Raw genomic sequence first — 72,089 nt, 5'->3', positions numbered from 1 at the left:
TGTTTTATTTATAACTAATTTAATTATAATTTATTTATAGTTTTGACTTTTGATCAATACCACTTGAACTAATAGATACCTTGATCGGTTCAAGGAATGATATGGTTTTCAGTGCTTTGGATATAACTCTAAAAGAACAAACTAAACTAAAATTAGATAATTATTAGACGGATATAGCTTTTGAAAAAAATATATCATGGGATATACTTTGAGAATACTATATTGTACTATGGAGCATGGACAAGTGAGAGGTAGATACATGTCTCGTGCATATCTGATCAATTTACAAAAAGTATGATGAGATATATAAGGTGGGAAGTAATTAATTAAGGATTATGTTGTAATCATGTATAGTGATTGGCTTAATTAAATTAGGGGAAGAGAGTTCAGTTCCGAGGTAATGGATCACCTCCACAGCTCATGACAAGTTAAGTGGGGAGGGGGACCAGAGGGACCCACGAGCACCTGAAAACCCTAACCCTATCAAAGATTATGATTTGCGGATATTATTGAAAACAAATTTATTGCATGTGGGAAACAGGTTCAAGCTGAGTATCAAGTGGGGCATCCAATGACACTTTCAAAACATTTACAGCCAAATTGACTCTACAAAGCTAGCTAGGCTAAGTGGGAGGGATTTGAAATGCTCCCTCCTCCAATCACCACATAACTCATTTATTAAAAGTTTTACTTAATTTAAAATTTAAAATATTAAGTATGTACTTTTTTTTATTTTTTCATGTAAGATATTTTTAATCAAATCTCACATATTAATAAAAGTTAATTATTTAATTAAACTCATATAAAAATATAATAATTTTTTTAATTTTATCCTTAAAAATATCATAATTAATATCATAATATTAGTAGGAAAAACATATAATTAATAATTTATTTTATTTTTTAAAATAAGGGTAACATTATCTAATTATTCAAAAATATCATTGCTGCCCTTTATATTTAGGGACAAAATAAAATTTTAAAAAATACATTATATATAAGGACCGAGGGAGTATTATATATTTTAGTCCAATTATATTTTCATTTTATTTAGTAATTAATAAAGGTTTTTTAAATAGGTTAAATGTTACATTTGTTACATTTAAAGGCATGATTAAAAATGTAATTTTTTTAAAAAAAATAAATATTTTAACTAGCACTATTTTTAAGAAATACTTTTTTCGTTTAAAAATGTAAAATATTTTTAACCAAATCTCACCTCCTAATAAATTAGTTATTTATTTTTAAACTAACCCTATCTTTTTATATTTACTCCTGTTAAACAACCTATAATAAATATAAAGTCATTATCAATAGGGATACTTAAAAAAAAAAAATTGTACCTCGAAAGACTAAAAATATTTTAAATTTTTTAATATTTAATTTTTTAAAAAATGTGTTATATTTTTTAATAGAGAGAGTATAAATTAGTCAATAAAGATTTATATTATGGTACAGAGGAAGTAATGGTATTTTTTTAAGCAAAAGTTGATTAAGGATCTAAATATCGTCAATGGAAGAAAGCCACGCTAGGAACTCTGCGTATCTACCGATTTTCAATCTTGGGCTTGAACTAATTAATCGACAGTACCAAATACTCTTTCTAATTTTATTTATAAATTCCCTCCAATATGTTTTACAGGGACTTATGAAAAATTTAAATTTTATTAACTCTATTAAAAAATTTAACAAGTTTTCAACTCTATTCTTGTTAAAATATACATACTTTAAAAATAAAATACTCTAGCATTTCATAGCTTTCTCATCATTTAATAAAGGCAAAAGGATAAAGATGGACACAATAATCATTAAGATGCTTTATAAATAGATTAAAACAAATACTCTATTTATCTTATAAATATGACGAAAGGAATATTAGGTAATTATCTGTGTTAGTTGAGTCAAGTGAAAATAACTCTATACTCTCTCTATTTTTAAATATAAGCGAAAATAATCAATTCACCTATTTAAAAAATTTGATTAATTATAATAATTATATTTAAAATTAAAAAAATGGGCTAAACTATTTCTATAATCCATAACAAAAATTTGTCTAGTGAAAATAAACATCAACCTTATAAGGGATAAGTTGGGGAAAAAAAGTAATAAATGCTCCTTGAAACTTGTAATTTTGATTATAAATAAAAATAAAGAGATACATTGTAGCTAATTTCCCTTACATTCGAAAATAATGTTAAGGATTTGAAGATTTTTTATTACTAAAATTTTTGAGCTGGGCTCCAAAAATTTACCAAGATCATGGCGAGCTTTAAACTTCAAGGAACACGTGCTTATAGAAATATATTTTCAATTTACTAAGGTTTTCAACTGACAATGAAATTCGAACTCATAAGATCAAAGAGAATACGAATGGCATCTTTGCCAAACAAGACCAGCCTTGATTGGTTTAAGGGTTTGAAAACAAACACTAATTGCGGATGAAGAGGGGAAAAAAATCTAAAAGAGAACTAGGCCATGTATCAGACTGGCGTGGTGTTCGGCCCGCTATAAATATTATACGTTTTTATTATTTGTTTTTTTATAAGTATTGGTTGATTTTAAAGGGTTTTTTTCTTAATGCATTTTTATGTAATCTAATGAAATCAAAAGCTGAAGTTACCCTTTAAGATATATATAATGGAGAAATGCCTAATTAGATTGAGTTTCTTATATATAGTTGGAAGAATCAATGAGAGAGTCGGGAATGTATGGGTTTTGAAGATCCTGCGGTTGCAATTTGCGACAGGACGGAAATGGCAAGTTTAGACAATTCTTGTGGGTTTTGAAGATCTAAATTTCTCAAATTGTCCACGCAAAGTAAACAATGGTTGATTTTGGATAAGATATCAAAACGAATCCACTCAATTAATATGTGAGTGGTGCATGGCTACTCATCGACCCACTTTTAATCCTTCATTACTTATTCTACAATATCTTCCAAAGTCAACTTATGATATATCCATCTATGTATGCTTTTAAGTTATGTTCCCTCCCTCCCTCCCTCCCTCCATCTTCATTTATAAGATAATTTTGAAAGTGATTCTATGTATTAAAATAAAAGAAAATTCAATAAAAATATTGTTTTATTAAATATAATTTTTCAATAATATCATTTCCTCCTTATTATATTCTCCCTCTTGTTATGAAATAAAGAGTATTTTTGAACATTTATATTTTGTTAAAAAAAAGATTGCAAAGTGTAGTTATTGAGTTTTATTTATATGTGTAATATTGTCTAAAATTATCTTATAAAATATACTCTCTCTCTTGTGGAAGTACATATGCTCCCTTCAGCCCTTATTATAAGGAACCTTCTAGAAACATTTTCTGTCCTTAATATAAGACATGCTATGGGATACTAATTACATTTTTTTTAATATTGCTCATATTTAAACTCATTAACTATGGAAGAGAATACAAATTTAAAATTTTTTATTTAAATAGGGGTAAAATTAAAATTTTATTTTATTTTTAAATAAAGTTAATAATTTAATTACCTGGTATGGTAGTTAAAGTTGTCCTATACTATAATAAAGAACGTAGGGAGAATATATCTTCAAAGTGATGAGGGAAGCATAAAAGCCAACTAAAAAGACAAATGTGATGAATCACAAAAACATATACTCTATGTATGTATTAGCCAGATTCAAGGAATATAACCTTCGCACACTAATTTACCTACTTTACTATTAATGGTAGGTATTGCTTCTTAATGATTAATCAGAAGCTTTTAAAGGATAAGGTTTATTATTTATTTATTATTCATAATAAATTCTAATATAATAAATATCATTTTTTAATTTCAAATGCTCAACTGGCCATATCCACAAAGCTTTAGGGTTTGGCTATGCAAATCAGGGTCTTATTAAAGTGAAAATGAGCATTTTAAGCCTAGCTCTTTTAGAACTAAGCCCATGAAGGTTGGTCGGTTTTTCTAAGTTCACATATTACTAGTATTTATACACATATAATAATATCATCGTATTACTAAAACATATTTACATGTCATGAATTATACGATTTACTTCTCAGATTCCGTATTGTGTATGAGGCCTAATATATGTAGTGAGATTTTTTTTTTATTAATCCTATTGATTAAGTTGTGATCACACTAGCTAGTTTGATTTAAAAATTATTGTGGGGCTATCCAATTATGATTGATTTGATAAGCATTTGGACTTACTTGGAATTAATTGGAAGCCAAGAGAATTTTAAATTTTTATCAAATAAAATGATAAAAAATGATATCATATCATTAAGGGGGTAAAAAAAAAAAAGCAAAACATAAATGGAACCAAAAAAGATGATGCGGTCAATGGTGTAATGGGACCAAACACCATGTCGTGGTTCAGCTGCCATCTTCAACACGCAATTAGCAATGATATGCACGTTCAACATCAACGATTAAAACTTTTATTAATATAGCTCAGCCAGTAATCGATTCCAGTATGTATCTGTGTGTGTGTGTATCTTTTTTTTTTTTGTTAAGAAAATATAAATTTGGCTTTAGTTTTATTTTATATGAAAATTACTGTTTATTTCAATCCTATTTTTTGTGGTGTACGTAATTCTACTTTTCTTAATTTTATCACAAAGCTACATCTCAATTTTTTAACTTAATTTTGTTTCAATTGTCACCTTTCACTTATATAAACCGCCCACTCAGATGCTTTAATTACTTTATTAAAAAATGTTTTAATTACTCAACATTACCCTCTCCGAACTATAATATAAGATATTTTTTAGAAACCCTACTTAGTTAAAAATATAGGATATTATGTAACTTTTATAATTATTTTTTCAACTGTACTCTTACTTCATTTATTACTCTTTTAAAAAAAGAAAAACAAAAGAAAAAACCTATCCATAAGTCCTTACAATTTTACAAGATTTTGAATTAGGTCTGAGTACTTATTTTATTTTAATCAAGCTCTCATAATTAGATTTATAAAATATGTTAGTCCCTAATTGTTAAAATCCTTTAATTTTCTATTTTTTAAAATGAAATCAAGGAATTTTATATATTTATTAAAATTTTATATAATTTAGAATTAATGTCACAATTTTTATAAATCAAAATTTACATAATTAGTTTATGTTTTTTAAATAATTTTATATATGCAGAATTTTTATAAAGAATAATGAAAATTTAGTTATTGTACTAAATCAAATTTTTTGGTTAAAAGTATCAAATAAAATTTTTCTATAAATTTTTAAATTTTTTATTTGGAAAAATATAATCATTCATTAATAATTTTAATTTTTAAGGACTAATTAATATATTTAATAGGTAAAATTATAAGCATTTAATTAAAATAAAATAAACTATAGGGACTCAATTTAAAATTGAGAAAAACTAGGAGGACCTATAGGTTAATTTTTTCATAAAAAAATAATGCACTAAAATTTTAATTATTATTATTAAAGCAGTTATTTAGAGTATTTAATGAGGATAAAATTTAAAAATATAAATTGTTTTAAGAAATTAAAGTTTAATCTAACATTTTTAAAAATCATAAATTAATCATCAATATTCTATATGTTACTTCAAAGGAAATAATTTATAACACGAATTATTGCTTTTTCACAATTTTATATTTAACAACTTTTTTTTTCTAATCTCTTTTTCTCCAGACCTGTGACTGTGATATATATATATATATATATATATAATATTTATTCATTGTGCAGATGTCGAAGGGGTGTGGGCGTGTCAAAACGAATTGCAAATCTAAAATTATAATATGATTAATAAGATATATGAATTGTGAGTGACGCTAATAATAAAGAATATTTTTCTCCATAAACTAAGAGCAATAAATTATAAACTTTTAATATTACATTAAGAAAATCCGACAATGTGAAATTTGACCAGTTAAATCGATCAATCTTTGACTATTTTTTAGAGGAGCAAATGATCTAAAATTAAAATCCAAGAATTTTCATGAAGTTTAATTTTTTATATGTTCCTATTTTTTATAAAATATAAAATATTTTAAATCTTTCGTAAAAGTAAAAATTTAAAAAAATTCACTAATTTTCAATTGTAGAAAAATCCATTTTCATTTCTGAGGCTTTTTTTTTGTTTGCTGATTTTTTTTTGTCAAATTAGTGGGTATGATCTATCTTTGAGAATTATGTTGACACAATCAAGAAATATATTATTATTAAGTTGATCATACCGAATTGTGTTACATATAATTTATGGTGTATATTGTTTAAAAATAATATATTTTAAGCAATTAATTTAGACATAATTAAAGAGAAAGAAGGAGTAAACATTAGGGTTGCGAATAGACATAATGGGCATGCTTTCTGGCTAAGAGACACCATTCAAATCTGATGCTTATCTATTAATTGAATGTTTTTGAGGGGCAAAAAAAAAAAAATCAAAAGGAAGAATGATTCAAAGTGGAATTTTCGGAAGGAGCAGACAGACATGATCATTGAAAAATTTCAAAATTAATGGTAGTAGTTGGAATTGGATGGTGTGTGATGGTGTCATTGTTTTGTTTTTTGTGGTTTTTATGATTAGTGTAATTATTGCATCTATCATCATTAAAGAACCATCAAAAATATATTATAGGTATTATTTATTTGTTATATACTCCCTCCGGTCCCATTTATAAGTCCAATTTTAAAAGGTATATTTGGTCCCATTTATAAGTCACGGTGCATCTTTTTAGGTAATATTTGAGAGGTATTTCCAAAATTACCCTTCATGAGAGAGAAAAAGTAATAGGACATTACTTTTTAGATTTATTATATAGGGGCATGTTTGGAATTTTACTTACTTTTATTCCTTGTACTTTTATTGTATTGGTATTGACGAGTTTGGTAGAAATGACTTATAAATAGGACCGGAGGGAGTATATAGTATTGCATAAAACTTTGGTGGGGTTACATGACCTTCCTCTGATGCAACCCTCTTTTTCTGTTTTTCAAACTTTTTTGGTATTATGGTCAAATAAATACTTTTTATTTGGGATAGTCTAATCTGTTCGCCTAAATGTTTTGGAATTTTTTTTATTTTCAATAATTACGTATTTTGTTTAAACAAAATGGTTGGCACGTTTTTCCCCAAAATAAATTTTTAAATGATAGCACAATTATATCCATTGCTTTTTCCCATAAATGTTAAGGACGTGTTATTTCCAGTGTGTGCACACACACACACGCACATCTAGTGAGATTTTTTCCATAAATTATTTTTGAACATCTAGTATATTATATTGTGAAATGATACAAAATAATTTATTAATTATCTAAAATAGAGTGTCCAGTACAGCATGCAAGTAATTAAATAGACAGTATGAATAGGTAGTGGTACCACTTCCTATGGGAAAATCCTTTCGCCTGAATTAATGAATACAGTATGCAAGTAAATACTAAATGCCCTGCAAGCAATTGCACAAATAGCCAAATCTAAAAGGGTCATAGTCTAATAATTTTTGCTCCAATCCAAGTAATTAGATAGACATAAGACAAGATTGAGCCCAGAAACACCCAAAGAACAAAACAAAGTTTCCCAGTACAGTGTTTTATTGAACTTCTCTTGTGAACTATCTCCATTTCTTTCAATGGTTTTCTTGAGTTTAACATGATAAATACCAAATGGTGGAGAATTGTATAAAATATCATCAGAAAAAATTCATCAAATAATTTTGAAAAATATTAACTATTCCATTTTTTTTGGTTCAAAAATTGCAATTTATCGCGCATTACTCATTATAAAATTTCATTTTAAAAAAATTAAAATAAGTAGAATTTTACTACAATCATAAACAAAATGACTCTCATGATGTAAACCATTCAAAAGCGTGTCATGTTTTACTACCATTCAAAAGCCTGCCTTGACCTTCATGAGAACGTTGAACCCAACTTATCGATTACTTTTGTTAAGAAAATTGGTTTATTTTGTAAAAGAATGGTAGATAATAACAAATAGTGATGGAAATGATTGAGGCTCTTTTTAACCGGCCAATTACCTGTATAGACCATACTCAAGCTTGTTTATAAGCTTACCTATTTAAATAGGCCAAAAATTTTTAATGATCTACAGACATTTTTTTTTTCTTTCTTGGAGGCATTATTGTTAGTTTTAGTATATTTAAGGAATCTTAATAGGCTCAAACCATTAAAGGCCATGCCTTTAAACTTTTTTAAAGACTTACATTAAAGCCTTCAAGCTAGGCCAAGTCTTCACCACATTCATACTAGAACTTAAAAAAAAAAAAGTTTGATACAATTCACTTGATCAGGTTCAAGTTTGAGTCTTATCTTGTAAGCTTATTGTCACGGGCTGAGAGTCTGGCGCAGCACACGGCGCCTGTGCGGCGTCCTGGAGGACCCCATAATCCTCAGGACAAGCCTTACCACATACGGATCACACTGGTTTCGCCCTGCCATGGGCTTATCAGGGAGGCGGCACTAGCCCCCAACCAGTTGTGCACTCAGTCCGAAGACTGAGGCAGAACACCCCCAAATGCTAATGTCACCCTTTTTACCCATATTGTGTGAGGCTAACCAGCGGATTGTTCATTACATTGGTCTTTACACGGTCACGGAGATATCATCCGTGACATTCTCCCACACCCAATCTAGCACGCCCTCGTGCTAGGGGAGAACGACTCCGCCCAAGGATCGTACGTACAGTATTGCCACAAACACATCAGCTTACTGCTGAGTGGCCACCCGAGTCCTGCACTCTTCGGACCCACTCGCACTCGTGAGCCAACAGGAGTGGAGTCGACAACGGCCAACCTTCCCGCCCGAGTCCCCACTTTTGGACCCACCTGCTCGGAGGCCTTTCTGGAGCGGTGCCGAGGTCGACCAGTCCCAACGTGGGACCCCACGCGCACACGACAGTAAAGTACGTCCTGCTCTGATACCACTCTGTCACGGGCTGAGAGTCTGGCGCAGCACACGGCGCCCGTGCGGCGTCCTGGAGGATCCCATAATCCTTAGGACAAGCCTTATCACATATGAATCACACTGGTTTTGCCCTGCCATGGGCTCATCAGGGAGGCGGCACTAGCCCCCGACCAGTTGTGCACTCAGTCCGAAGACTGAGGTAGAACACCCCCAAATGCTAATGTCGCCCCCTTTACCCATATTGTGCGAGGCTAACCAGCGGATCGTTCATTACATTGGTCTTTACACGGTCACGGAGATATCATCCGTGACATTATGCCTATAATACCAAGCTTGGTTTAGCCTTTTTCATCCCTAATTATAAAAGTTTGTTTAATTTATAATGATTTGATTCATAATTTACAAAATTGTGTTTAAATCCTACTATTGAGATGATAATCTTCTTGGTGTGTGACTTATAAATACTTTTATAGAGCTTTAATTTTAAAAGTTTTCCTTGATTATGATAAGCTATCGTCTACTTAACTTACTTAAATTTTATTTTACCAATAAAAAATTACCTGCATGGAAATAGTTTAATAGTTGAAATGTACCTTAACTCATGCTTTTATGACAATTTTTTTCTTTACCTCTCTCTCTTACATCAATTTAAATTTATACGGTAAATTAATTACTGTGAAGGAGAAGAAGACATGAACTCATAAAAATCGTTTCTCAAGATAGAATGGGTCCATTTGCTTTTGGGTTTATCGCCAAAAATATCAAAATTATCGAATCCAAACAAATTTGCTGAGTCAATTGTGAAATTATAGTCACAGATTGCGTACGAGGATAGCACAAATTCTTCATTGAATTCCCATTGGCCACGTCAATCTCCACGGACTTCGCCACCTATTTTCAAAACCTAAATCTCAGAAAACCCAATTCAGAATATTCTTCATCATTTGGGCCAAAAAGAGACTGAGGGCCTGTTTGTTTTTAATTTAAAAAAATTAAAAATTTATTTGTTTTCATTTAATTGTTTTTAAGATTGTTTTTATTTTTTTTAAATACAAACAACTTCAAATTATTTTTCTTTTTTTTATTTTCAAAATCTGCTACATTTAATTCTTAAAAATTATACTAGCTTAGCTAATTTTTATTATAGATTGCCACTATTAATAATTTATAATTATCATTATTGATATATTTTTTAATTTTAATTTTTTTTAAATTAACATAATCAAACCAATTTTGAATTTTTTGAAATAATTTTAAAAACTATATTATAAAATAGTTTTTTTTAAATGAAAACAAAAACCAAATTGGTCCTGAACATCTTTAAGACCATTTTCTGGAGTTCATCAATTGACCTATGCCCTTCTAGACAATTTACTAAAATAGATTAATCAACTTAATCATAATTTCACTCGCTAACATGGCAAATACATCTCCTCAAATCATAAAAGTCACCTTCATTTTTTTTAAAAAAAATATTACATCTTTATCATTCGTTTCCCTAATGAAATTTAATCATGGGTTCATTCATTAGCTTGAGGTCTCCATGAACGATATTCTTTCTAATTTTATTTATAAGTTATTTTTAGCATGTTTTATCAAAATAAAAAAATCTTAAATTTTATTAACTCTATCTTAAAATTTAATAAGTTTTTATATTTACCCCCAATAAGAATCAAAAAAATTATTTTTAATAATTTTTTATTACATTTAATAAGGGAAGAAAGGTAAATATGAGCATAGAAAATGATGAGATGTTTTACAAATATGACCAAAATTAATGCCCTCCCTCTATAGATAAGACTAGAAGAGCAAGTTTTATTTAAATGTGAGATTTACTTGAGTTATACTCCTTTCTATCCTTAGTATAAAGCAAAATTTGAAAACTATTTTTTGGCTTGTTAGTTTGGCGTAATTAATATTTTTTTTAATTTATCCTTATATTTATTTATGAAAAAATTAATCATTTGACCTTTATAGTTTTGACACAATTGTTACTTAATCTCTAAAGTTTTAACTCAATTGTAACTATATCTTATATTTTTAATCATTTATTGGTCCTTATATCTTAAAAAATAAAATTATAAAGATAAAAATTATGTTAAAATTTATTACTAATATTTTAAATTAATAAACCCTTTTAATCTTTATAAATATTAAAATTTTAAATATTTTTAATCTTTATAATTTTAATTTTTAAAATATAGAGACCAATATTTAAATGATTTGAAACTATAGGAATTAAGTTGCAATAGTTAAAGTTCAAAAATTGAATTATAACCAAGTTACAATTATAAAGATTGAATTACAACGAATTAAAAATTAAAGATTGAGTTGTATTTGAATCAAACTACAGGAATTTAATGATTAATTTTCTCTTTATTTATTTATTTACTCATTTTCATTTGAATTCATAGACAATAACTTATTATGGTCATTAATTGTAAAGTTGGGTGAGATTGAAAAGTTAAATATTTTCTTTATCAATTATAAGAACAATCATTTCTTAATAAACATGAGATTGATTGTAACTTTGTTTTATATTCAGGAGCGGAATAGAAGGCATAGTCTTGTCTATATCTATCCATCTTTGAAATTAACAATAACAAATAAAAGATGGGCCTAAATTTTGAACTATTTTAGCCACCATATTTGATTAGTCAAAGATGGGCTAAATATTTTTAATTTTTATAATTTTAGTTTTTAAAATATAGAAACTAATGTTTAAATTGTTAAAAGTATAGAGATTAAGTTATAAGAGTTAAAGTTTAAAGATTGAATTATAATCGAGTTATAACTATAAGAATTGAGTTATAATGAGTCAAAAATTAAAAATTGAATTGCACTTGGATCAAACTACAGGGATTAAATAATTAATTTTTTCTTTATTTATTTACTTATTATTGTTTGAATTCACAGACAATAACTTATTATGGTCATTGATTGTAAAGTTGGGTAAGATTGAAAAGTTACATATTTTCTTTAACAATTATAAGAACTATCATTTCTTAATAAACATGAAATTGATTGTAACTTTGCTGTATATTAAGGAGCCAAATAGAAGGCGTAGTCTTGATACATTTTGTGTCTATACCTATCCATCTTTGAAATTAGCAATAACAAATAAAAGAAAGGCCTAAATTTTGAACTATTTTAGCCACCATATTTGATTTGTCAAAGATGAAACCCAATTATTTGTGATTCAAGTAGTATTAAAATAAGTCAAATTTGTGTACTACGAAAAATAGAAGTCCATATATTTTCTTTTTTTTCTCACTAGAGGGAAAAAGAGTTCGAGGTGAAGGGGTTAGAACTTAGAAGTGTGTCCAACAATACAAAGTTTGGTCAATTTCGTACAACTTGAGGAACTACGAAAAAGAAACCCACGCCAAAGAATTTATGCCACACACTATGAGATTATTAGATTAAAGTCCAAATAACATTAATATTGTTTGGAAAATTAATGCCATGAATTTCTTGTCAACTTTCTTTGACCTTGTATACCTGCAAACTGTACGTGGTCTCATAATGTGATTCACATTATTTGTTTTATTTAAGGACGAACCAACAATTAAAAATGCTCATATCACATGTAAATAATGAAATTAATGATAATATTCATCCTTTTTTAGTCAATTGTAGACCAGGTAATTCCAACCAACTTGTATAAACATAAAAAAGTTTACAGTGAAGCTTAGAGAAATTGTAATTTTTTTTAAACATTCTAGTCTATTCATGATGGCCTGCTTGAAAAAATTCAGCTTACCCTGATTGGGTCCTAAACATCCGAGATATATTTTTAAAAAATATTATAATATATATATATATATATATTAAATGTTCATTATTTTTTTAAAACTCAGTGCATTTTTACTAAGAGATCTTATTTGAGTATATTGTTATAAATATTTTTTTAAGAAATTAAAAAGATATATATTGTATATTTATATCATTTTTATCCTATAAAATACTTTAAAATAATTTTAAAAATGTATTTTAACCTTATTTTTAAATTTCAAATAAGTTGAAAGTCAAAGTTGTTAAAACTAAACTTGATGATATGAACTTTTTATATACTCAAGTTCATTCAGCTCTCAAATGAACCTGCACCACTCAAATGACAAACTTTTAAAGTTTTTTTTTTTTTTATCATTTGATATATTATATTTATAGATGTTGAAGCTCACATCATGGAAAGAGTGCATTCAGGGATAGACACAACAAAATATAGTGTATGAGTTCTATGCCTCAAATGAAACTCACTGCGCTGCTCTCTTTTTTTCCCCCTCCTAGAGTACTTTATGCACACTCCATTCATTTTGTGAATGGAGAGGATCCGACTGATATGAGATACCACTCTGTTTAATTCATCTTCAAATTGTAGCCTTAGTTATATGTGGAACGCTTCTCTTTTTGACTGAGTTAAAGGAATGCTTCAACATTGGCAAGTTTTACAGCTTTCATCAAGCCAGCCAGTATCAAAGATTTTAGAGTTTCACTCTCACCGCATAGCAAAGCTACATGCCCCTGCTGAAGAGATCGTTTTCAAAAACTATCTACAGACAGATATCGAACTTGCAAAAGAAAAGAGAGGGGGAGGGGGAGATAACACGGTGATTACATGATTTGCAGGAATTTCAAGCCAAGAACCATTACTGAATCCTTATATATATGCTATTATTTATCGAAAAAGTTTATAATCACCTTGCAGAAACAGGCATTGTAGTTACAAGAAGGTAAACTCATCTGGCTCGAGTCTAGGGTAATATAATTATTACTCTAGGAAGACAGCCATTAGTGACTACATTCATTCAAATCATAGCTAGCATCGCTGATTTTTTAGCGGGGAAGGAAGACCTATAGTCGAAATCAAAAGAATATCTAAACCCTCCATTAATTCCCAAAACAGACTCCTGCATTTGATGCCTGAGGCACATGTCTTTGTTGGAGTAATGCAGAGAAGAAAAATTTATCTTAATAAATATATCACCTTTTTGCACCAGATTCATCAGCTCCCCAACCAATTTATGCACTTCACCCTTGAAGAACCCACACACAACTTGAATGAGTAGTCTGATCACCCTGAAGTTTGTGGGTCAGCAAGCTCAGTTCCCAGCAGCTGTGTCATTTCTGAACTGTTCAGCAGGCGGAGGAAGCAGAAGGTTAAGCCTGCGTCCGTATCTTGAGATTCGCTGCAATCGTTCTTTCCTCAATCTACATGCCACGAAGACGCATGCATGTCAAAATCTATCATTCCATTGTCTACGGGCCTATAGGGGAACAGTGTGACTTAAGTGCTAGCTGAATGAAATATTTTAAATCAATCTTAAATGAGAGGCAGTCTTATTCTGTATTTAATCAAATGTTTAAGAGAAGATTTCAGTTTGCTTCCTTGAGCGCTTTGTGGCTTCTTTGAATAATGGCCCTCGGGAAAAATTGCAATTAAAGAGTTGAAACAACATAAAGTCAGAGTCATATTTATAGAATTTTTTTGCTAAGAAATTCTATAACAAGGTACTTGTAGAATTTATACTTCAACAAGGAAAGGTCTTCTCCTATTAAAATAGAACTTATGAACAATATGAATGTAAAAGTAAACATACAAGTACACAAACATATACATGTTAACACACAGATAAACGTATAAAAGTACATGAAAATCCCCAACATAATTAATGATGCTAAAATATTAATAATAATAATGCATTAACAGAATAACCAAAATGAAGATAGTGATAATATGGTTTTATTGGGGCACACTGCATCCTATTAAATAATTACATCACGGCTTCCAGTTTCCTTGAGAAGTAGATACACCATTGGCTGTTGTCATACCGAAAGTAACTCGGTGGCTTCATATCACTCAACATGGACCTTCTAAGTTCTTGAGTTGACCGCCAAACCCCAAACTTGACAATTAGAATTATAAATGATCAATAATTGTCGCATCCTAGATCTATGTACCCTGTATGTATCATCTACCCATTCTTATAGACACATCATACATGCAAGAGTTTTGCTGACCACAGTTCATAAATACAAATAATAGTTTTGCTGACTATTGTTCATAAATACATATAATGATTATAAATCATAAGGTGAACGAAAAAAAGGAAAAACCTTACGTCCTTACCTTGCTCTGACCTTTTTGGAACGTTTGATATGCATCTGCAATACATCCCGCAGTGTTAAGTTTTCATCAGATTTCTCATCCTGAAAGCAAAACTGAGCATATATCAATTCTCAGAGAAGGATTAAGGAGCAAAATAATTCTATTTTCTATTGTCACTAAATGGTATACAAGAACTGCATTGTCTAATCAAACTTATTCAACATAGCTCTGAACAAGATATGTTTTCCCCCATTTTTCATGTAAATACAGCTTTCCCTTCACAAAATTTTGATTGCCTAAATTAGACAGTTGATGAGGAAAATTAACCTCTTGCTCTTCTTCAACTTTCTTGTTTGACATATAACTAGCCATCATTGATGCAGGCAAGTGTTTGGGAAGTTCTTTTATAACATCTTACTGTGGTACCTGCTAGAAATGCATGTAAAATATAAAAACTAATCATTAATTAATACCCAAAAGAATGTCAATGGTCATACAAGCATTATCACTAACCAAGGTAAGTCACAATGAAGAAACTACCAGCTAAATATATTAGGAAAGACTAGTCTTCCATGTACTTCTGAGTAATCCCCTGTCCTTCTTCCAACAAGTCTTCACTATTTAGGTTTCTCTCCGTGGTAGGGAACCCTGATACACTAGGGCTAAAGTCTTTGATTAATTTTAACTCAATCTAACAAGGACGTTAGCAAACTAGTGCAGCAAGAACTCACCCCCACAGAGCAAAAACTTCTGTCAGACGTACACTTAATCAAAAATCACAGCAACCTTAATAAGATTGCATGCAGTACAACAAATGAAAACACCAAAACTTTAGCCTCAGCTTTTTCCTTTTTCCGGGAAAACCCAAAACTCCTTGAAGTATCACAATCCACACAAGACCAATGATGGAAAAGATGTTAGGAAGGCCAGTCATCCCATTTTGGGCACATCGAGTATGCTCAACAGAGTCTCACTCCTAGAATGCTACAAAAGGGTTCTGAGGTTGATGAAACTTTCTCTGGTCCCAAAGGAGCTTGTCAAAATATTCCCCAGAGCCCAAAAAAGTTACAGTTAGTGGCAATAACATCTTTTCCTCGAATTTAAACAAAATATGACTAAACATATAATGAAAGACTTAGTGAGTCAGAATTACGTGCATGAATACAGAAGCAGAAGCCAAATGCTTATATAAGAAGCTTCAAGAAATAATTCAAACCTACCAATCTTCGTATGTAATATTCCTCAACCATGATCTACAAAGTGCTGGTGCATACAGAGAAGCATCCTCTGCTATTGTGAGCTATAAATTTGAAATATAACGTAATCAACATTTGAGCACAATAATTGAACAATAGAAAACTGCAACAGAAATATACAAGCCTGCTTGTTTTCAATTTTTAAAAACTATTTTTTGTTTTTGAAAACAGAAAAATTTAAAAATTATTTGTTGTTTTTTATTTTATTGCTTCCAAAACTGTTTTTTTTTTAAATGGAAACAACCTCATATTGTTTTCATTTTATTTTTCTTATTTTTAAAATACACTACCTTTGATTATTAAAAATTATAGTTACCTTGACCAACTTCTATCATAAATCACCACCATTAACTATCTATGACTATGACTATCAGTTTATTTTTTAATTTTAAAACTGTTTTAAAATTAGTATAACTCAACAGATTTTCATTTTGTTTTGTTTTTCCAAAACAATTTTGAAAACTGTATTACAAAACAATTTGTAAAAACAAAAAATGAGAATAGAAACCAAACAGGCCCTAAGATGCTAACTCAAGGTGTCTTATATTCTATTTCACAAAAAATACAAGAATTTCTTATCACCAGAAATCAAATGTAAATGAATTTATGAAGATGGTGTTTCATTGCAATCCTTCTACCGTAGGACATTTAAATTCCATAACATGTAAAATACGATCTCAAGGAATGCGTGCTCACCTCTCTACCTTTGACGATTATAAAATTGCTATCCCTGCTTTTGTCCCTAGGAAACACATCAGAGGGCTATCAATTCGTAGCTCAGCACAAAAAAAAAAAAATGTCAGAATCGGAATCTGTATATATGAAATATCATGAGCAAACCAACCTTCCATCTTTATAGCCATTGCCATCAGAAATTGTAGTTCGAGGAGGAGCCTAAAAAAAAGAGGAAACAGAAAGCTTTATAATCCAGCGTAACAATTCAGATTATAAAGGAACAACGTATTATTTATCTACTTGTGTTCACAATATAAGTCACAGGGATATGCTTTTATTTGTCAGTTAGAAGATACAAAATTTAACCGGCAAGAACCAGCAGTATCTACTGTCAAACCTTCGTACGTAAAGAGACCGGGACACCGTTAACGGCCGAACCCTGACGAGGATATTGTAAATTGGGCAGCCTAGTCATCAACGGACGGTTCAAACAACCGAAATGAGGCGAACCCCCAGCCCGAACACCAAGGGGAAACAAAAGAGGGGGGGGGAGGTAGCTACAGCCACCGTTGTTCGCCACAGTGACGATCTGATCGTCGATAAGGAACCGATACCTTTGGGAACAAATCCACAACCAGAAAAAGTGACGGGTGAGAGCATATCCTAACCTCGCTGATCATGGGGCATGGACAACAATTGAGAATTGGGATGAGGGTTTGAGGTCCGAATAGGAAGCGCTTGGGCTGTGTAGAGGGATTGCGACGGGAAATGGAGTTGGTTTGGATAAGGAGGATGTTGAGGGGGTGCAGATATGAGTCTAGGCGACGATGGTTGTGAAGTCGTCAATGGACGAGAAGGCGCGACCATTATAGTGGTGGCTGCGTCTGCAGTCGATGTGACGGCGGCAACAGATGAAGTGCCACCTGAGACAACCGTTGCGACTGCGGTGTCGCAACGAGGGTCGACGGACATGATGGCGGGGATATATGTAAAACGCGCGATCAGAAAGACATTTTGAAAAGCAAAGAACAGCTATCAGTATTCAGTATTTCGCTATTTCTTGGGTCTGCCGGTAGTAAAAAGCCGAAGGCCCAAGCAATGACAGGGTGAGTTTCTCTTCTCTATTTTTTTTTTAATACCATTTCATTAAAAATTTCAACTGTTTAAATTAAATTTATATTTTTAAAATTATTAAATGTAAATTTTAAAATTTAATTTAATAATTTAAATCTGTACTGATTTTTTTTTTCTATCCTTTACAAAGGGAAAAATCCAACTCCGGCAGTAATATGATCTTACTTAAACATGGGCCAACTTGTGAAAATAACTGAACAAAACATTTTATTTATAACGATTTGATTATAATTTTAATTTTAATATCATTTCATTAAAAATTTCAACTGTTTAAATTAAATTTACATTTTTAAAAATTATTAAATGTAAATTTTAAAATTTAATTTAATAGGTTAAATCTGTACTGATTTTTTTTCTATCCTTTACAAAGGAAAAAATCCAAATCCAGCATTAATATGATCTTACATCAACATGGGCAAACTTGTAAAAATAACTGAACAAAACATTTTGTTTATAACGATTTGATTATAATTTTAATTGTAATCATAATAATTAATTAATTTTTAAATTGAAGTCTAGACTAATTAATAACTATTCTAGTTTTAGTGCCTTGATTAATGGGGGGAAATGGTTTTGCTTGTTTTCTTGGCACTGACATGTTATTTGAGAGTTGAAGCCACTTGTATGTACTTCTTCCATTAAAAAAATATGAGACATTTTGTGAGGGATTAACTATTTAAAAATATAAGATATTTTTAAGTTTTTTAAAGTATAATTATTATCTTTTTTTAAAGTACCTTATTAAATAAATTAGTTTGTATTTATTGCAAGGTAAAACATTCTATTAAATATAAGTAAATATAAAAATATAAAGTTAGTTTGAAAATAAATAACTATTTTATTAAGAGATAAAATTTTATTAAAAATATTTATATTTTTTAACGAAGGGAATATATAGAATTATAGAGGTTGAAATTCTTTTTTATTTTTCTCCTTATTTTTTACTTATAATTGGTAGAAATATTATTTGACTACCATTTGAATCTGCTTTTCTGTTAAATATTGGGTGCATCAGAAAATAGATATGTTCACTGAGCAATATTTTATGAATGATAAGAAGGGTAGTGTATTGTGCATTTATGCTCCCAAAATGATGAATTCTTCAGTACATATATTGATATTTTTGGAAGGTAAGTTCCCACATTGCAAGTCTTTCATTCAAATCAATTCATGGTTTGTGAGATTTAAATTTGGTGACTGTACTTAATACAGATATTGAATGCTGTACCATTTAAATCATTAAAGTTTAAATTCATGATTATAAATTTATACTTCACTTAAGATTAATAAATGAGTGAATTTATCTAAATTATTGATTTATATTTTAATGTTTTAGATGACACAGTTACTCAATGCCTATATTAAGTACAATAACTGAATTTAAATCCTAATTTGTGAGTATTTTTTAGAGGACATGTTTTTCATCAAAAATTTATTCACTACATGATCCAAATCACTGGTGGTACATATATTAATACTTACTAATATATTAACGTGGATATTGAGAATCAATAATGATTCAACTTGAAAATCTTATGGTACTTGGTTCCCATCTCAAGAAGCATATATGTAATATGAGCCAATAGTTTAAAAATTAGACTAAACAATGAATCGAAAAGTTTTAAAAATGAGACCGGATGATGAAATAATAATTAAATAAAAAATAATATATACATATATTATATTAACAAATAGGTGAAACAATTCAATTATTCTACATTTTGAGTTTTTCTCTGTATTTTTAAGAGCCGCTCAGGTTAACTATAAAAAACAGTCAAATGGTTAAATCGGATTGCTTTCTTGTTGAGACGACAATTCGACCTGTCCAACTTAGTGATATGAGCCATAGGTAGTGCTGATTATTGTGGCTATTGATTTATTTAATTAACTGCTCAATACCTTTATTAAATTTATTCGCCATACAGTACACAGATGACACACCAAAAGCCAACAAACGTGGCTTAATTATTTGCAATAACTTATTTTTACTCAGTCGTACTTCTCATTAATTCCATGGGCACCTTGTTATGATTAGATCATCACCGCACTGCCCCACATCCCTTCATTCTGGTAAAAACATACCAAAAAAAAAATAATAATAATAAGTAGGGCATTTAATAACAAGGATGATTAAAAAAAATTGAACTATAAAAGCAAATAAAAGAGAAATAAGAATGCATGAATATAAGAGATAAGAGATAGTAACCTTTTTTGCAGTTGATGGTTCAGTCGGAGTCGCTGCCGCTGCTGTCGTCGGTGCAGCTACGGTTGCCATCACGGTGGTTGTGAGAGTGAGACCTCTTCTTGAGCTTCACGACCATCCTCTCTTGACTCATTCCATATTCAGTTGAACAAGCGCTGCTGTGGCCGTGTCCGTGGCCGGTGCCAGTCAGGTGGTGGTGGTGAGGTTGCTGGGTCTGGTTATGGCAGGGAGACTGGTTGTGGTTGTGATGATTGCCATGGAAGACCTTGCCAACCATTTCAGAGACCTTGTGGCCGAGTGACGAGTTCTGGTGGCATTTGGTCTCGCAGGTCTCGCTGCCGCTCCTGTAGCATTGCGTTGAGGCCATGGCCACGGTTCGCTGCCTGGCTTGCTCCTGAGTTTTACTTGTTTGCTTGGTGATGAAGATAACATGGTTTGAGCTCTCCTTTATATAGAGATTCAAATTCTTCTTTGTTCTTTAATTATTTTTTATTTATTTTAAACTAACAATAATTATTGGTGGGAATATATGCTTGGGAGCATGGCACATTAAGACTTAATATATTCTAAATTTATTTTACTTAAAAGTTTTACATGCAAATATGATTTCTATAGTAAAAAGTTTCATTTGTCCCCATTTAAAAAAATAACATTATACACAAGATATTGTATTGTTGATGTATGAATTTTGTCATACATGAATACTTATACGTTATTATTCAATTAAATCATACAAGTTATGTTTAATGAATAGATATTATCATATTAATGTATATACATTCTCATATTATATGCAAATTTATTCTTGTACATATATCTAGAAAACTTGTTCATTTTAAACGAGAAATAAATGAGTCTTTTCATCAAAAATTATATTTACATGTAAGGCTTTTAAACATGCAGAATCAACTCAAAATGTATTATATCTTGTGCGTAAATTTCTTTGATTTAGGTGCTTTAGGTCCCCATTGACCCTATATAGTTTTTTCCTCTCTGCCCATACAAGGAACACCCTTTGAATCTGCTTTATTATTATTATTATTATTTTGTTATAATTATCAATATGCAGTTAGAGTCATCAATTAGGGATCCAAAAAAATTTAAATTTGAGTCACTACTTTAGAATATAAAATGATAATTCAAGCTCCCTTTTAAACCCTAAAATAAAAGGATTGGTCCTTTTATAATTTTTTAAATTTTAGTATTAAAAAATTACTACCTCCATTCAAAAATGTAAAATATTTTTTGAAAAGTTTAGTGTTAAAAGTATAAGACATTTTTAATCCTTTAAGGTGTGATCATTGTATTTTTTTTAAGTGTCCCCATTGAATGAATCACTTTATATTTATTTTAAGATGAAACACTTTATTAAGTAAGAGTAAATATGAAAAGATAGTGTTAGTTTGAAAATAAGTAACTACTTTATTGGGAGGAAATTTAATTAAAAATACCTTATATTTTTAATGGAGAGAGTAAATACTACAATAATTTAAAAACCCTAGCCTTATTTTCACAAGGATGAAGAAGGAATATATAAAAAGCTGAATATCTTTATCACTAATAAGGCTCTGCAATGAAAGAAATGAAGTTATATTGATGTTGATGACAATAAAAATCATTAAGATTTAGCTGATGATGCTAGCAAAGTTTGATCATTAGCAGTGTTGATTTTGTGATGTTGTTATTTTTTATTAGACTTAAATTTCTTGTTTTGTGTATTGATTTAAATTTATTTTTCTAAATTTAATGTTATATGTAATAACTTTTTTAAAATTTTAAATGTATTTTTAAAATTTTTAAATTAAAAAATAAAAAAATATAGGGTCGAGCCTCTAAGAGTCGAGACCAAGCTGACTAAAATGAAAACCTCAAATATAATCAAACTTAACAAAATTAACCCATCTAAATCCTGACCCTTTAAATACTATGCTTAATTTACAGCTTTATGATTAAGAAGGATCGTGCTTTATTTTCCCAAAAAAGGTGGGGTTTGGGGAAGATGAATTCGAAGTTGCTATATCTGGATCTGGACATGGACGCAGAATTAATTCATTTCCCATTCACGAGGATTCTCTGCGCACTACTACATAGCGCACATACACACACACGTCCTCAAAACGACATTTGACGGTGTTGGAAATTCAGGCGAACAAAAATAATGAAATAATCATAAAAAAATATGTGTTTATATAGAAAAGAAAATACATTGGAATCCATGTCCATGATGATTATGTAACAACGTCTATGTATCCATATCCGTGATGATTAGGAGAGGGATTTCTCCCTTTCTTTTCTCTCCTTTTTCCTCTCTTTTTCAATCTTCACCGTTCATTTTATTTCATTAAATAATTTTATTATAGTTATAAATTTGATAAACGGTGGGTATTGGAAAAGGGAGGGAAAAGGAGAGAAAATAAAGGGAGGAACCTTTTTCTTATGATGATTCTAATCAAATTTTTCTTACTTATTTATGGATTTATGGATTCAAGGTCACATAATTTCATTCCAACTCAACCTTCTGAGTAAAATTAATATTAGATATAAAACTAAATGAAATCTACTAGATTTTTGATGAGTTAGACTTGATGTTGACAGTTTCTGTCAACCTTAGTAATGTAACTGCTTGTAAAGGCATCATTAAAAATAACAAGAATAATTAGATTGAGGATTTTTTTTTTTTGAAATTTTGATTGTCACCCCAACACAATAGTTGAGCTTGTAAGGATATCGAAAAAATTTAATCTTTATTGGAATGCTAAGCTTTCCAAAGTTAATGTTAACTCAAATTTTATGAAGGCTGTATCACTCATTGAATGGAACTTCTCTAAAAGCCATCCTTTCATTGCAGTCATCAAAAAAATTAGAAATCTCATCGTAAAGAATTGGGTGATTGTTTTTAATTATATTATCAGATAAGTAGATAAATGCGCCGACTTTTTGACCTACAAGGCTCTAAGTGATAATTTTGATGTTACAATATTCAACAGTCAGCTCCAATAGTAAACACCTTATGATATTAAATATGACCTGATTTTAGTCTTTTTATATGATTTTTTGGTGTCCTTGAATTAAAATAATCATTTTCATTGGTTTAATCGGTTCACAATCTGTGATTCCCTTGATTCTTGCCTGCACATTGTCATTATACATGTCCATCACTTGGGGGCCCAAATTTTCTTTGCTGGGCTCAATTAATTTATTTCCGCTTGTAAAATCATTTTTCGAGCCCGCGAAATTAATTGGGCGTGTCCCATGGTTTGCTTTGAGCAGCAAGTCTGAAGGATTGTTTCGTGTTAAAACAAAGCAAAATCCATTAGTATAGACTGTATAGTGTTATTAAGCCATGGTTTACTTTGAACTATTTTATCTAAATCCTATTGTTGACTTTGAACCATTTTTTCCCCTTATTGTTTTACTCATTCAAATGGACATACCATGACACAAGCACCAAACAAATTACCCAGTAGATGACATTATTGTATCTTTTCCCAGGTTATTCTACCCACTTCTTTTTTGGCAATATTATGCGTGTGTGTTTTTCCCTTATCAAGATGAGTTGATTCCGATTTTCCCTTTCATGATGAATTTATTCTCCGCCCCACTTAAAAATTTCGTGTGTGTTTTAGAGAGAGAGAGAGAGAGAGAGAGAGAGATTCTGATCTCCCATTATGAGATGAATTTGTTCTCAACCCCACTCAAAAAGTTTGCGTGTGCATCATAATTAGTGTTATAAGGATTGGACCGCACCCAATCCAGCCGTAGTTTCACTTCGAAAGATCCTTAGAACTGGCCAGAAAGTGAATTGATGGAAAATTGATCAAATTGCCAATACATTACCCCAAAATCATCATGGTTATGGTTAATCAGGTACTCTGTCTGGATCATAATATAAGGCATATTTTAAAAACTTTCCTGATTCAAAAGAGAAGGCATTGGATAACTTTTGTATTTGCTTATTCAACTATGTCCTTGTTTCATTTATTATTTTTTTTAAAAAAACTCATGCATTAAAATTTTAATTACTATTATCATAGCTCTTATAAAGGATATTTAATGAGGGAATAAATAAAAAAAATGTGGATATTTTTTAGAATCTAAAGTTTTGACTAACATTGTTCATAAACTGTAAATTAATTAATTATAACTTATATTATGGTCCCGAAAGAGTATGAATAAATATTTTCTAAGATATTTTTAAATTTTTATACATTCTTCAAATTATATTAATTTAATTAAAACAAGTTGCATCATAGTTTAATCATGATTTGACCATTAAATCTTAAACACAATCTAAGAAAGTTAAATGCCAGGTAAATGTTCTAGTCCAGTTCAGTGCTCCCATGATGCCTCTTTTGACTTCTCTCATATTTAAGATTTCTAAAGAAATCGTTGAATAAGATATGCTTTACCCAATTGGAATTTGGAATTTCCTTTTCAATATTCGGAACATAATTCAAAGCGAATCTCCAATTTCAATATGTTTGTAAAATCATTCAAATCCAGATCCAATGTACCTTAAAGCAACTAGGCTGATCAATCTGCTGTGACTAAGCAACATGCATATGGCCGTATAATTTGCTTTCAATTTTAAGAATTGGCTCTAATTTTGGTTTTAGAGTTTAGTGCAACAAAATCTCTCCGCTAAGTCTCAAATATCAACAACACTTAATTATATAGATTACCAAAAAAAAAAAAGGATCAACAATTTCTTTTTTAAAAAATACTTATTCCATCTGAAATTTCAAGTATAAAAAAATTACCAAATTCTTTTCCAACACGCATTATAGTGAGGTCCATTTCTGACATACTTAATGCCTATTGATGATTAACTTGGCTAACCTCTAGATAAGAATTTCTCAAAGCAAATGAAAGTAAAATTCTGAGAAAACAATCATAAAATTTTTAGGAGAATGCCAATAATCATTATAAATCAAACTAGAGAGTCAGAAGCAGCAATAGGCCACAAATGAATGTCCCGTGAGACTATGACATTGCAGAAGCTATTCTAATCATGGGAAAAGATTTGCAGCCTTAAGAGTGTCATCAACATCTTGTCCAGCCTCCATCAGCTGTCCTCTCAAAAATGCGAGGCTGCTTCTCAGGGAAGGTTTCTGTCCAGTATGGATGCTCAATCAAATAATTCCACTGCCTGCAGAAGGAAAATATAACCTCTGCATATGTGAGAGTGCTGTTCAATAAATGAAAATTAAAATTTCCTAAGAACTTCAAAGTTGGTAACTATTCATGTGATGATTGAGGGCTTGAAGCTAAACTGGAAAAAAAAAAACATAGAATTGAAAACCGGGTCAACTCAACGGTTGAATTGGAAAACCGTTTAACCACTATATAGACCAATTCAATGAAATGCTTTGGTCATGTCATGACCAGTCTGACCACGGTTCAACTACTGTGTTGACTATTACCTCTTGAACCAGTGCCTCATTGGTTTTCAGTACCTTGGAATAAAATCATAGTTGATGTCTTGCTGAGAGAGATTATATTAATTGACGTCGCCTTTTGAAAAAAAAATACTTGGCCGTTGAGGATCAATATCATCATTGTAGTGAATTGAGGAACAATCAAGTTTCAGGCTATTCAATTCTTTGCACGGGGCTACAAGCATTCTTGTGATATATGATTTTATTTACATGTTATATTAAGATAAAAAGCATGGAATAAATAGTGTGGAGTAAGATAAAAAGCCTGTTCCTGGAAGTTCTTGCATCAAATAAATAAGATAAAAAGCATGGAATCAAAGTGTTTTTACCTTTTCAAGCTATCAACAAAATCTGGGCCTTCTGCGTCAGGAGAGGTAGAACACATTGAAAGAATTTCTGAATCGGAATGATGAATTAGTGTGGAAGCAATACGGTATTGGCGAAGAGTCCTAAATCAGAAGGGGCCAGGAGAAGAAGCTTCAGTATTAGTTGATCTAAGAGATACTATAGGCTGCCAGAAAATAATTTACACCAGCGTAACATAATTAAGTACTTGTTTTCATTCTGCTTTGAACTATAAACAATTTATACACGCAGATATTGAAGTTATAATCTTCACAATTTACCAGCGACATGGAGCAATTATGAACCGATCTTTTTTGGTGTCGTATGTCTCCAGTAACTTCCCATTCCTATCAGGATCTTCAAAGGAAGCAGTTACTCGTATTCTCCTGACAATTTCATCCGGGCACCTTGAAGTTCTATCAAAACTAGCAGGGAAGACTCTTCCAGTCAAAGTTTCCACCTGAAACGGTGAATAAGATTAAGAAGTCTAAATCCCATTCAGAGTTTAAGTACACGCCAAAATTAAGAAGGAACTGAAACTTGTTTTCACAAACTGCCAATAACCAAAACATGTCACACAACCATAAGTAGTTTTCCCTTGCAATATGTGGAAGTAATTTAACTTTAGATAATATTCTGTTATAATAAGTGATTTCTGCAGATACAATAATTTTTTAATGAACCTTATAACTTGTTCTTAGATTTTAGTACTACAATCTTGTTACAGTAACTAATACTAGTGTTTTAAAAAAAGTTTCCAGCTTTATGTTTACGTGCAGCTGAAACTTTGTAGGAAGCAATGAGTGGAAAAAACAGTCATAATATTATACAAACCTCAAAGTGGAAAAAACACAATGAGTGTTTCCAGAGATTCAAAAAAATGTAGGCAGAACTGGTGGAGTAATAAGTGCTTGGGGCATGAGAATTTGTTTTATATAATCATGGGAAGAAAGGGGTTTATCTCAAATTTACACAAACTGAAAGTAAACAGTGACAAGATTCAGGAGCAAATAACGAGGAGCTGACCACAAATCCATTGAAAATGGGGAATGCATTTCCATAAGAATCCCTCTGGGTGTTATGCCCAAGAACACAGCTAGTTTGAAGATGAAAGGTCTCTTCCCTTGTGCATAAAGCTTGAACAATTTTTGCACACAAAGGAAAGGAATAACCATCCAAATCTGAATGGCTTTCTGATCCTGTCCTACCATTAGCATGCTGCACAGAAGCCCAAGAGACTGAACAATCATTATGATAGAGAAGAAACTACATTTAAGGAAAATTATTAATGGAATAGAAGACTCTGGTCAGACTTTTGGTGAGACATCTTCAAAACCCCCAATTAGATGTACCTACATTTGTATTGAGATAGCACAGTTTCAGTTCAAACATAAATTTTGAAGTATCATCACTAGAAGTAGGGGCGGCCAAAATAAATCATGGGAAAAATTAAGAAAAAGAAAAATGCCTCCAACACAGTCTCCACATTGTCATCAACGAGTAGTGATAGCATTTGAGAGAGCCCCCTATCTACAATCTTAGGCGAATCCATATGGGCAAGTGATGTCCTGCAACATGGAGATAAAACAATAAACCAGACATTGGCCGTGGCCCTAAAAAATCAATCAGACACAGGAAACCAAAAAAAAAAGAAAACAGTGAAATTTAAATATAGAGAACTTCCTATCTACAAAGGACTTAATCCTTAATTCTTACATCCCATTGCTCTGGTTCCGAATGACAAGACCCACACACGTTGTCGCTTCATCAGTGCCAACAAACTAGCAATATAGAGAGAGAAGGAAGCACATGAATAGAAAGTTAAAAGAAAGCATGATGAAATCAAATAATCAAATAAATAATTGAAATTTATATTGGCATCATACAATTTAGTCCTCTGATATCATCAGATAATTAAAACAGTAAGGGCATGAAGTTGTTGAATGGTAATTATTTGCCGAAAGTTAACTATCTGATCAGTTTTTCCCAAAAGAAGACAGAACAGAAAGGAGTCTTTCAGGAGCCTAAAGAAAAGGGTATGATGGAAGAAGGAATCCATGGAAAATTGATGACAGATAAATTGCACCAATGACGCCCTTAACAGTCCAACACAGACTGAATGATCAAGGAAAAAATTATTAGTTGTAGGTTCAAATAAACTGATTCAAAATTTAACAAACAAGACATGTACAATCTCTTCCTTCTCAAAAAAAAAGGGGGACTTTTTTTAAGTGATAGTTATTTGCCAAATGAAATTAAAAAGAGGGAGAAAGATAAATACATTAACAAATGCAGGGTCGACAGTCGCATATTCACTTTGAAATACATATACCCATTTTGATCGATCAGGGCAAGACTCTTCAGAAACTGAAAACTTCCTCTCTGGGATAGCTTTGAAAGAATTTGAGGCAGATACTAGAAAAGGATTCTCCAACAAAGAAAGTAGGGTGTCTATTCCCTGTACACAAGCACAAAAGTCAGGTGTTTAACAAGTTTATCCATATGCATATAAAATGATCACGCTTTTTGATTGAGTTTTCTATTCACAGTGAGCATGAAATAAGGCTTGATTTCCGGAATGATCAACTTCTAGCTTCTATTCTTAATCACCCCTCTCCCTCACCCACAGCCCAACCAATCCACAGACAATGAGAAGAACTTGTAAATCCTAAATACACTTAGTAGGTAATGGCATGGATTCATAGACATGTGCTCCTAATTGTTAACCATCAAAGGCAAACGATATGCCCAAGCATCCATGGTTGATTCAATCCTGAAATAATAATTGGCCCTAAAGTTCCTGAAGTAAGGTGTAAGGTAGAAACATCACACTCCATGGCTTTGACTCCAGTAACAAAATTAAAACTCCAGATTTGAAAGGGGGTGAATCTTGAGTGATGCTAACGGCACAGCAATGCCCTTATGCCAACGCCGTATTCTTTTTCACCCAAGACTGCGTTTTCACATTTTATTATCTGAATCAAACATGTTTTTAAATCAGTGTAACTTAAAGTTTAGGTTCGTGAATCACACTTGTCACAACTTATAGAAGAAAACTTACCTGCAAAAACATTTAAGTGTAAGGCAAGGTATATTACAATACAAATAGTCAAAACATATTTACAAAAACCCCAAGAGCCACAAGTTTGCATCAGTTGACAAATTTACAATACCGTTGGAAAATATGAAGCTATCCCGAGTCCGATTTTTCTCCTAGTATCCTTACCGAAACAAATAGAATCTTCAATGATAAGTAAAGAGCCTAGTATAAAGAAGCCAAGTTCATACTGCCCACAGTTATAGGATAAACTCTTCAAACCGGATTCTTGAACAACCTGAGCCGCATCAAGATCGTAATTTTCCACTTCGTCGATGTTTCTCTTGATCGTTTGACGAGAAAATGGGAGAGGAGGAAAAAGAGAAATTAAGGGAAAGGGACAAAAGTAATACCTGAGATGTTGAAGATGAATGTGCAGAGATCGGGACCCCATCGACCACTATCATGATTTGGGCAATTAGCCAATTATCCTCTGAATGATATCCGGAAGAGGGGAATGGAGCCGAGTGTTAGCGATTCAGTGTGAACGTTGAAAAGTAAAAGCAAGCAGGTGGACCTGACTCGTTGACGCAAAAAAATAAAGGCGGAGCTGATTCGTTAAGTCATACTCCCTCCGATTTTGCATGCACAAGGGAAAAAAATTAAAAAAAATAATATTAAAGGTCTTAAAAATAAATTTTATTATAATTTAAATTTAAATAAATTTGATATTGCTTTGTAGATTTTAAGACTTTTATTGTAAATTTTTTTGAAATTAAAAGTATAATTTTATCCTTTATTTGATTTGAATTTAAAACCTGCATGAACTCTTAAAATAATGAAGTAAATCATGCATGATATATTATTCACTATGCACAAGACAATGTCTATGCATCTCAATAGAAAGTCCATGCATTTTAAGTATTTCACTAGCCTTGGCTTTAGCAAAAATGACTAGGCAGACCATGCATGACACAACATTCACTATGCATAATACGATGTCCATATGTGTTGAACAAAAAAATCATACATTTTCAGTATTTCACTAGCTTAGGCTATAACAAAATGACGTTAGACAGACCATGCACGACATAACATTCACTATGCACAAGACGATATCCACGCATGCTCAATAAAAGTTTTATGCATTTCCAATATTAAGAAAAATAATTGTATCATATATGAATAATTTCATATTGATATTAGCCTAAGTATTAAAACAAGTACCCATATAAAATTTGACACAATATTCTAAGTCTGATATATATATATAAAGTTAGCCACTATATTCAAAATATCTAATAGTTGCTTCTCTATATACAAATAAAAAATATTTATAATTCCTACTTACCCAAAAAGTAATATTTGAAAATGTTTTCATTTACATAATTATATTTGCTTGTGTGCACCAAAGAAGTACAATATAACCACTTCTCATGCTGGGTTAGGATTCTTGCATATCTTGTGACTGTGTCCGGCCTTTCTACATCTTGAATAATGATAAATCTACTTATCTTAAAAGACTCTATCCTCCTTGTTCGTGGTCTCCCGAGAGGACGGCTGGTTAAAGACAGTTGCAAGAAAAAAAAGTTTGTGATATATTCTCATATGAAAGTCCATGTGATTTCAATTTATTGTTATACTAGGCTTAACAAAATACTGAAGTTAGGCAAATAATGCATAACACAATATTCACTATGCATAATATAAGATTCATTTATTCTCAACTAAAAATCTATAAGATTCTACTTTATTAGTAGGTTAGGCTTGACAAACTACACAAGTAAGCAAACAATACACAACACAATATCCACTATGCACAAAGGTTCATATATTCTCAACTAAAAATCCATACGATTCTACTTTATCAATAGGCTAGGCTTAACAAAATGTACAAATAGGCAAACAATGCATAACACAATATCTACTGTGTACAATATAAAATTCATTTATTCTCAACTAAAAGTCTATAAGATTCTACTTTATCAGTAGGCTAAACTTGACAAAATGCACAAGTAAGCAAACAATGTGCAACAGAATATTCACTATGCACAACATAATGTTCATATATTCTTAACTAAAAATCCATACGGTTCTATTCTATCAGTAGCCTGGGCTTAACAAAATGCACAAATAGACAAACAATGCATAACACAATATCTACTATACACAATATAAAGTTCATTTATTCTCAACTAAAAGTCTATAAGATTCTACTTTATCAATAGGTTAGGCTTAACAAAATGTAGAAGTAAGCAAACAATGCACAACAAAATATCCACTATGCACAACTTAAGGTTCATATATTCTCAACTAAAAGTCCATACGATTCTATTTTATTAGTAGGTTAGGTGTAACAAAATGCACAAATAGGCAAACAATGCATAACATAATATCTACTGTACACAATATAAGGTTCATTTATTCTCAATTAAAACTCTATAAAATTCTACTTTATCAGTAGGTTAAGCTTGATAAAATGCAAAAGTAAGAAAACAATGCACAACATAATATCCACCATGCACAACTTAAGGTTCATATATACTTAACTAAAAGTCCATACGATTATACTTTATTAGTAGGTTACACTTAACAAAATGCACAAATAAACAAACAATGCATAACACAATATCCATCATACACAATATAAAATTCATTTATTCTCAATTAAAAGTTCATAAGATTCTCCTTTATCAGTAAGTTAGGCTTGACAAAATGCGCAAGCAAACATTACACAACACAATATCCACCATGCACAACACAATTGTAACACACCAAATTTTTTTTAAAAAATAATTTAACTCAATCATAGTTGGGTTACAGCCACCCAACACATTCTTATATCAATAATTTCAATATAAAATATTTTATAATTGGCTTCAACTCACACACTATAACATTTCAGATAAATTTTTACCTCCCACATGCCATTAGGCTAAATCACATTTGTCCATCCTTATACTCCCAACAAGTAAACTAAATCACATTTGTCCATCCTTATACTCCCAACAAGTAAAATAAGCAATTTAGTCAATTTTCAACACAAGTCAGTTATTTAGCCTTATAATCATGCTATTTTAACCAATCCAAAGTAAACCAAATATTAAAATTACAGTCATCCAAATTGTACTAAAAATAAAAATAGTTTGAAAGGCATGATTATATTTATATATTCATATAATTGACAATAAACAAAAAGCCCTAATATTGGCAATATAACACATTATAAATCATAAATTAAATACCCAAAAGAGACAGTGAATCCATACCACTAAGCCTCTGGGACTCCTCCACGTGTCACTCGTGGCTCTTCTCCTGAAAATTGTTAACCACATAATGAGACTCAAAAGTCCCAGTAACCAAAGTCAATTTATGATAGTGTATACAAACAGTTAAGTGTGTACTTACTAAGTGAGAATTAAAAATAATATAATTCCAATAAATATAAAAAATATTGTAATACACACAAACAACCATCCTTATATCCCTCCATTAACCTCGAGCGGTAGCCCTCACTCGGTGCTAAATTACCCGGCCAAAGGTAGATTAGCCCGAGCCCTTACAAGCCACCTATTGAGCTCCAATAGGGGCGTGCCATGTGGCACATAAATACAACAATAATAGTAAGTCTCCCAACACCTCCCACAATAATGAAACAAATTCATAATAATATTATACAATTATACAATATTACAAAATTCATAATTTTCTCAATAATCACCCAATTAACATGAAGTAACACTAATCACAAATTAAAAGCATGGTTACCTTGTGGCTTTTTCAATAAATTATTCCTTAAAATTTCTCTCTCACCACAATCTTCACCAGTAATACAATCTACAAATAACATATTATTTATAAATATTAGTTTCAATTTTTGAAACTAATAAAATAATTCTAATAATAGAATTAAAAATATAACATAATTTTTAATCTCAATCTTAATACAAATCTAGAGTTAATACTATTAAGTAAATTTTTTTTAACTCCTCTTTTAATTATCAATAAACATTAATAATCTAAAAAATCAACTTCTAAACTAATTTCTATTATCAAAATTTTCTTTTTATTTCATAAATTCGTACCTAAAATACCCAAAAATTAAAAATTGAGTCTCTAGCTTAGAATCATAATCCTATAACCATAATAATTCATTTCTCATCCCAAATAATCATCTAAACCTCAATAAATCAACATATATTTTCAGATCTAGTTTAGAATTTGATCCATAAGCCACAAATTCAAAGATCATCAACAAATTTATACTCTAGAACATTTATTATACTACTGACAACCTCAAAAATCATATTTATTCAACATAAATTCATCCCTCTTTCAGATCTTAAATTTTCTACCACTACAAACTCAGAAACCAAAGAAGAAGGATGACTAAGAAAATTTTTTAGAACACTTACTTAGTCTTAAAAAGTTTAAAATCACACCCTAAATATTCTATTAAAAACTCTTACCTTAAAAATTTAGATATTTCACACCGACGACTCGCTTCTCTCTGCCTCAGCACGCACGAAGGAATGAATGAAAAAAAAATGAAGGAACAGGTGAGTTTTTATAAAAATTCAGTGGGTCCCACATCTTTTTTTTATTATTTCTTCTTTTCTCTCTCTCCCTTTTTTATATTATTATAATATACAATGATTGCACCGAAAGCGTTCACGTTTTCTTCCTTCTTTCCTTTCTTTTTCTCATACCTTTTCTCTTTCTTTCTTTTTATAATAATAATAATAATTTAATAATATTTTATTTATTTATTTTTTTAATTAATTAATTTTTTTTAATTTTTTTATTTTAATTTAGAATTATATCTTAAATTAGATTTAATAATAATTTTCTACTAATTTGCTTACCTCTAAATATTTTTCAAAATTTCTATTAACCCAAATTAACTATTAAAATTTAAATTGGGATGTTACAACAATCTTCATATATTCTAAACTAAAAGTTTATGTGTGTTCAGTTTATCAGTTGGCTGGGCTTAAATAAAAAGTTTCTCAAGTTTATGAACAATAAAAAGTCTGCATATAATATGACAAGGTTCATTTATTAATAACACAATGTCCATCTATTTCACATAATTTGTGTGATTAAACTGAACATTTGAAAAAGTTTCTCAAGTTAATGAAAAACAAAAAGTCCGTATATAGTATGAAAGTATCCATTTGCTAACAACATAATGTCCATATATTTACAATACAAGGTTTGTTGATATGATGCACATAAATATCCGCACAAGTTAATTGCAAAGTTTGCACAACACAAACTCCATAAATAACAACATAAATTTCATAAACAATATTACGCCAGAACATTTATATTAGTTACAAAAAAATATGTATCAGAAACAACAAAAAGTCCATAAATAACAACTTGTTTTCATTAAATGAACATGAACGCGTATATTATGATTAGATAAAATTGATATGGCTTAAACTCTCTCTATATCCTTTTTTGACAAAATAAAATTGATAATGGCAGATGCAGTACTTGATCCATTCTTTATACACTATGGTGAATCATTTCAAGAAGTTGGTTGGCGTGAAAGGAATGTAATCGGACGAACGCTTGATCATCTTCTCCATACCCATCTGGATAAAAGTGAATCGCCCACTCATACTTATTGAACGAAAAAGTTTCAAATGAGAGAAAGAAGGAGGAAGAAGAAGAGAGGGAATAGAGAAGCATGATGGGGAGAAAAATAAATTTGATTATTGTATCAATGTTGAAAGAGGAAGAGAGAGAAGGACGAGGGAGGAAAGACGGAGGAAGAAGCAGCAATTTTCGTTTGACAGCTGGTTATGAGAGAGACAAATTAGTCATTTGACCAAAAAAACATAATTGCAAATGAGGTCTTTAGGCCCTTAGAATAATTTCAAAATCTATTAGGCTTTATTTGCAAAATTCTTGGTTTTTAGGGCCCTTAATGCCATTCTCCCAAAAAATTATATCATGCAATTTAAAAAAATTAAATTAAAATATTTTATATTAACTAACATAAATATACATTATTATTTTTTATTAATATAAATTATGAGTGGTGGTTTAAAAAATATGTAATAAATGTTAATTAAAATAAATGATTTTATTTATATAAAAAAAGTAAAAATAATAGTTTTTCCCATAAGCAAAGATGGAGGGAATACTTCACTGCAGATGTAGTTTTCCCCTCACAGGAAACATCCATAATCTATCCTGCTCCTTGCTATTTTAGAAGTGAATTTTTTATGGTGCAATTTTGTTTCTATATACCAAAAACAATTGTTTTTGGTTTGAAACAATTATTATAGTTTTCCAATCCTAAAGGGGATGTGATCTCATTAAGGGATGAGTCAACTTGGCCCATTTTTGGTTGGGATGTTGACAGCAGTCTTGCAACTTGATACTGGGTGGTTGCCTCTCACCTCATGCATGGTGATTTTCTGACAACTCTTTTTCACCTTTCAAGGCTATGGGATTTGTCACGTTGGGCCTCTTCAACATTCACGGTGGCACCCCTTCACAAGATGGACTAGGACAAGTTCCTGCATTTGTATGCCAATTCTTTTTTTTTTTTTTGCATTTTTACTTGGGCTATACAGTCAACGTTTACAGACTTTGATTTTCTCTTCTGAGTTTTCGGTTAGCTTTGGTTTTTTTTTTTGGTTGCTTGTGTTGGATTCACTCGGACATTTTTTCTTATCCTGTATTTGAGCTTTATTTTATTTTCTGATCTCAGAACTAATGGAAAGCCCAAGTCTTTGTGGGGGAAAAAAAAACCTGGTCTAGTTTTAAGGATATTAAAGGAAAAATATATATACCAGTACATGTTTAAATTTTATAAATGAATTTGCTTATTTTATTTAGTATTGAAAAAGCCAGTATTTATAATTTTTTTAAAAATTATTTATAATTTATTTTCATAGTAATCACCGATCAATTTTTGCAATAGGAAGGAAAAAAACTAGTCAAGAATCAAGAACAAAGTTATTAAGATGGATATATATTATATTGATTGATAATTAAGATTTAATAATACTCATTCTACCCCTAATTATAAGAGATCATTACCTAAATTCAAAAATTAAGAAAATAGCTTGGGTCTATTCATTCCTTCTAATTTTACCCCACCTTCCTTCAAGGACACGAAAAACTCATCTATAAAACTCCCCTCTATTAACAGACACAAACAAGGTTTATGGCTTATAAGAACTTTGCTTGTTGGTATATGTTGGACTTTTACTTAGGCAAAAATCTGAATTAAAAACATTTTTTTCCTCAAAAAAAAAGCCCACTTCAAAAATAACCCTCAACGTTTTGAGCAGGCCTGTGGCTTATTATTTTAGCCAATGGCAATGAACATAATTCACAACAATCAGGGTTTATTATTTAATAAAATTAATTAACATAATTTAATAAAGTAATTTAAATTAAAGTCAAAGGCAGGTAAGTAATTCAGCCTTGAAAATCACGCAGAACACATGGAGTATCTTCTCTTCTTTGACAGCACAAACACGTTGGTCGTTGGGAAAGCTAGCACTCCCTGGCCGATCATTCTTCATCGTCCAGTCGTGGAAAATAGCCCACTCAACATGCAAATTAAATAAGGTGGTCCTGAACAGTGAATATTATTCTCATGGTGTTCAAACTTTAAATTAATTGTAAATATTTAATATGTTATTGTATAATTGTACATACATCTCTCATTTCTTAAATTCAATCCCTTTTTATACTTGGAAGTTTAAGATAATTGGATCATAGAGCTCATTAAGTTAAAAGAACATTTACAAAGATGTGTGTGTATAACCTCCTGACAGTATCTTCATATTGATAGTTTATAGACTAAATTTTTAAGGAGTGGATGAATTGTTGTTGAGCATATGCACACAGCCAATTCCTACCTACATATGGTATAAAAGATATATTCATCCGTTTAAAAATATGATACGTTTGTTAAAGAGTTGGATATTAAAAAAATGTAAGGTATTTTTAATTTTTTTAAAATGTAATTATCATTTTTTTAAAAAGGATCTTTATTAAATAAATTACTTTATATTTATTTTAGGATAAAATATTCTATTAAGTAGGAGTAAATATAGAAATATAAAGTTAGTTTGAAGACAAATATTTATTTTTTTAAAAGTAAAATTTAATTAAAAATATATTATATTTTTAAATAAAAAGAGTATTGTATATTAGGAATTATTCTTCAGGCCAAGCAATGAGTTGTTACGAAGTCAAAGGCATGTTGAATTTGATGGGAAGTGTGAAGATGTATTATGTATTAAAATTTATTGTGTTAAGATTTAAGAAATATTTTGAATTCATTAACCATTGTTAAGATATTCATTGACTGTTATTATGATTTATATATTTTAGATAAATATTCAGATGGACTAGGATCACTATATTATTTGATCTGTCCGGTTAAAATATTTTAATTATTTAAATAAAATTTTGTGTGATATTTTTTAAATTAATTTTATTTTTATAAAACAATACACACTTGATTTTTTAATTTTTTTTTTACTATCATTAATATCATAATTGATTTATATTTAATGTCATTTAAATGTTATGTTTTTATTAAATAGATCATAAAGAATATAATGTACCTAATTTATTTAAATATTTTTTTTATATTGTAACATTTTCATATGTACAACACTTTTTCCAACCTCCTTTCCCTTTCTCGTCGTTTCCTTTTTTTTTTTTTAATCATATATTTCAGAGTTAGCTTTTATTTTCAAGCCACGATGCTAGGTAAACCTTCTTATCCTAATACCCTGTCATTCAAGCATTGAACACACAAGTTAAATTGTTGCCTATTTAAAAAGTTGACTTAAACATTTAAAAATAGTTGTCCATTCTATTTTAAAAAACAGTTTTTCAATATTATCAAATATTTATTACTCAAAATAAAGATCAATAATGACATATAAAAATTATTGCTTATACTCATATTAAATAAATTATTATTTAATATTTTTAATAAATAATATTAAATATTATATGAGAGCTGTTGCTTAAAATAAAAAGATATTATAGTGATAGGATTTCAGTCTATTATCTCCTCCATTATTTTTTCCCCCTCTTAACTTTCTTTGCTTGGCTTTTTTCACCCTTTCTATATCATTTAATGACCTCACCGTCTTCAACTTATAGGTTAGATAATTTTACATACTCTTTTCGTTTAAAAATATAAAATATTTTTAATTGAATCTTATCTCTCAAAAAATAATTACGTACTTTTCAATAATTTTATTTTTTTATATTTATTTTTATTAAATATCTTAAAATAAATATAAAATTATTATTAATAGAGACACTTTAAAAAAATATAACTTAAAATGCTTTATATTTTTAAATATCTAATCTCTTAAAAAAATATTTTATATTTTTAAATGAAGGAAGTAATTATTACAAATAACAAACTTAACCAATTCTTTTTATATTCGTGAATTGGTCAAGTGTGGCCTATATAGATAGAATTAAGTAAGTAGTATCGTGAATAATAAAGCCAAAATGTGACATAAAAAGTCAAGAGAAGACCCTATAAATGGGTTTGGATTTTCTCTTTTTCTTCCCTCATCCTATCCTTGCCCTTGATTTAAAATTTGAACAATTAATATTTAAAATTATGTAAAACTATTATAATAAAAAAACAAACAAAAAATAGATCTAGACAATTAAAATCTTATATGAGTAATTCACAACTGTAAACTAAACTAAAATAATTAAATTAATTTGATTAAATCTCGATCCTTGGATTTTTAATCCGATGATAAGGATAAGATTTGGAGAAGAAAAGGAAAGAAAGGATGATGAGAGGATCCAACTTGGATAATGGTAAGTGGGTGAAAGAAAATTACACATTGATGTGTTAGGGAGAGAATAAAAAGAGAGTTATGTGCACAAAATCAACAAAACTGGAGATGTTGATAGAGGTGCGAGTATGGCTAACACAACTCAATATATGCTTGCGGAGCAGTGGAGGGAAATTTCATAACTATAATTTTTTTAATAATAAAATTTTAGTCCTTTAAATTTGCCTCACTTGTTAATTTGGCCATTCAAATTTAATTTTTATTAATTTCATCTATTATATTTTCTTAAATCATTATGAGTTCTTTAAATTTAATACACAAAATTAACTTTCAAAATGATCTAATATATAAAGTATATCAATAACTTGACATGTACACATAGTTAAATGAAATAAATTAACTCTCACCTAATTTTTATAAATATAATCCCAAATAAATTGTCTAATTGGCAAAAAAAAAAACTTATGCCTAGAAAACATAAACAAAATTTTTAAAAATTTAAAAATATGACCATTTTATATTAATATACAGAGAGTTTATCATTAATATATAAGATGCTTATTATTAAAAATTTATAAGAGGGTTTATCATTGATATACAATGATATGTCATTGACAAATATAATAAACTATACATAATGTAAAATATAATAAATGTTATGCTGTTTATTTAGTTTATTCCTATAAAATTGATTATATCTGCAAAATCTTTTATAATCCTTAACAATATTTATCATTATAGTTTGTTTTCTTGTTTTTCAAAATTTCACAGTTTTTTTTGACTTAAATAATTATATTTCTTTCCATTAACATACTTGGATGCCATCAATATTATGTTATCCATGTCATCAAATTTCAACAACTTTATATTCTTTTTAAACATAAAAACCAAAATAATAATTGAAGTAAATTCGAAGGATTAAATTGATAAAAACTAAAATTTGAGAGATTAAATTAATATTTGAGACAAATTTGAGGGATTGAACTTTTTTTTTTAGAACAACATTAACAAGTTGCTATTATCATTTTAACAACAAATAATTTTAAATTAATTTTTATCTATGAATAATTCTTTTGAGAGGTCACTGGATATGGCTCTCTCTCTCTCTCTCTCTTTCAAATCATTCCATCATTAACCTTCAATTTTGGAGATTAGAAAAAACTTGCATAGATTTTTTTCCACTTCCAGAAAATCATTGCCCTAAATAAGTGGAGAATTTTCTTTCTTTATTTTTTTTAACCACAAGAGAAAGAGAGTTTTTGACTAAAGTATACTTTTAATCTCTATATTTTATACATGATTTAATTTTAATTTTTTAATTTTATAAAGTATATATTTAATTCTTTAACCTTAATATTATTAATTTCATTGCAAAAAAAATTATATTAAACTTTTAATATTGACAAAATATTTTTAAATATTGACTTATTAAGTTTAACCTTTTTCAAAGAATAATGATAAATATTCATTTAAAACTAACTATATTAGGGTTAAAAAATTAACTACATATTTTTAAAATTAAGGGACCAAAACTTTACATAAAGTTAAATGATTACAAATATATCTTAGATGAGAACTTTTTTTTTATTAAATAAACAATAAAATCATAGTATTATGACAAACTTTAAATGAAATTCATAAATAACTTTTCTTGAAATCTAATAATGCACGCGGAATCAGAAAATTCTAATAACATGTGAAACTTCACAAATATATATTTTTTAAATAAGATCACTACTGCTATTATTACTTTCTAAAGCTGTCATACATTATTTTTTCCGATATCATAAGAACGTTTAAAAGTTATAACTAGAGAGTATGCACAATGATTTTAAAACAGTAACGAAGTGAAGAAGTGATCTTCTTAGAAAGTACACTAGCAAGCACTAAACCGAATGAATCATGAGACCAAAATGTATGATTTTTTAAAAAGAAAAAAAATTGTAAAAGCAATGTAGCCTCTTCGATGTCGCAATGGACAAATCGAAAAAAAGCGTGCTGGGCCATAATAGATTAATGGGCTGTGCAGTAAATTTAACATTTCTCAGACCTAATTCTTAATTCCTTTTGTTTTCGGCCACGTAATTCTTTGATTATAATGTAAAAGCCTAATTGTTCAATTTTAGATTGGGTTCAAACGTACATATTGTCCACGTCCAATATTTTTATACACAAATATTCTTTTCCAATCCGTACTCCTTCTGCTTCTCGGATAAGATTTGCAAAGAAATTCCTTCAAAGCTCATATCAAAATTTTAATATGTTTTTTAACGGGAAAAACTCTTAAGACCCGCAATCTACAAACGAAGTCAATATCAAAATTATAATGTGAAAAATGTTCATTTAATAAATTTTTAATGATTGTCCAATCAATGTAAAATTCCATAAGGTAACCATTAAAAAATAAGTTGCTAAAGTACCCGGCATTAGTTGAGAATTTATTTGTTAGTCCAACCAATGTTGGTTCTAATATATATATAAAAAAATTGTAGCTTCTTAAAATCAATACCTCAGATTTAAATTCTTATAAATATAGAAACATAGAAACTTTTTAACCGAGCGCAACAATACTTAAATATAACTGAGCAATATTGGAGCTATTTAAATATTTGAATCTGACACTGTATTTTTAATCAAATCTAATATATATATATATATAAATTGATGTTATACACACACACAGATTAATTGTATTTCACAGTGCTTCACACGGTTACGTGACAAGTATGTGTGCTGAGGGCGGAGGCTTCTTCCTAAGTACGTTACTCACCAACCAATTCGACCACCCAGAGATCTCTGCCTTCATACATCGCTAGCCAATATTTCTCTTCCAACCATTCCCAATCTTTTTTAAAACCAATTCAGCCTCTTTCCTTCCTCTCCCAAGAACCATAATCACAACCAACACCTAAACCCTAGTTCTTTGTTTTAAAACTTCTCATCATTTTTTTTTAAAGCATAAAAAAAAAATATAAACAAACAAACGAGAAAACAAAAACACTATAAGATATGATGATTATGAAATATAAGATTTGAAGTGGCTGAGACCCTCTCGCATGGAAAACCACCCCAGAAGCCCAGAGGCTCATCCACACCATCAGAAGTGGGGCACGTTGGAGGAGCTCTTGCTTGCCTCCGCCGTCCAGCGTCATGGCTTTAAGGATTGGGACGCCGTCGCCATGGAGGTCCAGAACCGAACTACCCTCCCCAACCTCCTCGTCACCGCTCACCACTGCCGCCAGAAATTCCTCGATCTCAGACGCCGATTCGCCGCCCAACGCGACGGCGCTGTCTCCGACGCACTCGCCGCCGGGGACGACGTCGATCACGTCCCCTGGCTTGACGAATTGAGGAAGCTTCGTGTCGCTGAACTCCAGGCAGCCGTCCAGCGCTCCGACGTCTCCATTCTGTAAATATCTCTCCTCTTGGCTATTCTGAATAGTTTGCTCCGTTTTAGGTTTTAGATCTAATCCGTTTTCAAATTTCTTTTCGCTAATTTTCCCCGGAAAAGGTCGTTGCAGCTGAAGGTGAAGAGGTTGGAGGAAGAGAGAGGGAAGAGCTTGAAGGAGAACGTTGGAGAAGGGGAAGAAAAACCGGATCTGGCCGGCTCCGGCGACTCGAGACCGCAAAACGACAAAAAAGGCGGACCTGAAAAAGCTCCTGTGCCGGCGAGTGCCGAACCGGCAACACGACTCGACGGGGATCATAATATTAAGCAACCGACGAGTGACGAATCCGACCGGGACAACCAGTCCGTTAACGAGTCTAACTCGACGGTTTCCGTCGGGAAAACCGGGGAGGGAGAAGTGAAGCTAGAACCGAACCCGGTCCAGGCCGGTCCGAATGAACCAGATGCGGTCGAGAGGAAAGGCAATCCGCTCGGAGAAGAATCTAATAACGGAAGCTACGACGCGACGGCGAAAGTGCCGACGGGTGATTCACTTCCTCCGAGTGAGGAGAGGAAGGTGGAGGACTCGTCGGAGTTGCGAGACTCGGTGACGCACTCGAGGGATGGTGGTGGCGACGGAGGGACGAGGGAGAGCAGTGAGGTGCAGAGCTCGGCGAGTTTGACGAGGAAAAGAAAGCCGAGGCGGAGGAAGGAGGAGGAGGAGCCGCCGGCGAACGACGAGGTGTCCGCGAAAGTTCAGCCGTTGATCGGGGTGTTGGATTTGATCAAAGGTCACGATCACAGCTCATTGTTCGAGCGCCGTCTTGAGAGCCAGGTACCTGATCCAAATCATATTTGCATGGATAAAATCGGTATTTGTTAAATGTTTGGAAAACTTAAAACAAAAACATTTATAATTCAACCCAGTGCTATTTAATTGGGCAATGACCCATGTCGAAAAATATTTGCACACACAAATCTCTCATGAATTGCGTCTAACATTTTTATCAAAATGATATAATGAGCGACTTATCTTTACCGAAGAAGCATGAGTTGCACAACTTATATTAGTTTTCATATATGGAGACAATGATTTCTATAATTTATAACATTTTAACTAAGTTGTTCTGGAACATTTTGACTATATTTTAATATGATAATGACAATTACTCCCTCATTTAAAAGACAATTGTGAAGGAATATTATTGTGTTAAAATATCAACAAAAATTAAGTTTTGTTAATAATAATTTTTTAATATTATTTTTTAAATGGAGGGAGAATTGAAATAATGATAAATTAAAAATTTTATTAGATGAAGAAATTTTTAAAATTTTATATTTTTATTTTAAAAATATTATAAAATATTATTATTGAGCTTTATTGAAATACATAGTTTTATTTTAAATTGTCTTATAATTTAAAATGAAAGACTACTTTTCAATTAACATGTATGTAATGAGATAAATAATCAATAAAAATATTCACAAGTATGAATAGGGCAATTCATTTATGAAAATTTATACAATGAGAAAAATGTATATATATAATCACTAACTTAATTAATGAAATATTTGAAATTTTGGATATAAATTTAAAATAAAGAAACGAAATAATGAAACTTTTTGATGTTTCAAGTTTACTTCAATTAACTACGTCATCCTTAGAAGTTTAATTTTGATCAATCAAGTTTTTATATTTGTATAACAATATACAATAATTCTTATGATTTCAGTGAGAAATAACATCATAAAAATTAATTGTTTATAATTATGAAATTTTAGATATTTAGACCATAGAAGATTAAATTTTGAGGAACTAAAATGATAATTGAAATAAATTTCTAAAAATGTCAATATCTCCTCAAATAAATATAAAATCAACTTATTTTATTTGTTAAAAATAACTTACCGTCAACACTTTTGATTTTCAAACGTTAAAGGGTCCGTTTGGATTTCAGTTGGGTATAATAGATTATGAAAATAATTGATTAAGTGGTAGATTTTAATCATAATTGATTATGTTATAACGTAATCTGTTTGGATACTGTTTTTTTAAAATTAATTTTAACAAAATTGAAGATGTTTGGATAATTTAATCAGAATTAATTTTTAACTATATAAATTACTATATAATTTAATTTTTAAATATCAAATATTAATTTTTTGAATATACAAAGTTTAAATTTTATTAAGGAAAAAAAAAGGGAAAAGAAGAGAGTTTAATTTTATTTTTATTAAATTATGTGCTTCCTTTGTAATTTTTTCTTGGGCCATTCTTTGTAATTTTTCCCAACGCTTTTTGATAAACGTTCTGCAAAAGCTGATGGAGAGAACTTACGGAAAACGCGCGTCCTGACCCATAATCAATTTTTGATGATTTTTGACTGTTTGGCTAACTTTTCATATTAATCGATTTTTTGCCTCAAAAATCGATTAATGAGGCAATCCAAACGGACTGAAAAACAACCACGGTACACTTAATGGCCCAAGAAGTTTTTGATCAATTACTATAATACATTTTTTCTTTTGGTACAGAATTACTAGAATAAAGTTTTATGACCAGCGAATTACTAGAATAAAGTTTAATTCAATAGTTCTTTCTTGTGTATAAAAATTATATTTTATTTTTAATTTATTTTCATTAATTCTTTACTAATATTTTTATTTAAAAAAAATTTGTGTACTTAACTTTATGTTTGTTTCTAATTACATAAAGATATATGAATATTTTATATATTTTTTATTTTATAACACAATTTTGTTATTTATATTACCCCTTTAAAATTCTTTTATGTTGATTTAATTAGACAAAAATATATTGGTGGCAACGAAAAAAAAATTAGACAAATTATATTAAATTTACATTTATAATGCTAAGTATTTAAGTGTTTCCTTTCCTTTCATCTTCACATCGTTTTAAAACTATTTTATATGTTTCAAGGTCGTGGACACGTAAACCTTGGTGAGTGTTTATGGTTATGGTATATTTCTTGGCTTTGGATGCCAGTTATGATTGAGATTTTTAGAGGATTTAGTGTATGGAATATGAAATAAAAAGTGCGAAAAATAGTTTTAACCTTTTTTTTTTTGTGGTTTTGTTTTTGTTTTGGTGTTTCCTCCTTTCTAGGGACACCACTAGGATTCTTTTTTTTTTTAAAATTTTTGGTAGAAAAAGAAGAGGTAGAAGAGACCCCTTGAAAATCGTAGGCCCACTTTTAGCTAGGGTGGGCTTGACTTTTGCCGATTAGACCTATTAATTGGATTTGGTATGGGCTTAAAATTTTACAAATAATCTACCGTCGGCTTCTTCTTCTTCTAATAATAATAATATATTACAGTACTTGTAAAGGGCTAAAAATTGGTTTGAGGTACCACGATTTAGGAAAATAAAGGACAAATATTCTATACTTGAACGTTAAGGAATTAGATAACTAAATTTAAAAATAATAAATGAATGAAGAATAAATGAAAGAATGGCAATAAATTTTTTTTAAATTATATAAATGACAACCTGATTCTTTAAAATATTCTAATTTCATTAAAATAAACTTCTATATTAATAAATTTTAAATTAAAAAAATATCATTTTATCTTTATTGACAAGTTATAATTTTTTTGTTAAATCTTGCTATTTTTTTTAAATAAAAGCTGTTATTTTTTAAACAAGAGTTCTTATTAGGATTTTTTATTTTGAGAATTTACTTTTTCATTATAAAAATCACACTTGATGAGTTGTATTTTTTGTTTGATTCTAACAATTTACAGAATAAAAGTTATTTTTTAAATAAAAGTTGTGAATAACTTGTTATTTTGAGAAGTTTTTTAAACAGAAATGACATCTAACAAGTTATAATTTTTTATTCAAATCTTGTAATTTACAGAACAAAGTTAATTATTTTTTAAGTAAAAGTTATGATTGAAATTTATTATTCTTAATAAAGGTAAAATAGTGTTTTCACTTTAAAACTTATTGATACAGAATTCATATTTTAAAGGATTATATTGTCATTTATAGAATTTGAGATGATTTTATTGCCATTTTCTCAAAATAAATAGCTAAGAAATTAGAATGACTGCTAAGCCTAATATTATTTTTGTTGGGTGATTTGCTAATCCTAATATTTACTGAGTTCCAGGATGACACGCACAATATTACTAAGTTCGAGTATCATTCGACCAAACAAAAAGTTGGAGCATCGTTTTTCTCATCATGGTGTCTTTTTTCTAACGCAGGAATTGGAAAGATACAAGAACATAGTACGACAGCAAATGGATTACGAGACCATAAAGCGGCGACTCCGAAACGGGACTTATTCTCGCTGCACTCAGGCTTTCTTCCGTGATCTCCTCCTCCTCTTCACCAACGCCGCCGCCTTCTTCCCCAAAGACTCCGCCGAGTCACGCACTGCACAGCAGTTGGGCCACCTTGTCTCCGCCGAGGTCATCCACCACATCCCGCCGCCCCGATCTGAACCCCATCCCAGAAACCCAGATTCTCTCCCACCAAACCCATCATCATCAACAAAACCAAACCCTGATTCACTCTTGTCAAAACACACAGCTTCTGCTCCTATATTGGTCTGCCGGAAACGCAGTGCATTTTCAACGAAACCTTCTACTTCCTCCGCCGCCTTTGGCCGAAAAGGTGACTTAACGGCCCATGAGAAGAAGAAGCCAGCTTTGGATACAAAACCACCCCCATTGAAGCCATCTTCTTCTGATACAGATGATGAACCTCCCAAGAAAAAGGAAAAGCCTGTCACCGGAGTAAGGAGCCTGAGAAGAAGCAACAAAAGCATCACTGGCAACTCCAACAAGAAGGCAGCCATGACCAGCAAGCCACCGGAGACGCCAAAACCAGATAAGAGCAAAGCAGATGGTTCCTCAGGAACAGATAAAAAGAGGAGCGCGGCGGCGGATTTCTTGAAAAGGATAAAGCGAAGTGCTCCGGCAGAGCCATTGAGAAGTGGTGGTAATAGCAGCAAAGGTGGGGTAAGTGGTGGAAAAGATCAGAAGAAGATGATCGGTGGTGGTAAAGGAGACAGAGGGAAAGACAAAGCATCCAAGCACGGCGGCGGCAGTAGCAGCTCCGGCGACAAAAAGAATGAGAATGAGAATAGTAGTCAATCAAAGAGGAGTGTAGGAAGGCCTCCAAAGAAGGTGGCAGAAACTAGTAATGTTTCTGGAAAGCGTGGCAGGGAAAGTGGTGGAAGGGATAAGAGGCCCAAGAAGCGATCTAAGAAGTAATTGCGTGTATATTATTTTGACCACTCACAGGTAGTATTTCTTTCTTTCTCCTATACACCGTTATTTAATTTATTTAGCTGTGTTAGTATTTACCTAGTCCTAGAGCAGTTTTTCATTTTCTTCACTGTTACTTCCTTGTCTAAACCCGTAATGTAAACATTGTTAAACCTGTAATATCTTCACAGTGAAGGCATAGCTAGTGCTTATTGCCGTTCATAGCTTGCACATCTTTTTGGTTTTTGGCCAACACATCGCTTGCATATCATTCTTTAGTCTCTGACTTTATATGGCAACCATAAATTTTATCTTGATATTTTTCGAATCACATTTAATCATGAGCCTATCAAATAGTAACGCCGACCCTAATAGGGCTCATGCACACACTCATCATCTATCACGAGAGCCTGTATACAAGGAAAAAAAGAACTCATGGCAGAAGGTTGAGGGTAGTCCCATACATTTAACAATTTATATGGAGTGTGATTTATTATCTTTAACATACTTATATTCAATATTTTAGTGCGCGCGCGCGTGCGTGTTATGATGTCATTTATTTTTGAGACTCCATAACATGGACTCAACAAAACCATCTAATTGACAAGGGTCAAAAAAGGAACCATTCATCACAAGCTTAAATTATAAAACTGAAATGAAACATCGTATTGAAAGCAGATCGCCAACGTATAAGCGGAATATTAGGGAAAAGAAAGTCAAAAAAAAAAAAAAATTCCATTTCTATAGCCTATAGGATGAAATTAATAATGGCAGGCAGGAGAAGGCAGAGAGCGAACAACCATAATTGTAAACAAAAGAAGGAGATCAAATTTATACACAATCATATCACATCTGATGATCACTGATGAGAAGGTATGATACAAAGCAACAGCTGATGGGGTCCTACGTCAATTTTTAACCTTAACGAAATAATTATTGCCAAGCTACAACAATGGTCATTGTCATCCTAATCGAATAAGACCCAAAGCCAAGAGCTATCTATGAATCATGTGTTAGGGAAATATATTGTACGGCATAGTACAAGAAGAGAAGTCCAGCCTCTCGCATGAGCATGCAGGCCACCACGACAATATAATACATCGTCATTCTCGATCCATTGATTGAGCATGTGAGAAATGGCGGCCAACCCCATCTATATATAAACATTTATCGCATTAAGAATGCTGGCATAAAGTGACTTTAAAATCAACAGTTCTGCTGTCTAGAAACAATTTCAAGTATATTCCTTTAGTGCTTGATTCTCAAGGAATTGCGACGAGTACAGCCAAAAAAAAAAAAAAAACTCAAACAGTTAGTAGTGACTACATCCAGCTGTAAAAAAATATTCACATGCTATGTTTTCATTAAAGAAATAGTGGTAACAAAACCTAAAGTCTAAAATACTTCACCGTAAGCCCTGATACCTTTTCAAGTCTTGATCACAACATCACTTCGTTGGAATAAAAAAGTTACGACCATAGTGACTTGAATTAACCACGAATATTTCATTTTATAAATCCAACTTTTATTAATACTTCGGACTATAGAAAGAATAGGCACATTTGACACCCTAGTAAGGTCCACGCTTCTCTTACTTAGAGGACTACATGTGGAATGACAGAGATCAGAGAGTGTGCCATAACATATGATGAAATGAAAAGTACCGCTTTCACCATCGGAAAGATCCGCGATTCTTGCAATTGCATCAATAAGAGCTTGCTCATGCTCCTGCAGTGGATAAGTTATTGATCAGCTATGAGCATAAACCCGTTGCAAGAAAATCAAAATCAGCCAATAGGATTGTGTGTGGGTGTATGAGGGAGGTTATTAGGTCTCATACCTTCAATACTTTCTTGGCTTTCTCAATTTCTACAGGATCAGGATGATTTGCACTGAAAACCCTCTCAACCTGCCCTAGTCCACCAGAAAATTATTATATATTCGAAAGCAATCAACAAATTTCAATCAATCAAAGAATGCTCCAATTAAGTGTTTGAAGCTACCTCCTTTATTAGTGTATCTGTATGAAGTAATTGAATATCATCCGGACCCTTCTTTCCTATACCATTCTGTGAAGGTAAAATGTCTTTCCTGGATTGCCCCTTTGTGCCTCCTCTACCTCTTCCAGCTCCTGGAACACTATCACGACCAACAGACCTATTCATCCCATGACTAGAACCACCATAGGACACACGGTGATTGATTCCTGGATCCTCCCCGACCCACTGAATATCTTGAGGAGATATCTGCAGTCACAATACTGTATCTACATTAGTAAAATCAATGAAGTACTAACGTACATCAAATATCCAAACTGCAGAAAAGTCATTCTAGAAACATTTTTTTAGATATTATCCAAGATACATGACTTGATCTTCAATTTTCCAAATTCCTAACCTACCTTGCAAACAAACAATTGTTTTTTATGTGGTTCAAAAAGCCACCAAAAAAATTCAGAAAGTGTTGTAGATAAAAAAAATTCAAAAGATGGATCATCAAATATCTGATACGAAAGAGTACAGTTTATTAATTGATTCCTGGATGGAACTAGTAAATTCTAGTGTTCAATTTTAAGCACTTAAAGAAATACAACAATGGAAGGGGGAAAACACGACCAACCAATTCAATTCAATGATAAAAGTAAGATATGTCTACAAAAGAATTCCCTGATGGAAGTGATAGACTACGCAGTTTTATTGGTCTTGACAATAGTCCCCAAGTTCCCCACTAAGGAGACCATTTTTAACTAAATAAAATAATTTTAAGAATTCTTCATAGCTTTTTTAACATACTTCCAAGTTGGAAGTTCCTTATACATGCATGGATTTATCAGAATTTTTAACGATAATTTCATAATTGACTAGGTCGAATTTTTGTAATTGACTTCTATAGTTCACCGAATACAAATTTTACATTCTATCTATCTAATGATTTGTTCAATGTAATGACCCTGAAATTAGTGGGACAAAATAGTCCTGCTTTTCAAACGGGAAAACACTTTTCACGTTAGCAGGAATAGTTCTTTCATTTTGTGTGTGGTGAATTTGAGGAGGGGGGAGCGTCAAGTTTCTCAAACCAACCCCAGACATGTTTTAAGAATCAGGAAAAAGCATCAGGTATACCTCTGCTAGATTAACCCATTCCCATGTTTCATTTGCAGTGCCCATGTCATAGACCAGAGCATGTCGACCCTGAAGAGTTAGGAGCAAACGAAAGATGTCATCTTAACATGGATGGAAATCCTAATTCCTATGAAATGGGAGCTGTAAGTACCTCAGTTTGATTGTAATCAGTGATAACAGCTTCATAAAAGTTATTATCATCAGGCCACCTAGTCCTAACTCTCCTACCAATCAATTGATCATATGAAGTGCCCTCAGCAGGCTCACCCATGACAGCACCAGAAGAAACTCTATTGATCATTTGATTCCTTCCTCCTGGTCCTGAGGAAGTGTACTGCTTCATTGAAGAAACACCAGGTAACAGTTGACCCTGAATAATATATGAACCCCCAAAAAAAAAAACCATAATGATGACGACGTGAATATTCTTTTTGTGCATTACTCCATTTATTAATCATTTTTTATGAGCAACCCACACTTCAATAAGAAGCAGCCAGGTGGTGAACCTAAACACAATAAAAGTATACAAATATGTCTTTAAAGTAAATGCCATGTGCTAAACTGTAATGTTTACTCACAGATTTGTTCTTCTTTCCCTTGGGTCCAGGGACAGGTCCTCGTTTTGCAGCAGATGAAGATGGTTGGTGGGGTGCAGCCGTTGTTTGGGGGTGGAATGTTGGAGATGGCCCACCATAAGATTGTGATGGTACAGACTGTGTTATCTTCTGTTTCTTACGGGATGCAGATATTGTCGGACTGGAAATTGAATCATGTATAGCTTGGCCAGTACTCTTCAAGCCAGGTTGATGGCCACTTGCCTGTCTCCACTCCCTAAGGTAAAGTCCGATATTGTTAATATAAAAGTTGAAAATTCAATGAAGACCTCACTTACTAAGCTTGTAACAACAAGTCAATTTTATTGGACCTTATCCTTCGTATGACATCATCTGCATTAACCCGGCCTAGAAGTTCCCTATGTTCCTCATTTGATAACCTCAGCTCTTTTCGAAGTTCTGTAATCAAACTCTCCTTCTCCTGAAGAAAATAGATGTCATGTAGTGGTCATTTAAACCTGATCGAACAAATTTACCAAACATTAGATCAGATTTCAGGAACCAAAATGACAGAATGTACCCAAGTAATGGCATCAGCTTGAGCTTTGAACGCTCGTAGAACTGAACTGTAGGCTTCCTGCTCAAGTTGGTGAATTTGAGCTTCCATATCAGTTTCACCATACATCCTTGGATATGGAACTGACCCTACAGCAGATCTTCCATTCCCAGCAAGACGTCCCCCTCTGGGAATTCTATTTTGGTGGGTTGGTGGCAGATCATCATCAGTTCCTGCAATCATGACAATCATTTGATCGGATACAACCACTCAACAAGTGGAATTGGACGATTAAGTCACAACATATATATAATCTATCATCCTTTTCTTGGACCGAGTGAAAAAGTCATCTCAAACACAAGAAATACATTGTAATCAATAGCTCTACACATCAAGAGTTATAAACTATGCAATATGGGGACAAAAAAACTCTCCAAGACCTTCCACTAAATCCAACGCTGAAGGTGAATTTATAATTCATATCACCATATATTCACCATGTATACCATGCAAGCTACTATCAACCAGAAAACATTTAAAAGAGAGTCTATCTTTCTAAAATTTGACTGTAACTCAAGATTACTATCAACAATTTAGAGAAAAACTCATAATAACAAAAAATGGAGCAAAGAACAGCCGTGGTTTAGGATCTTCAGTCTGAAAATATTTCATCAGACAGAAGAGTCTATAAAATAACAATATAGAAGAAGTGTATCCTATTATTTAAGCTGCAATACTCAATCTCAAATCAATCCTTCTCCACATCTCTTACCCTTTTCCTTGTTTCTTTTATTCATTCTTCCTCCTCCTTAATGCTTTCTTGTTCAGGGATCCCTGTTCCTAGCTAAAAGGAGAATAATAAATCCCGTTACATAGTCGGACTCCTTTGAGGGGTTTCCATTATCATTTCAAGGCTTAAAAAGCATGAAACTACTTTCTGATCAACATAATGCTAGTATAAAAAATACACAAGCAAGATTTTTTAAAGAAAATGTCTACGTTCTATGACTTTTCAGCTACCCAATGTCATAGAAAGATATATGGTAGCTTAAAATCTATTTATAAAATGAAAAACTAGCATAATTCTGTGAATCAGAATAGAAGCCAGATAGTTGAGACAAATATAGTTATATTCTTATATCCGTTCTTTTAAGAGAGGAGTTCTATTCCTTGAGAACCCAAAGATTGAATTATCCTGTCGACCAGATACTATACTTCCTGGGTTCCTCGATATAACTTCAAGAAAGGGACCAATCAATGCCCGGAGAACATGCAGGTTCAATGATCTATCAATCAAATAAAGTCTAAGCCGCTAATCGTTGTTATCCTCGTTAAAGATCACAGAAAATAACACAAGCCAGATTCAGCAACCGCACCAGCAACCATGAAATGGTGTCATTTAAAGTTCTTTCCCATTCACAAACGCTAAAAATTATCAAATTTTAAAGCACAAAAGGATAAAGTAAGAGAACAGTATTAAAGAACCCTAACCCTAAACTCAAACCGGAAAAGAATTGCGAATCTTGATGAAGTACGGGAAGAATTAAGCAACTTCTAGTAAGCTCACCACTACTATCGTAGGGCTCGTAGTCCATAGCCAGCTTGCCCTGGAATCGATAGCCTAGATCCAGCAAAATGCGAAAGCACCAAAGTTGAGAGCGAATGTCGAACAATAACTCGGAACAGCGCCAGAATCAGCAAGAACGATGCAGCACCAAGCAAACAGTGTTGTCAAATTATTCGAACGTGGATGAAGTGAGCCCTGACGAGAACCCAAACGGTGGCGCAGGGTTGTTGTCGGAGAGATTACGGCGGGTTATAATGATGGAGCGGAGCTCAGGTCGGACCCGACACTGGGTTATGGGTGCGAGGACGAGCGTGCTACACTGTTCATTTTTTTTCCTTTCTTTTTTCTTTTCTTTTGTTTTTTTACGATTTAATAATTAATATTAATATTAATGATTAATTAAAAAAAGAAAATCTGGGCGGACTTAAAAACATTTATGAAAAAATTATGATTAATAATTGAGTTTGAGTTCCGCGCCCCTTGAGAGCATCGAATTTTTGCTCCTTGTAAAATCTAGCAAATGAAACTTGGAGAACGCCTTGCATTGATTTTCATATCATTTGAGTTTTTTTATTTGAATGATTAATAAAGCTTTTATGCCTATACTTTTTAACATTCATTGCTTTCATAAGCAAATTTAAATAAAAAATACCACTATCTTACAATCTTATTCATACGTGTTCTCCTCTCTGTAGTCTCTCCTTATCATCTATCCAATACAATATCACCGCTTAAGTCATCTTTGGTTCTGTCGTTGACTTGACAACTCACGCCTCTCTATTCACCGAATGCCATGGCTGAGATTACAAACCTAGAATCATCTCTTCCAATTTCAAGTGTTCAAGAACTAGCTATTCAAAGGCCAAAGCAGGTACCACCTAGGTACATCAGAGATGATCATGAAATCGGAGCCTGCCCTTCTGATTCATCTCTTCGTGTTCCTCTCATTGACATGGCCAAGTTGGTGAACACAGAGACAAGAGCTCAAGAACTTCAAACACTTCATCTTGCTTGCACACACTGGGGTCTCTTTCAGGTGCTTCAAATTCTATGCTTCATTGGGTTAATCTTTTCTGAAGTCATCGTTTTTGTTTTACCTTGTTCACCGTTTTGCATGTGGTGAATCATGGAGTTTCTGATGAATCTCTTAGAAGAATGAGGGATCAAGTTGAAGGATTTTTTAAGCTTCTATTTAAAGAAAAGATGAGATGGGCACAGAGACTAGGAAGTCTTGAAGGCTATGGACAAGCATTTGTAACCTCAGAAAACCAAAAGCTGGATTGGAATGACATGATTTTTCTCAAAACTCAACCTACTCAAAACAGAAATTTAGATTTGTGGCCACAAAATCCTCCAGAGTTCAGGTTATTACATACATCCCTCACTTCATTCAAGTAACAACTCTTACGAGTTATGGCACATTGGAAAATGAAAAATTATATTTTTGTGACATTCTTTTCTGATGCTTTGAAGGGTGTCATTTAAAATTGTGTTTTAGGGAAACCTTGCATAGATATTCTGAAGAAATGAGAGAGACAACAAGTTCAGTAGTGAGGTTCATTTGTATGGCTTTGGGGGGTTGAGGCTCCAAAGCCATTATTAGAGAGCTTTGAAGAGGGACAATATGATATAAGGATGAATTACTACCCTCCTTGTCCTGAGCCTGAAAAAGTTCTTGGGCTTATGCCTCATGCTGACAATTCTGCCATCACTCTCTTGCTTGAATGTGGACACTTGCCTAGATTACAATTCCTCAAAGATGGGAAATAGGTCCTTGTTCAACCTATTGGAGGAGCCATTGTTGTCAACATAGGCCAAATCTTCGAGGTTTGTCATTGATTAATCTATAAAACTAATCATTTGCATTACTTTATTTATTGCATTTGTTTTATGTGTTTGGATTTTTCTTTTTAAAGCTCAGTTTAAGATTTTTTACAATTTCAAAAGATCTACTTATTTGGTGGGGAATTGTTGAATAAACTATGTAGGTGATGAGCAATGGCATTTACAAAGCACCAGTTCACAGAGCTCTTGTGAATAAATTGAAGGAGAGGTTATCAATAGTCACATTCTGTTTTCCCAATGCTTCTGTAGATATTGGACCATTTGAAAAGCTTATTAGTGAGGGAAAGCCGCCTGTGTATAAGACCATGACAAATGCAGAGTATTTCCATAGATTTTTCAACAGGAAGTTGGAGGAATCATTCATTGATAGCCTCAAAATATGATTCAGGAAGCTTAGCATTTTTTTTTAAATAGGCAAATGAGAATCAAACAGATGGAATCAAAAAAAGAAAGAAGAATATTTGAAGATTTGGAAATTAAGGGGAGATTTAAATAAATTCAAAATTTGAAAAAAAAATTTGTTATCTCTCCTTTATTTCAATAATGTTTCTAATAAATGTAATCCCTTATTTTGTATACTTTTGATTATGAATTGAATAAGATTGATATTTGAGTATTCTCTCTCTTCCTTGAGTTTCTTCTCTTCTCCTTCTATTTCTTTAGTTTCTCTCTCTCCTCTTCTACCCCCTCTTGTTCTACGTTACAACCCATTTATGACTTTGATTGCCTTTTCTTCTTGGTGTTAGTGCAAGAGATGTTTGAATTAATTTGGTCGTACCTTGATCATGTTTTTTTTAATTAACAAAGGACAATAAAATAATTGCCTCCATCCAAAAGGTCCAAGAGCTGTTCAAGAAATTGAAATGGTTTTATTTGATTATAAAATTAGCTCCACAGTTTTTTTGATAAAATGGCTTTGTGTGTGGAACCTGAGAGATGAGGCCTTTAAAGAAATATGGGGTTTAATCCCATTACATGAGGGGAAAAAGGAAAAATAGTCATTTTAATTTAGCGTACTACAAGTGTGTTGAAGTTTTTTTAAAACAAGGCCATAAAGAACCATGCAAAAGAAAAAAAAAAGATTTAGTCATATCAAAATCATACAATTAAACATCATGTGTTGAATTAATAGAAAGAACTAAAAGGAGAAGGGCACGGTGGCATGGACACATCAGTGACACCTTCAAGCATTTAGGTGACCTTCTTCATGGAAGGTCTCAAGGATAGGTCCTCTTGTATGCATAAAAGAGCCGCCATCATTAGCTTTTCTAACCTTTTCATGTCATTTTTACCCTCTTCATTTTCATCTACAAGCTTTTTTAATCTTCTTTCTTTATAAAAATCACAAACCCAGTCAACCAGTATCACTTCCTCTTCATTCTCTCTTCCTATGTCAAGACTTTTCCAACAAAATAAAATCTTTAACAACATCACTCTATAACTATAAACATTAATTTTTGCAATAATAGGAGTGTTCCTAAACCATTCTAGTGCTACATAACCTCTTGTCCCTCTAATTATTGTATGGGTTTGAGTTTGATCTCTCAAAAGTAGCTTTGACAACCTAAAATCTAATATTCTTATCGTGAATGAATCATCTAAAAGGATATTTTGAGGCTTGATGTCACAGTGGATGATCTAGGTGACATATTCTTCATGTAAGTACATGATCCCTTTTGCAATCCTAGATGCTATTTGGATTCTTTTGTTCCAATCAAGTCTGGAGATCCCAAAAAGGAAGCTAGCCACTATTCCATTTCTTATGAACTCATACACCAAGAGCTTGTCTGGTCCTTCACCACAGAACCCCAGAAGTCTAACTAGGTTCTTGTGATGAGTTTTTGCTATTATGCTCACTTTTATTTTGAACTCCTTTTCTCCCTCTTAGTGCAGCTTATCCAACTTCTTCACAGCAATATAGGTTCTTGAACTTGATGAGAATATGACCCCTTTATATGCAATACCAAAGGCACCTCTTCCTAATTCTTCTTTGAATCTATCTGTGGCTTCTTGTAGATCTTTATAGGTTAAAGTTTGAAGATTTGAATCTAAAAGACTTGATTTGCATCTATTTTTGTGCCTCCTTTGATATAACGTAGGGAAAATGAATATAATTGCTATAACAAAAGTAAGTTGAGAAACACAACTAAAATCAAGGTTGCTTAGTCCTTCTTCCTTATGTTTCTATCCTCTAAAAGGGATTCATCTAAAGGAACATCATATTTGGGCAATTTTATTAGAGCCTTCCCATTCACATCCTAGTCCTGCCTTCCATTTAACAAAGGCAATTTCTTCTTCCAGCATGTGCCTTCCTTTATAACAGCAACCACACAGTAGCAATCATAAAGGCAAGATTGGCTGCAATCATTTTCATTTAATCTTTACAATTGTTCAAAATTTAAAGATGTAGGCCAAAAGGTATTGGATAGCTCTTGCATCTTGTATATATCCTCTGGTCTTAACTTACTTGATTTATAATTTACTTGCTTGTCTAGCTTACAGCCATTGAACTTGTTAGTAGGATCTAAGGGGGGAAACCCAGGAAGACAATCACGTATTGGCCTTCTGTTAGTATCCAATCTGCAAAAGCCATTATAACCACAAGGTCCTCTGCCCAAGTCACCACTCATATTTGAGCAAATGTCATTAGGGATAGACCAAACAATGGTCTAAGAACCCCAATTCCTACCTTTCTTATCCCTGGGATGAATACTGAGTGAAAGTCCTATCAAAATCAAGTATTGCCTTGTAATAGAAATCCCTTAAAGGAACTTGTGATTTATTTGCAATATTGACAGTGTTGCCATTCCTTCTAACCACATTGACAAAACCTAACTCATTAAGAACCAGGCGATACCCAAAATCCATATGATTAGAACTATTGGCTGTTTTGTTGTTGAAATAAGGCCCGTAGATACAATATGTAGCAAGGGTAATTGGTTGAAGAACTATATTGCCATAATCTTGAATGCGAAGTTGAAACCTTCCCTTTAAATAGTTTCTATCCATTTTCCTTGAAGTTAGCTTTCCACTAATTTCCAGTACTCGAGTTTGAAGTAAGGTACCTGTAGCGTCTTTGAAGCTCTCCTAAACATAGCTAGAACCTTTGATGAGGACAAAATTTCCCATGTCAAGCATGCCAACATATGAAATTTTATCATTAACAATAAACATGGGCATGGGAATTTCCTGGCCTTTTGGACCAGTGAGTATAAATTGACCATTTATGGTGAGTTCAATTTTTAATCCTTTTAGTAATGGATTATATCCATTTGCCCACCAAACTATGGTTTTATCTGAGATTTTTTTCATCCCAGATGGCAAGTAAAAAGAGATTTTAATCATTGTTGGTGGTATAAAAGCCAAAGACAAATTCCCCAAAGGGTGATAGCCAGGAAGAAGAAGAAGGATCCTTAGAAGCTAATAGAGATGATCCTGAGGTTATATTTGTAGTTTGAGATGTTACCACCATAAATGATAGCACAAGAAGTAGTGAGAGGCCATACTAAGGAAGGCGATTTATGGTAATATAATATGTGAGACGTTCAAGATGTAGAGGTTTGGCTCTATATTTCTTATAGCCAACTTAGTGGGTTTCATACAAATGTGAGTTATACACACACACACATACACAAACACATTATCTACTAATTAAGTTAGTAATTGAGGTTGTGGATTTTTCATAGATAGCCTAAGGCAGTGGTCAAGGAAGAAGGCTTGCGTGTTAATTGATAGTGAATTCTAAGAAGTCCTCTTGTCTTCATCAAAATGTCAAATTTATGGTTGCGTGTCAAGGTCACTAATTTTGATACTATATTACTGATGATGGTGCTTAAAAGCTCCTGAAATTCTAGGAGGTTGTCTTTTTTTTTTAGTTGAATTTTCATTTTTGCTTTAAAATCTTTGGAGAATGACAATAAAGTCTTAAAAGGATATATTAATGATAGTTAAGTCTTTGATAATTTTTTTTGCAAAATAAATTATAAATATCAATTCAAATAGTTATAAACAGAAATCTAAATTACAAACTAATTGTTATATTTAGAATTTAAATATCATATTTGTAATTGAAACTTTTAAATTTGCAACTACTTGAAATAATGTTATTCTCCCTATAATCTTTTGTATTTTATTTGATGAGGTAGAAGCTTTTGAATAAAGATGAAATTGTCTCAAAAAGCTGAGGTTTGTAAAATGATAATCTTAAGCAAAGTTAACACCAATTTTTGTTAACTATATACTGAACATTTTGCCTTATATATACACCCTTGGAATGTTGACTTGGAAGACATCCAAGTGCAAAATGTATGATGAGTTTGGACTTAGCAATGCTAAATTCTTTAGTGTTTTTCAAGCACATTAGAGATTGAAGGATATGAGGAAGAGAGAGAGTAAAAAATACCATTTGACATTTGAAATTGAATGGAGGAAAATATTTTTGGTCAATTGCGTGATGTCTCAAGAAATGCTATATGGTTGGTATTATTTAAGTTACCTTTCTTTGTTACTTTTCTCACAAAGTACAATGCCCACGGTAAATACCCGAAAAATTCAACATTGTTGAAAATGCATTGAAGTTGAGACCTTAGGATTTTAAAAAAAAAATTGGTATGAAAGAGACCAAGTCAAAAAAATTAAAGATGAACTGATGATGATGTCAAAATGATAGGCACAGTATCCCATAATCATTAAGGTCTTCGAATTTACTATACTTATCAAGTTGTTTAATTAACTTTTATTAATTTTATTGTTTATATTTTCTTAATTATCATATTAATCTTTTAAGTTTTAATATATAAATTGAGTCTTAAATTATCTAATGTATAAAATATATTAATAACTTGACATGTATATATAAGTAAACGGGAAAAAATTAGCCCTCAAAATTTAATTTCTACTAACAAAGACTCTTATGATACATATTGTTCTTTTGTTTTTTAAAATTTCCTAAGTCATTTTTTAACATCAATAAGTACATTTCTTTTCATTAACATATATGACTATCATTAATATTCCATCATTCTTGTTAAGAAATTTTAAAAGTGTTGCAATCTATTTATACAATAAGGATCGAATCAATAACTGAGGTAAATTTAAAAAACTGAATCGAAAAAAAATTAAATTTAAAAAATTAAATCAATAATTGATGCAAACTTGAGAGAATAAATAAATAAATAAATATTGATAATTGATTCATGTCAAGAACAGGCAAGCTTCCTTCCACGTTGGATTTCCTATTTTAAATTGCACTACACTAGTTTAACTGCAATTTATTTCACACCTAAATCATCAATAGCATAAAAGTAATATTGTGAAATCAAATAATGTTACTGAAAGGCATAGAAGTGAGCTGAGTATGAAAGATGTGAGAGTAATAGTATTCTAAATAAGATAGTCCATACTATAAAAAGCACAGTTTAGTATAGATAAGGATATTTGCCTAGTCTCAAACCTTAAAACCAATAACACATATATTCAATAGGGTATGTAACACATAAATCATCCAAATTGCAAATGAACCACACTCTCATTCAACACTTGATGCAATATGTATGTGTGAGTATAAACTTAAAACTATTGCTCTAGTCCATTACAAAAGAAAAAAGTTTTGATTTACATAACAATAAACACAAGACACTCAAATCAAACATTGTCGAATATTTTTAAGACATTCCACATGAAGTTAAAAACCAGCCCATCTAGTAGGTTGAGAAGGGGACTTGCTCTTATAGGTAGACTTAGCCTGAGAATTACTCCTATCAATGGTATACATAGGCATTTGTGGGCTTTCAATGTGTATAGTAGAAAAGCTTTTTGTTCTAAAAGCTTAAGAATTAAAATGCATAGTTGGTTTGATTGGCTGCTTATTTTGCTAACCACTCCTACTACCACCAAACTTAGAAGTATTGATAATGAAAAAAGACTTTTGTGGCTAGGGTTCCTCTAGAAAAGCTCGCCATGATGACTTAGGTTCTAAATCAAGAGTTTTCCATTCAACTTTATTTTGCACTTGTTCTTGAATTGTCTTACATCTCTGCCATAATAACGCAACACGTATAGTCATGTGTCAAAAACCAAACCTATACAATTTAAAAACTTAAAGCTACATAAATACAAAAATAAATTACAAAATAAGATTACCATAGCAGATATTGCATCTGTTGAAGGTATTCTAAGAGCCTCCTTTTTTGGTGATGGAGTTTTAGCTGCAAGTGCCAGCTTGAGATCTTGGATTTCTTGTCTTTGAGACCGACACATGGTAATGAGCTTTTCATACTTGGAAGTCATTTTAGCTTTTTCCAAGTTAACTTCCTTTAACTGCTCCTTGAGTTTCTCCACCTTATCCTCTAATGTTGCTTCCTTATGAGATTTATAACTGGATCTAAAGTTGAATTTACTTGTATCAAATTCAATAATAAAAGCATTAAAAGCCTGGTCTTGAAAAGTAGTTTTGTTTTCTATATTTGATGACATTTGCTTCTCACTACTATGATCTTGACTCAAGGAAATTTTTATTTCCAAGTCCTTAGAAGAATTGGCATTAGGCTTATTTGATTTTCCATGTGAATTGCTTTTCAAAGTATGGGATTGGGCATTGACCTCTTTGTTATTATTAAGTAATTGATTATTCTCTGGATGAATTTTATCAAGTTTTGATGAAATAAGATGGGTAGCTAGTTCATTATCAAATGTAGGTTTGCCCTTTCCTTTTATGGTAAGTGATTTTTATGCATGTTGAGTGGGCCAGAAGGCACTAAGTTGGCCCTACCTCCTTCCTTCAGAAGAAAGGGATGACTGTAATGAAGTTTTACATTCTCCAAATGGTAGGAGAGGACTCCTACAAGGCGTTTGGGATGATCTGTAAGCAAGCTTTGAAGCATTTGTCAAAATTTAAATATAAATAAATCAATCTTTGTTCAGTATCATGCTCACAGTGTTATATTAAAATTAAAACTTTCAATTTTCTACCAAAACTTCTATCCACTAACACACATGTTGGATCACATTTCAATCTTCTGAAACAAGAAAACCTAAAATCCTAATTTCGTAGCCTATAGTCATCTCACCTCTATGATTGTTGGAAGAAGAAAATTCAGGTGGTGTATTTGGTAATGACTTCTACAAATTGATAGGTATTGCTCATTAACACGAAACCAAACTTGCCACCATGGTAAATTATCCAGTATTAACAATTTTATTGTCAAAATGCTAGGACCGCCTAGGAATGCCATTAACATGGATGATCTAAAACCAACCTAAATTATTAGAGATGAATGTACAATCAAGCAAAATGCTTGCTTGCATGATATCTAGTCTATCATTTGGTCTAGCTTGAAGCATGTCTTTGATTAAGTCTACAATGGAAGAATTATATTTAGGTAAGTAAAGGATGCGATAATTTTTCATTAAGGACTTGAAGCTTTGATTCTCCATTAAATGCACTCCTAAGCTAGCATATGCAAAAGAGAAGGCACCCAAGATCCTAACATTTTAAAGATGGTTGAGTTGCACTTAGTCTTAAAACATTTTGTAAAAGCTTTATTATAAAAGAGATGGGCGGAGTTTCCCTTACTAACCCATATGTCCACTTTTTCATTAGTGACTTCTCTCAAAAACAGATTTCACATCTAAAACATGTTAGTGGAACATGGTTAGCAATTATTTTCATCACACAAGACTAGTTGTATTTAAGAAAACAAATTTCAACTTGCCTCAGGGGCCTTGTAGGCAGGAGTTGTATACTTTCTGATATTACCTTCCTTAATCACCATTTCTTTTGGTTTCTCAAAACGCTTGTGATTAGTAGCTATGCTTCCAAAGTTGCATAATTCAACAAGCCATTTGATGTTAATAGAAGATTTTCAGCTTTTAAGTCTTTGGAAAATAGAGAAGAAAAGAATTCATTAATCACATGTCATAAATTATTATCTGAGTACACACTGTACAAGCTCTGTAAACTCTTCTAGGTCACGCCCAAAGAAAATAAATTTTCTCATATTAAATGGTACGATTGAAAAATATATTTATCAGAAGGGGATTCTTTCTCAATTCCTTAAAACAATAACATAACAGAAAAACTATATCTCAATATCTAAAGATGAACTTGTGACAAATATAGATAAGATAAAGTATAAGGCTATGGGGAAATATTATATCTATTAATGTAAATACAAGTTATATATCTAACTGTTAGCATAAAAAAGGTCTATTGCTCATATCCATGTGAATTCAATAAAGTTTTATATTGGAGGTTTATTTCTAGCAATCTAAGAAGAAAAAAAAAGAGCAAGAATGATGCAAAATTATAACAATTATTACATAAAAGACAGATTGATAATATGAAATTCCAAATTGGTATATTTACTAGTAAGAATTTCACACAAACATAAGACCACTTACTAAAAAAAGAAAAATAAGAGAAAAGAAACTGGGGAAAAATAATAAGAAACTTAAAAAAAAGGAGAAAATGCTATCATTGACAAAACATCATATCCAAGAGGTTGTCAATTTTACCGATAAGCAATAGGTGGGGATTAGCAATGCATTGCAAAAACTACATTGCATATATCCCTCAAGATCAATAAAACCTGTTGCTTGTCAAAATAACCTACTTCATGGCTCTTAAGCACCTGCACTAGAGACTTTTCACAAAATTCCATCACAAGGAAGGCCTCTTTTGTTCGGCCCATATCAAAGATTGTATGTGAAAAAAGTGTGACAACATTAGGATGCCCTTTCAATGACTGCATTACTGAGATCTCCTTCTTTACCAATCCAAAGGATTCTTTATCATTGCATATAATGTGCTTCAAAGCAAATTGTTTTGACATGTGTGCAGCATCACAAGCCAAATAGACACAAGAAAACCCCCTTCAGTGATGGCCTTCTGAACATTTAATTTAAGATTGCTAACATCTATAGTTCATCCTTCAAGCCCAGCTGGCTCTTTATGTGTAAATGGCTTAAATCTCTACATCTTTTATGTAACGAAGAGTAGGACACTACATAAGCAAATAAATAATACTATAAGTAGTACTATCCAAAGAAAAAGGACACAAGTTCTGTTATTGCAAAATAATATTAACATGGTACATAAATCTAATCATGATGGGTAAGCAAAATAAAGCACTTTAGATTGCTAGTAGCTGGCTTTACCATTTGACTCAATCTTCAACATTGATTAATTTAAATTTAATCAATTAATTTAAAATTTTGAAAAAAGGGAGTTGCAAGTGCAATAAGATTAAGAAATTCTCAAGAACAACCATAAAAAGTGAATTCAGGGATGGAACCTTTTAATGCATCACATCAATATTTAAATGCCAACCACACTTCAATATAGCAAAACAGTGTGACTTTATAGTTCTTATGCATCCTTTATTGCATATGAGCAATTCAAGAAAATTCTAGCAGGACTTTGATTTTTATCATAAATTTTTAATCATGACCACATTTTGTCAATATTCATTCAATAAGATAATAGGCATTAGTAGAGTAAATCACATACAAGGAAACCATGGCTATCTTACCTCAACTTTAAAGATTGTTTAATTAAGAGTTTTAAACCTAAAATTCAGATCTCTAACAATAAAAGAAAGCAGCTCAAATTTTAAAAATGCACCAAAAACTCGACTGAACATCAATTAATTAAATTCGATCTATGCTAACATCAAACACCTTATCATCCCAAAGATCGCAATGCTTTAATAAAAAATAAAAAAAAGAAAAGAATGGCGATATCATCCTCGACAACATAAATCTAAAACAAATTAAATCCTAGTATTTTTTCATGAAAAATGTGAAAATTTTGTATAATAATCATAAGAAAGCTCCTTGCATTCACCTATTTGATGCAAATTAAGCAATGAAGAAGTTCATTGCCAAAAGGCCAACCAAATCTAAAAATCCACCATTAACACAACAAATTGAGATCAAGGGCAATATTAATTGATCCATAAAGGCAATCAAAACTAATAAAACTGTAGCTTCCTCTAATGATTTCACATCAAGGTGGTTGTAGCAAAATAAAAAGCAAAAGGGCAATGGATATATATATATATATGGGTGGGTAAATTAAAGTGGATCAAAATAGGGAGGACATGAGTTGAAAGCAATGAGAATTAGGATTGTACAGAGCATGTGATCTCATAAATTAGACAGTCAAAGATCCACGTCAAAGGTGGCAGTGATTGCATAAGTGAGAACCCATAATGTTTCAATGGAGACAGGGGAGTACTGAGGACGATACTTGAAACACTAAGTCACGGGTTAGTAGTTTAACTAAGATTGAATCGATAGCAACCGATCATGATTAAAATAATACAATTTCAATAAAAACACATTAATTATAAAAATATTTAATTAAATCTAAGATTAATCTCTAATACAAGATATCAATACAATAATAATTATAGAAATATAACCACTCAAATGTCAAATAATAGTAAAAAAATAACAATAGACAAAAACAATAAAAAATGTTAAGCAACAATAGACAAGTCAATAATAACAAATAGTGTTGAAACCACTCATTCTAAATTAAAAATGCTAAGAAGAGGAGATTTATTAGGAGAGATAGAGGATAGTGATATTACAATGAGTTTTACTTCACAACGAGTTCTGCTTCACCATGAGAGAAAGGAGAGCCAAGAACGACACAAATTATGCATCACGATCACAGCAAGTTCTGTACTTCTATTACACCATGAGAGAGATAGAGTTCAAACTAGGAAGCTAAGAGCCTAGAAGAGCAACAACAGTAGAATAAGCAATGATGATAACCAAAACCACGAGTGGGGTTCGATTTGAGCTAGTGTTAAGGATGAGTGTTCAAAGCTCTTGGGGGTAGGGTTCAATCGATTGATTTCATAATTTAAAAAAAAACTAACAAAGCCTTTTTGCCTTTTTGCTTTTTAATTTTTTTCATTTTTTTAAAACTCCAAAATGTCATCATTTTAGGGGCTTTGAAGGAAAAAATATGATGTTTTAGGATTTTTGAATGGCAAAATAGGTGACTTGGTTAACCTAGCTAACCTATCAGGCTATCTAGTTTACACTAAGTTGACCCCAAGTTGGTCGAGTCACTTATTAACTAGGTCAGGATGAAAATCAAACCGATAAAGAGGTTAGGTTACTGGTTCATGGGTTCACCTAATCGGTCCGATCTAATTTTCCATACAATGCTTGAACGTGACTTGACTTTCCTGTTATTAGAAATATCTAAATTTTGTTATCCAAAAAGAAAAACAAAAGGAGGAATCCTAGCATGACGTGGTGGCATGTCATTGCTTGCTACAATATATTTTTTAGGCATATACTCCATATAAAAGATTTTTGAGAATTTACTGTAAAGTTTTAAAAGAAGAATTTAATGACAGATATATTGGACAAATTTTTTTTTTTAAAGAAATGAGGGGTAAATATTGATTCATGAAGTTACATACAAAAATCTGAATTATTGTAAGTTAAGAGATGCGTTTATAATTATAATTTTAGAATTTACTTTTTAAAATTTATTATTGAACGTAGCTATAATTAATTTTCTTTTGGACAATCAATACCTATACCTATATATGAGTATGTGTATATATATATATATATAAATTTTACAATAATTTTTTTTTGCTCTCTATTTTTATTTATATGGATATGTTTGGTTGTGTGCGTACATATTCGTGAACAAGTATCGTCTTGCTGGAAAGAAAATGATTCCCATTTGAAGTGAAGTAAGCACTGAGCTCCCTTCCTATAGAGAGAGACTTGAAGCTTGACCATTCAAAATGCTTAACTTGGTCATAGAAATTATAAATAATGAAAGAGGATTTGGCATGTTTAAAAAAAACTCGAAATTTCAGTTGCATTTAGCACATAATACATGGGAATAAAATTTCCAAATGAGTAAAAAGAATAACAATTTTTAATCTACATAACAATTTATATATGAATATATTTTTTTATTACAAGGGCACTTCCCTGATCCATTATCCAAGATTCAATGCTTGGATATGATATGTTACAAAGGGCATCCAAGATGCAAGGGCGGAACCACGTTATCGTTAAGGGACCTCCCCTATTTTATATGTATGTATGTATGTGCGTTAAAGACTTTAGCAAGTAATGGTCATAGTAAAAAAACGGTAGTGGTGTGAAATTGTGTCCCTCTTAACGTCAATGGGTTCTACTACTAAAATTTCACTTCTCTTCTCTCTCTCTTTGTATATGTCCTTTCCTCTTCACGATATAATTTTTTATATGTTTTAAATAGAAATAAAATACATAATTACCCATTTTATAAAAAGTTTTGTTTTTATTAAATATTATAGTATATATATTCTACACATTTTATTTTTCAATTAAATTGTCTGAAAGTTGAGAATTTCTACGTTTGCATGGAGACATATTTTTTAGTTAATTTGCACAAAATGTTAATTAGAATTATTTAGAATATCTAAACTTTATAATCTTAAAAAATATATATAAATATGCCTGATGTCACTATACATTTTGAAATATTATATATAACTATACACAATTTTAATCTAATGACTTTTAAGTTATACAATTATTTAAAAGAAAGATTAAAAATATAAATTAATTTTTTTAAAAATCCCCCCAAAAATGGTAATGTTGGTTCCGCCCCTGGCAAGATGTATGCTTGCATGAAAAGTGTTCACAGAATGGAACGGGACCAAAACATTCATGTCCCATGTCTTGTTCTAAAAAATAATCAAAATTAAATTTTTATCTCGTATCTTGTCTCTCACCAAAGTTGTCCTTTTTTGTTAGGAATTATGTTGGGATCAAGATAATTCGAGATGTCTCGATATCTTGATAAAATTGATAATATGAGAAAAGGGTCTGAATAACAATATTCATCAAAATTTTAAAGACTAAAGTATATTTTTAGTGTTGTAACTTTATATAAGGTTTCATTTTGATTTTTTAATTTTGTAATTAACCCTAACATTATGAGTTTCAAATAATTATCTTTTGTGTCAATCATTATTATTTTAAAAATAAATAAATTTAATATGTCAACATTTGAAAATATTTTGTCAATGTTTAAAATTTTAATGTAAAAATTTGTTGAGACAAAACTAACACTATTAAGATCAAAAGACTAAAAAGATATTTTATAAAGTTAAGGGACTAAAATAAAATATTGTATAAAGTTAAAGGACTAAATATATGTTTTAACTGATTTTAAATCACATAAATTACTAAGTTTAAAACCAAAATAATACAAGTACAGAAATCACAATAATTTAAAGTCGATTATTGAATTATATCAATTACAACTATAAGTGTACAACTTAAAGTTAAGTACACATGAGACATAACATATTATGATGCACAACATTAAATCATTATTCTTTTTCTTTAGTTGAGATATGTTAAATTAGCAATTCTTCTGAAAATAAAACACGAAATATGATATAAATAAAAATTATTAAATAGATAGATATAAGAATAATTGATATTGATATAATTAATATATTGTAAAGAAAGAGATTACTCTATATCATTAAAATTATCAATATAAAAATTTTTTATTTTTAAATAGAAATAGAAATTATAATTAATATAAGTACAAATTATATTAATATAATTAATATATTTCATGTATATTTTAAAAAAAAAAAATAATATATATATATATATATATAATATTCAGGATAAATAAGGATGTCTTAAAGGCAATCTTGTATTCCGTCCTATCTCGAATTCCTTTCTTGTCTTATTCTCCAAAGTCTCATCTCATTTTTTTTGGTCTAGGATGACTTGTCCTGATATACTGGGATGGAATTGGGCCAATGAAAATGGGTACAAAGTTAAACACTTCTACTTACTTGAATAATTGGTATATGCACTCGAGACTTCTATTTTAACACTTCAGAAGTAAAGAAGGAATTCCAGCTTGAGCTCAATGTACTGCTGGATTATTGGAAGTAATTTTGTTTAAGAAATTGTTGGGTGTTAAATATTGGTATCTTTTTCAAGAAATATTCAAACCTTGGTTTATTATATCGTAAGGGATTAGCCCTTCTTTTAAATCCAACTCTCTTGATTTTTATACATACTCCTTTTAGACCATAATATAAGTCACAATTAATTAATTCACAATTTATGAACAATGTTAATTGAATCTTAAATTCTTAAAAATGTCCATATCTTTTCATTTCTACCATTTTTAAATACTATAAATAAAAGCCTTAATAATAGTAATTAAGATTTCATTGCATGATTTTTTCTAAAAAAGAGTCATAAATGAATTAGGGGTATAGTTAAAAAAAATAAATATAAAATTTAACTAATACCCTGTATTCTGGATCATGCAATATTTATAGGAGATGCTTTATATTATCATTCGAAGGGAATATATATGGTCGTCTAATGTTTTAATTTTTTTTGGGTGAAAATATAAAGCAAAGCCCAAACCTCTTAATGAACTCGGGTCATGCACGGAAACGCCCAACATTAGGGAAGAGGAAAATAAATAGTGGCGGGAATAAAAGCCCAGAAAGAATCAAAGAACATTAGAACAAGTTCACAAGAGAGTCTGACAAGGGGAAAAAAAGTTCACTAGAGAATTTGGTACGCCATGCACTTTACAGATTTTTTTCCCCCGTCAACTACTGAAAAGAGAAAATTTTAATCAGAAGAGCCAGAGAGTAGTTTTGGAATGTCACTAGATTTAAAACCCAGAAAAAAAATAAATAAATAAAACCATTAGCTCCTGACTAATTTCGACCTATTTCTTTGGTATATATGATTCGGTTGAATAGATCTTATAAAAAAAAAAAAAAGAGTATACAATGCGTGGAAACATATTTAGTTACGTGAAAAATATACATGATATTCATTGTACTCTATAATGTTATTGTTTCATAATACTTGTCTGCATTTTCATATACACTACACGGCATGTCAAAAATAAATCACAAATTCACAGTGTTTAATTATAAATAGCGTAATTTACTACTCCTTATGGTCATTAATATAAGATATTTTTTTAAATTTATCCATATTAAATATACATAAAAAAATTTGCAATAAAAAAATTGATGACGTTGCTTATAAATTAAGTTTTAATATCTTTCAAAACTTGAGATTATTAGTCTATAAAATCAAAAGAGCATGCCATCTCAAGACTATGTCATAAGCTTGTACTTGTTCCATGCACTTCCAAGTCCAAATGGAGATGTTTAAAGGGAAAATATTACCTAAGGATCCATGTAGCTCTTTAATGGGAAATTAAAGAATGATCTTATAATTATGAAATATCACTAAAACCCTGGGATCTAATTAAAAATAAGATTTAGGGGGGAACCTGTTTGCTAAGTGAATGGAAAACATAGTTAAATGAATATACGTTGATTACTAACGTATTGTTCCTTGTCAATACCCAATTGGTTGTTTTTTATTCAAGACCAACAATTATACAATTATTACATGTCCTAACTGCTTTATCAGGTTAATCAATAACTTAAAAAAGACTAATTAGGAGAGGCATGATTGCAACAAAATTTGTTTTGAATAAACAAGTAATTAACCATCTGAGTATTCATAGGTAACTATATGTGAACAACAAGCACCTATTTAATAATGAACAATTTAAAAAAATTTGATAAAGCATTTTAATTATATATGTGTTGGTCCTAAATAAATAAATAATTTATTCAGATTTTGATAAGTAACCATAAGAAAGTAACAAATACCCATTCATTTATGAATAATTTAGAAAAATGGACAAGACATGTGCTAATTGTACAAGCCTAAGTCTTAAATTAAATAAACAAGCAACAATTCATGTATCGACAAGTAAACATGTGTTAGTAACAGCTAGACATTTGTTTAATTGTGTTTCCTATTTAATTACGTTTCTTGTTTACTTAGCAGGAGTAATCAGGTCTTCTACTCTTAAATTTTATTTGCAATTAGGTCCAGAGAGATGCGATTCTAGGACAATAACAGATCCTTCTTCACTAGTAAGAAGTTAGATATTTTCCAATATTTAAAAGGCAAATACATTTCAAGACACTGCGCATGTTTGGCTTTCCACTGGGTAAAGCTCCATTACATAAATGGCAAAAAATTGTTGCACCTAACAAAAAAACAAACACACTCTTAAAGATATAAAAATGGGTCGTCCAAACAAAAAATGAAAATAGAAAAATGTTAAATATATGCACATTTCTCCCTTTTTATTTTGTATTACTAATAAATATTTTATTATTGGAAGTACTTTTGTTTGAGGTATAATGGGTGTTAAAAGTAAAAATATATTCCAATGACAATTTGAATGTTGGTTTATCATGTTGTGAGAGACTAATCCTTCTTTAAGATTTAATCATGTTAGTATTTGTATCTTATTTTTTATTTGTAATTTGAGGAAGTTAATCAATTTAAATTTTCTTTTATGGTATTCATTTGTTATATTTGGATCTTTTTTATAATTGTAAGTCTTTTTTTTTTGTAATTTTTTAAAGTAAAGCTGTGCCTGGCAAGGGAAAAAAAGTAAGGGGAGTGAAAAGTTGGGAGAAAACGACATTTTTTTTTTTTTAGCTTGGCCAAGAGAAAAAAATGAAAAGGAGTGGACGTTGGGAGAAAAATAATATGTAGGGCTCATATATTTTTATCTTTAATTTTTTTTTCGTTAAATATGAGGAGATTTTTAAGAGAAGACTCAATTTTTTAATTTACCTATGAATCTTTTCGTTTCCAGCATGTCACCTCCTCCCATTTTTATTCTAATTTTTTCTCCACTTTAGAATATAGATTATTGTATATTTAATAATTTAAAAAATAAAAATAAAAATTGGACAAAATATTTTTCTTGCCATCATAAGATAAAAGAATTTACAATTATATTTTCTATTTAATCAGTAATATAAATAAAATTTATATAAATAATATATTAAAATGT

At 31.0% G+C, this 72,089-nt stretch overlaps 4 protein-coding genes, 1 long non-coding RNA gene and 1 pseudogene across 16 annotated transcripts; 3 read left to right on the top strand and 3 right to left on the bottom strand.

Annotated features, from left to right (window-relative positions):
* Nucleotides 1-13,544: 13,544 nt before the first annotated feature.
* LOC129314783 (uncharacterized) lies at nt 13,545-20,675 on the bottom strand. 8 transcript variants are annotated; one of them, XR_008594265.1, is made up of 9 exons: nt 20,255-20,675; nt 17,312-20,115; nt 17,084-17,133; nt 16,936-16,981; nt 16,204-16,283; nt 15,524-16,016; nt 15,311-15,412; nt 15,005-15,084; nt 13,546-14,085 (listed from the first exon to the last, which is right to left on the bottom strand). It is a non-coding gene; the product is annotated as an uncharacterized LOC129314783 (long non-coding RNA). The 8 variants fall into 8 exon arrangements; XR_008594268.1 differs by having other exon boundaries at nt 13,549-14,085; nt 15,524-15,733; XR_008594269.1 differs by having other exon boundaries at nt 13,545-14,085; nt 15,005-15,096; nt 15,524-16,283.
* Nucleotides 20,676-25,117: 4,442 nt separating this feature from the next.
* On the bottom strand, nt 25,118-29,643 carry LOC129315143 (protein N-terminal asparagine amidohydrolase). Of its 2 annotated transcripts, XM_054958704.1 has the most exons (9): nt 29,485-29,643; nt 28,316-28,492; nt 27,751-27,815; nt 27,503-27,602; nt 27,348-27,386; nt 27,061-27,252; nt 26,316-26,494; nt 26,019-26,138; nt 25,118-25,400 (listed from the first exon to the last, which is right to left on the bottom strand). In XM_054958704.1, the coding sequence occupies exons 1-9, from the start codon at nt 29,536-29,538 to the stop codon at nt 25,295-25,297; spliced, it is 1,032 nt and encodes a 343-aa protein (XP_054814679.1). In that variant the 5' UTR covers nt 29,539-29,643; the 3' UTR covers nt 25,118-25,294. The 2 variants fall into 2 exon arrangements, with proteins under 2 accessions (XP_054814679.1, XP_054814680.1); XM_054958705.1 differs by lacking the exon at nt 27,348-27,386.
* An 11,986-nt stretch (nt 29,644-41,629) lies between these two features.
* On the top strand, nt 41,630-47,738 carry LOC129316279 (uncharacterized). The gene is made up of 3 exons (XM_054960612.1): nt 41,630-42,298; nt 42,401-43,112; nt 46,511-47,738. The coding sequence occupies exons 1-3, from the start codon at nt 41,946-41,948 to the stop codon at nt 47,522-47,524; spliced, it is 2,079 nt and encodes a 692-aa protein (XP_054816587.1). The 5' UTR covers nt 41,630-41,945; the 3' UTR covers nt 47,525-47,738.
* A 585-nt stretch (nt 47,739-48,323) lies between these two features.
* On the bottom strand, nt 48,324-53,659 carry LOC129316831 (protein EMSY-LIKE 3-like). Of its 4 annotated transcripts, XM_054961201.1 has the most exons (11): nt 53,318-53,659; nt 52,523-52,594; nt 51,775-51,983; nt 51,566-51,675; nt 51,219-51,471; nt 50,792-51,010; nt 50,641-50,709; nt 49,522-49,764; nt 49,359-49,427; nt 49,183-49,246; nt 48,324-48,671 (listed from the first exon to the last, which is right to left on the bottom strand). In XM_054961201.1, the coding sequence occupies exons 2-11, from the start codon at nt 52,545-52,547 to the stop codon at nt 48,622-48,624; spliced, it is 1,311 nt and encodes a 436-aa protein (XP_054817176.1). In that variant the 5' UTR covers nt 52,548-52,594; nt 53,318-53,659; the 3' UTR covers nt 48,324-48,621. The 4 variants fall into 4 exon arrangements, 3 of the variants coding, with proteins under 3 accessions (XP_054817176.1, XP_054817177.1, XP_054817175.1); XR_008594801.1 differs by lacking the exon at nt 52,523-52,594 and having other exon boundaries at nt 49,359-49,432; XM_054961202.1 differs by lacking the exon at nt 52,523-52,594 and having other exon boundaries at nt 50,792-50,974.
* Nucleotides 53,660-54,097: 438 nt separating this feature from the next.
* LOC129315153 (S-norcoclaurine synthase 1-like) lies at nt 54,098-54,513 on the top strand. The gene has a single exon (XM_054958714.1). The coding sequence runs from the start codon at nt 54,111-54,113 to the stop codon at nt 54,438-54,440; it is 330 nt and encodes a 109-aa protein (XP_054814689.1). The 5' UTR covers nt 54,098-54,110; the 3' UTR covers nt 54,441-54,513.
* Nucleotides 54,514-54,843: 330 nt separating this feature from the next.
* LOC129315152 (oxoglutarate-dependent flavonoid 7-O-demethylase 1-like) lies at nt 54,844-55,545 on the top strand (annotated as a pseudogene).
* The last annotated feature ends 16,544 nt before the right edge of the window (nt 55,546-72,089 follow it).

Source organism: Prosopis cineraria, unplaced genomic scaffold (assembly GCF_029017545.1).
Source record: "Prosopis cineraria cultivar Desert tree isolate PC_DT_omini unplaced genomic scaffold, ASM2901754v1 PC7, whole genome shotgun sequence".
In the NCBI taxonomy this organism is placed as follows: Eukaryota; Viridiplantae; Streptophyta; class Magnoliopsida; order Fabales; family Fabaceae; genus Prosopis; species Prosopis cineraria.
Note: the sequence above shows the minus strand (reverse complement) of the source record. Positions and strands in the feature narration are given on the sequence as shown.

Excerpts from the sequence above, each read along its gene's own strand:
- LOC129315143 (XM_054958704.1), bottom strand. The coding sequence starts at position 29,538 with ATGATAGTGGTCGATGGGGTCCCGATCTCTGCACATTCATCTTCAACA. Across the intron at positions 27,253-27,347 it reads TTGAAGATGTCTCACCAAAA|CATGCTAATGGTAGGACAGG; the intron begins GTCTGACCAGAG and ends GCTTCTGTGCAG. Across the intron at positions 26,495-27,060 it reads CCATTTTCAATGGATTTGTG|GTGGAAACTTTGACTGGAAG; the intron begins GTCAGCTCCTCG and ends TCACCGTTTCAG.
- LOC129316279 (XM_054960612.1), top strand. The coding sequence starts at position 41,946 with ATGGAAAACCACCCCAGAAGCCCAGAGGCTCATCCACACCATCAGAAG. Across the intron at positions 42,299-42,400 it reads CGCTCCGACGTCTCCATTCT|GTCGTTGCAGCTGAAGGTGA; the intron begins GTAAATATCTCT and ends TCCCCGGAAAAG. Across the intron at positions 43,113-46,510 it reads AGCGCCGTCTTGAGAGCCAG|GAATTGGAAAGATACAAGAA; the intron begins GTACCTGATCCA and ends TTTCTAACGCAG.
- LOC129316831 (XM_054961200.1), bottom strand. The coding sequence starts at position 53,345 with ATGGACTACGAGCCCTACGATAGTAGTG. Across the intron at positions 49,428-49,521 it reads CAGATACACTAATAAAGGAG|GTTGAGAGGGTTTTCAGTGC; the intron begins GTAGCTTCAAAC and ends GGACTAGGGCAG. Across the intron at positions 48,672-49,182 it reads TCTTTCCGATGGTGAAAGCG|ATGGGGTTGGCCGCCATTTC; the intron begins GTACTTTTCATT and ends GTTTATATATAG.
- LOC129315153 (XM_054958714.1), top strand. The coding sequence starts at position 54,111 with ATGGCTGAGATTACAAACCTAGAATCATCTCTTCCAATTTCAAGTGTT.